Below are 72089 nucleotides of genomic sequence, written 5' to 3' on the forward strand. Positions count from 1 at the left end.
TCAAAATCACAGTTGATTTCATTCCGATAACATTACATACATACAAGTAAATGGCTTGTCAAGACAAGCAGCATAGGACAGACGAAAAGAGGACAGTATCTCAGACTGTGCATCGTCTAACCATCCATGCCCGTGACCGTATCTGCAAGAAAGCATTACTTGGCTTACATTCTGATATCTTTGTATTAGCAACGCAAAATGATTTCAAATATTCAATTTCTCTTCAAGGATCTACATAAAACGTTCAGTTGGCTTCAGTATGTGTGGTGTCTGTGCACATCTTTATGGCGAACCAAAATGGAATTGTTTTAAGGTGACGTCAAGAGTTTTTGCAGGCCACACTCACGGACACAAATTATGTAGGCTTGGCAAAATTAAGTTTATTGAGTTTTGACATTTAACAACTCGTAAGGACTTTAAAGAAAATCCAAAAAGTATTGTTCTTAAATGAAATCAATAAAACTGCCATTACTGTGCTTTACAATACAGAGGCGGGACCAAATATAGAATGCTTAATTTAGAAGGGGCTTTTAACGACGTAGAGATTGGGTCGATAACCGCCGCCCTAGACCCGCACGAGATTCCATCCGAATACTTCCCGGTGAGCGAAAAAGATGCTATACGGCAGGACTAGGAAGATATTGTGGCCAGTAGGCATGTGGCATGGGAGTACCATAGTTGGGAGTGTTCTTGCCGGTACTCTGCGGTCTCGTCATAAATGAGGTGCTATTGGATCTCAAAAAGGATGACTATAGATAAATCGCATATGCGGACGATGTCGTTTTATTGCTATTTCTGTAGACGATTAATACGAGGACTAACCCATGCAAAACGGAGCGGGTGCTCTTCTCTGGGAGATATAAATACCATTGTGGTGGTGTAGGATATAACGAGTAACAATGTGCTAAGTTCGTCCTGGCCGAATCTTTTATACCCTACACCATGGATCGCATTTGTCGAGTTCTATTCCTGGTATCTATTTTTTGCCAAACAAAGGATGAAAGAAAATAAATGCTATGCTAATTGAATATTGGAGACCATAGTAGAAGTCATTGTGTAAAATTTTAGCCAAATCGGATGATAATGGCACCCTCTAGTGGCTCAAAAAGTCAAGATTCAAGATCGGTTTACATGGCTGCTATATCAGGTAATGGACCGATATCGCCTATTTACAATCCCAACCGACCTACACTAATAAGAAGTTGTGCAAAATTTCAAGCGCCTAGTTTTACTCCTTTGAAAGTAAGTGTGCTTTCAACAAACAGACGGACGCACAGATAACGCTAGTTAAAATGAACTATCACTAAATTTCACACGAACATTCTCTCATACCAATGAGTGCAGTCGAATTTAAGTTAAGGCTCAATTATGCCGAATCCGAAAGGTGTGCCGCGGTACCACTTAGAACAGAAGTTTTAACGTTATATAGCATTTGTAGGCCGATAACCAACGCTGAAAATTTTCTGATGTTCACGCCGAGTTAAAATGAAATAAATTTTGGAAATATTGAACTTCCTATGCGGCTAAAGACGTTACGAGTCCAATAATTTCATAGCAGCTATGAAATTGTTTTTATAAAGTACATGTTAGTTCACTTTTAACTTCCCGCAGGTAAAATATGAACTATCGAGCACTGGGCATCGGCAGTGCATCCGGCAAGATTCCACCAGATCATCGGTCCCAAATAGAGGATCTGGTTAACGAGCGATGTATGGAACTCTGAGGAGGGTCCACCCATACAGATGATGAGCTGCAAGTATAGAGGGGACATATCGATGCTGCGATTTGCGTCACAAGAATGTACTGATACCAAGAATCTACTCAGAAGTATTCACACTCCCTTAGGCGCATAGCTCGACCTGGTGAGAAATATGGAAATAACCCAGCTCACAAGGTCAACGGTCTTCATCAAGGGGTGGGTCATCCCAACATGCGATTCGTCGCAAAAGCAAGCTAAACCCAAGTTTGGTCGCGGAAAAATGGGTTATCTTCGACAGGAAGGAGAAGAAAGAAGGAGCTTTACTTGTAGTGAGCTTTAATCAAACCTGCGTGACAAGTTTGGTTAAGACTAAAAGCATGGCGTACTATGGGGCCAAGGCTGTCTTTGTCAATATTGGGAGGACTAGGATAGGTAAATATTATCATATTGAGACATCAGGCTGTGCATTGGGAGGTTATTCAATAAGCAAGGATTATAATATTAAAGCATCAGGCAGTGGAGCAACGAGAGGCTAAATACAGTCTAACAAACAAGGACAAGACGATGGAACTATCACCGACTTTCTCAGGATTCAGTAGACTAGGTAATGCAAATATCCTAATATTGAAACATTAGACAGTGCAGTGCAGGGAAACTCAATGCTGCTTAAAGGCAGCAGACGATAAGAGCCCTACCCACTCCCAAGAAGCCCATTTACTCAAGATTTCCAAGACTAGGATAGACAATGATCTTAACATTGGAGTATTAGGCAGTGTATCGACGGAAAACTCAATACAGCCTAACGAAAAGGAACACGATTATGGAACCATCATATAAAAAGATCCTAACATTGAAACATAAGGCAGTGCAGTGACTGGAAACTCAATGCAACCTAAAGAATAGGGAGCATGAGACCATAACACACTTCCAAGAAGCCCATCTAATAGAAGGGCAATGATTGAGGTCATCCAGATTAACATCCACCGAAACTCACGCTCTGATGGTGCAAATCAGCAAGGGCAAGATTCGTATTGTCTTAATTCAGGAGCCATGGATGACCCGGAACAAAGTCTCTGGACTGAACCCATCAACTACCAATTATTCTAACACTGGTACTTGGCCCAGAACCTGCATTATTTGTCAACGTCGATGCAACAGTGATGAGACAGGGAGACGGTGGAGCATACCTAGCATCTCTTTATCTGCATGACGACTCTCCGACACCGCCACCCACGTCGGAGTTGCAACGGCTGGTGAGGAAAGCAAAACAGACAGGAAACGAGGTACTAATAGGGTGCAATGCGAACTCTCACCACATTTCGTGGAGTAGCACCAACACTAATAAGCGGGGCCAAGCCCTGGCAGAGTTCTTGAATACTAACGATTGGTAACACCGCTACCTTTGTTGATTAGATTAGGGAAGGGGTATTCGATGTGACGATATGTTCGGAAAATCTGATCGATGAAGTTCAGGATTGGAGGATCTCCATATTGGGAAAGAGGTCCGCAGACTTTTTAACAGAACACGCCGTAAACAAGCGGTTTATTGGGATGTGTATTACACACGGCTTAAGGAATAAAATAAGGTTACCATAGCGGCAAAACGTGCCTCCTGGATGCTTTTCTGCGAACAGGTCGATAGCGTTAATGACGCCGCCAAGATAAAGCAGTTTCTCTCAAAAAACCACATGTCCAAACTGAAACTTTAGTAGACGACATGGGGAGAGAGCAGAGACAACGGAGGACATGTTGAGGCTTTGGATGAAAACCCATTTTCCACAGGATACGACGGGACTCACGAAGACACCGGAATCTTGGAATAATGACGTTGATCGAAGGTTAATAATAATGGAATTTATGGTGAAGGAATCCAGGAGAAGCTGCAAGCCATTTAAGTCACCCGGGCCTGATGGAATTTTTCCAGCGTTACTACAGAAAGAGACAGACTATCTAGCGCCTCATCCGGCCAAAATTTTCACAGCGTGCCTAGGTCTTGCATATACATCGAAAGCCTGGCAGGATGCAAGGGTGGTGTTTATACCCAAGCCCGGCAAGGCAAATTATGCAACACCAAAGGCCTACAGACCCATAAGCCTTACGTCCTTTCTACTCAAACCATGGAACAAATTGTGGACACCATGATGAAGAGTATGACACCCAGCGAACTGCTCAAATACAAACAGCACGCCTATGTCAAGGGAAGGTTGGTGGAGACTGCCCTGCTCGAGGTTGTGTATAAAATAGAAGAATCCTTCGATGCCAAAACGTACACCCTGGCGGTATGCATTGACATCGAGGGGGTTTTATGCGGACCGACACACTGATCCAATCCAACCATATGCTAAGGAACAGGTGGATAAATTGTATGTCCCATGGCATAAATATAAGAGAGAAAGTGGCACAGGGCACGCCACAGGGGGGCATTTAATCGCTACTCCTATGGGTGACCACCATAAATGACCTATTACGGATGTTGACTAAGGAGGAACCCGTCTGCTACGCAGACGATGTTATAATACTTCTAAGGGGTAAAGATCCGAACGAGCTGTGCAGAAGGGCCGAACATGTTGTCTTGGCATAGGCGGAGGAATGAGGACCACGCCCACTAGGGCACTGGAGACTATTCTAGATATCCGACCCATTGACATACAGATTAAGTGTGAGGCAGAAACTTCAACTATGAGACTTAAGGCGATAAGAGAATGGATTGAGGATAGGAGCAGCTCATACCAACGTGGTATGATCGAGGCTACGATAGGAAACCTGGAAGGAAGGAAAGAGGTTTCCGATCGGATACTTGAGATGAACCTTGAAGTCGAGTGCAAGGCACTGCTGCCATCGGCACAGTCTTGGTTTGACGAAACTCTGGTATTGCCGTCTGGAAGATCATGCTACACAGATACATCAAAGTTAGAGGACAGATTGGGCCTGGGGTTCTATATTGGCAACCCATACGCTGAGATCCATTTTCCACAGCTTAACCATAACACGGCCTCATTTTTTCCGTTGCTCTCTTTCGAACCTCATTTCTTGAAATAAAAAAGCCAACTGTCTGCCAAATAACAAAACAAAAGCCACGAACCGCTGCCGCTGCCGAAATATACCAACACATACAATGCGAGACATAACATATCCATACTGATCAACACGCCACTATACACGCACGCTTCTCCTACAACAAAAACACACCAAGAAAAATCCTACCCTTTATGTTACGTTGATTGTGTGGACACATCAGTGGGCTCACTCTCATACAAGGACACACATTTAATTTTAAGAAAATACAATCAACCGCGACCGATTTTTTTTGGACTATTTTACCATATTTCATTCCCCATTAAGTAACAAATTGTATACTAAACTTGCTATTACAAAGTGGTAGACTTCATACTGGCATGTTCTCAAAATATATGGTAATAAGCTTCATTAAAAATTTGCTGAACAAATTTTTTCCGTAATTTTTTTTTTATATCTCAGGTAACAATTAAGAAAGTAATTTTCCCGAGCAATCGTATGCGCCAAATCATGGTCAATTTTACTACCATTTAGTTCAATGTTCCTTGTTTTGGGGTTAATTTTTTTGACTGTACCCATGTTTAGTAAACTGCTTGATTGTTCCGATTCGTTATTCGTTAAAGTTCCTAATTTCTAACAACACATGAGCTATAAACTATGCCATCTATACTCATGATTATTTAGTTTTATTTGTACCCAGTTTAGTTTTTAACCCTTTAAGAGTAAAGGTCATGAACTTACGTGTATTATGTAACTAACAGGTATTTACGATATGCATTTTTCTGAGTCTATGTCATATTACAGCGCGATATGTATCGTAATTGTCATGACTGTTAAAAGCCATAACAAAATGGCAAGCAATTTCAGATAAACGAATAATAATTGCTCACTCTAGGAACTCAAAGTGTATTACATCAGGGAACTATACCAGGATTAGAACCACAAATGTCAATAAAGTTGTTATTTGAACATAAGTCATTGTGCGAAATTTCATCCAAATAGGCCCTCTTGAGACAAGATCGGTTTAAGCGGCAGCTGCAAATTTACCCATGAACATTTTATAAAGGAATAGGGCAAAATCTCACATATCAATGAGTGCTCCGCGATCCAAAAAGCTCAATGTATCAAGGGAACTCTTTCTTAAAGCCGACTCAGTGTACTGCAGTGCGACATATGATATGTGGACATGCTATAACCTGTTATAGCTGCCGATTTGGGCCATACTTATCACAGATGTTGGAAGTAGAGTTCCGAAGCGAATACCTTTTCGGCTCCGGCAAATATTTTTTTTGCTCCGATCAGCTCCCGCTTCTTTACATTTAAATTGACTATTTATTTTTATACCCTCCACCGTAGAATGGGGGTATACTAATTTTGTCATTCTGTTTGTAACTACTCGAAATATTCGTCTGAGACCCCATAAAGTATATATATTCTTGATCGTCGCGACATTTTATGCCGATCTAGCCATGTCCGTCCGTCCGTCCGTCAGTCGAAAGCACGTTAACTTCCGAAGGAGTAAAGCTAGCCCCTTGAAATTTTGCACAAATACTTCTTATTAGTGTAGGTCGGTTGGTATTGTAAACGGGTAATATCGGTCCATGTGTTGATATAGCTGTCATATAAACCGATCTTGGGTCTTGACTTCATGAGTCTCTAGAGGGCGCATTTCTGGTCCGATTTGACTGAAATTTCGTACGTGGTGTTGTGTTATGATATCCAACAACTGTGCCATGGTTCAAATCGGTCCACAACCTGATATAGCTGTCATATAAACCGATCTTGGGTCTTGACTTTTTGAGCCAAGTATGGTTAAAATCGGTTCATAACCTGATATAGCTGCCATATAAACTTCTTGAGCCTCTAGAGGTCGCAATTATTATCCGATTTGCCTAAAATTTTGTGCGACGGATCCTCTCATGACCATCAACACACATGTTTATTATGGTCTGAATCGGTCTATAGCCAGATACAGCTCCCATATAAATCGATCTCTCTATTTTTCTTCTTGAGCCCCCAAAGGGCGCAATTCTTATTCGAATTGGCTGACATTTTACACAGGTCTCCAACATATAATTTAATTGTGGTCCAAACCGGATCATATCTTGATATCGCTCTAATGCCAAAGAAGAGATGCCTGGAAAAGAACTCGACAAATGCGATCCATGGTGGAAGGTACATAAGTTTCGGCCCGACCGAACTTAGCACGCTTTTTCTTGTTTTTCATTACGTTTGTTACATCTAGCAATATTCAACTTCGATTATATATATTCATGATCGCCCTCTGTATCGGACTGTATCTTTATAAAGCCCCCATACATACCGATGTCCCAATCAAGACCATGAAGCGTGCCTTTGTATACCATCCACCATAGGGTGAGAGTATGCTAGTGTATTTATTCCGTTTGTAACACTTCGAAATAGTGACGTGCGACCCTCTAAATTATAGTTCTTGTTAAATTCTTGATTGCCTTTAAATTCTGAGTCGTCCGTCTGTTGGACGGAATTGGAATTTTGCACACATTGTGTTTATTGGTGTAGGTCGTTGGGTATGAAAATGGGCCATATCGGTTCAGATTTGGATATAGGCTCCATATAAATTGATCAACCGATATGATTTCTTTAGAACCTAGATGGTACAATTTGTACTCCATTTTGCTTAAATTTAGCACAATGACATCTACTATGGCCTTCAACATTCGTGGCAAGTATATTTTAAATCCATAACTTGATATAGCTCTCAAAACCGATTTCCCAAATCTACTTCTTGAGCCTCCACAGTGTCCAATTCTAATCCGATTTAGCTGAAATTTTGCGCAACGACTTCTACTCTGACCTTCAACATTAGTGCCAAGATTCGGTTCATAACCTGACATATCTTCGATATAACTAATTTCTCGATCTGATCTCCTAATTTTGGCTGAAATTTAAAGGAAATCTTTTGTTTTGGCTTTTCCTATGAACCTAAACGTCAGTGACAAATATGGTCCGAATCGGTTTATAAAATGATGTAGCACCCATATAAACCAATCTCCCGATTTGTCTTCTTGAGCGCTTACAAGCCGCAATTTTTGTCCAATTTGGCAGACATTTTGCATGCGGTGTTTTGTTACGGTTTCCAACAACTGCTCCAAATACGATTCAAATCAGTCTATAACCTGATATTGTTCCCGTGTAAACCGTTCTCTTGATCATCGTTGTTAGGTTCCAATAATCTTTTATTGTTGCTAATTTGATAGAAGTTTGGTAAGTTGAATAAAAGTATGCCCTTAAATTACATTTATTTTGCATACATTTCTAGAAGAATCCATGGTGGTGGGTATCCAAGATTCGGTCCGGCCGAACTTAGCACGCTTTTAATTGTTTGGTCTAAAGCATCTTTATAATAGTAATAGTTATTTTGTCTGCTGTAGTTAAATTCGTTCTATTAGGTTTTGGGCCGATTAAAATCATACCTGGCACGGTTATTGAAATCTATTGCAGTATAGTGCCCTGTAGAGGCTCATGAAGTTGAATTGGGAAATCAGTTTATATGGTAGCCATGAAAGATGTCAGCCCAATCGGATAAAAATTGCGCCCACACTCAAAGAAATTTGTTATTAATAAGAAACAAGTAAAAGTGTGCTAAGTTCGGCCGGGCCGAATCTTATATACCTTCCACCATGGAGCGCATTTGTCGAGTTCTTTTCCCGTCATCTCTTCTTAGGCAAAATAAAGGATATAAGAAAAGATTTGCTCTTCTATTAGAGCGATATCAAGATATGGTCCGGTTTGGACCACAATTAAATTATATGTTGGAGACCTGTGTAAAATGTCAGCCAATTCGAATAAGAATTGCGCTCTTTGGGGGCTCAAGAAGTAAAATAGAGAGATCGATTTATATGGGAGCTGTATCGGACTATAGACCGATTCAGACCATAATAAACACGTATGTTGATGGTCATGAGAGTATCCGTCGTACAAAATTTCATAATATTTCATAATAATTGCGACCTCTAGAGGCTCAAGAAGTCAAGACCCGAGATCGGTTCATATGGCAGCTATATCAGGTTATGAACCATACTTGGCACAGTTGTTGGATATCATAACAAAATACTACGTGCAAAATTTCAGTCAAATTGGATAAGAATTGCGCTCTCTAGAGGCTCAAGAAGTCAAGACCCAAGATCGGTTTATATGGCAGCTATATCAAAACATGGATCGATTTAGCCCATTTACAATACCAGCCGACCTACACTAATAAAAAGTATTTGTGCAAAATTTCAAGCGGCTAGCTTTACTCCTTCGGAAGTTAGTGTGCTTTTGACAGACAGAGGGACGGAAGGACGGACAGACAGACAGACGAACGGACGGACGGACGGACGGACAGACGGACGGACAGACGGACGGACAGACGGACGGACAGACGGACGGACAGACGGACGGACGGACAGACGGACGGACAGACGGACGGACAGACGGACGGACATGGCTAGATCAACATAAAATGTCGCGACGATCAAGAATATATATACTTTATGGGGTCTCAGACAAATATTTCGAGTAGTTACAAACAGAATGACGAAATTATTGTAGTATACCCCCCATCTTATGGTGGAGGGTATAAAAAGGCATTAAGTTCGGTCGAGACGAAATTTGGATACCCACAACCTCAGGTATATGTGTAACCCACTTCCGTTGTAATCAGGTGAAATATGCATAATTTATGCACCCATAGCAGCTACATCGAAATAGGGTCCGATTTGGATTAAATGAGTGATGAAATAAATACAAGTTACTGCTAAATTTTGGTTCAATATAGGTCTCTTTGGCTGTTATATCCAAATATAGACCGATCTGAACCATATATCACACGGATATCGAATAACCTAACGTAACGAAACGTCACTCTGTAAAATTTCAGTGAAATCGGACACAAAAATTCTGCGAAACTGAAAAAGGAGCCCGAGTGGCCTGACACAACTCACTGTCCCAAATTTTAGCAAAATGGGGTAATAAATGTGGCTTATATGGGCCTAAGGCCTTAAATCGGCAGATCCGTATATGTAGGGGCTATACTAAGATGTTGTCCGATATAGCACATCTTCGAACTTAACCCGTCTATGGACAAATAAAGAACCTGTGCAAAGTTTCAGCTCAATATATCTATTTTTAATGACTGTAATGTGATTTCAGACAGACGGAACAACTTGGCTAGATCGTCTTAGATTTTTACGTTGATCAATAACATATATACGGATAATTGGATGTGTAGCAATCGCAATGACAAAATGAATATACTTCCATCTTTCGGTTGTGGTTATGAAATTAACAAAATAATTTACTAAAGCAACAATTTTTCTCTGCTGAAAATAGGAAAGCAGACATGACTTCTGTTACAGCAGACAAAGTGCCGCTGTTTTAGCAGACAGAGATGTCGTTCAACTAACAAAAATCTGCTGAAATATTGAACACGTACAGCTGCTGAATAGGCTAAGGTAGCACATAAAATCCACAGTATTGAGAGCGAGTATATATTCCATGGAATTTTGCTTATAGTATTTTACTCTCCCATTTTATAATACCCTCCACTATAGGCTGAGGGTATACTAATTTCGTCATTCTGTTTGTAACACCTCGAAATATTCGTCTAAGACTCCATAAAGTTTGTATATTCTTGAAAGTCATGACATTTTAAGTAAATTTAGCCATGTTCGTCCGTCCGTCTGTCCGTCCGACTGTCAGTCGTAAGTATGCCAACTTTCGAAGGAGTAAAGCTAGCAGCTTGAAATTTGGCACAATTACTTCTTAATAGTGTAGATCGGTTGGATTTGTAAATAGACCTTATAGGTCTATGTTTTGATTTTGCTGCCACTAGAGGGCGCAATTCTCATCCGATTTCACTGCAATTTTGCATGAGGTGTTTGTTATGGCTTCCAATAACTGTGTCAAATATGGTTCAAATCGGTCCATAACCTGATATAGCTGTCATATAAACCGAGCTGGGATCCTGAATTCTTGAGCTCCTAGAGTTCGCAATTATTATCCGATTTGGCTCTGATTTATATATAACTCCCATATAAACTGGAGTCCAACGTAGCGCAGATGGTCGCATATCCGCCTATGACGCTGAACTCTTGGGTTCGAATCCTGGCGAGACCATCAGAAAAAATTTCAGCAGTGGTTTTCCCCTCTTAATGCTGGCAACTTCTCTTCAAAGAGATGTCGCACTGCGGCACGCCATTAGGACTCGGCAATAAAAAGGAGGCCCCTTATCATTGAGCTTAAACTTGAAACGGACTCCACTCATTGATATGTGAGAAGTTTGCCCCTGTTATTTAGTGGAATGTTCATGGGCAAAATTTGTAATAAACCGATCTCCCGATTTGACTTCTTAAGCCTCTGCAAGCCGCAATTTTTGTTAGATTTGGGTGTAATTTTGTATGAGTGTTCTGTTACGACTTTCAACAACTGCGCCAAATACGGTTTAAATCAATCTACAGCCTGATATAGCTCTCATGTAAACCGGTCCCTCGATCATCCTTGTTCAGTTCGTAGAAGCTTTAATTTTGCTGGTTTGACTGAATAACTTTCAACTTAATTTATTTCGTATAAATTTTTAGGAGAATTCATGGTGGTGGGTTCTTAAGATTCGGCCCGGCCGAAATTGGTACGCTTTTACTTATTTATTTTATTGTTATTTATTTGTTTCACTTTATTTATTTTAGTTATTAAATTTTTTTTTTAATTCTTTAAAATTTATTGAGGGATTGTTAACCTCAATAAATTGAGCAGCAAATTTTTTCAGCAAATAACAGACTTTTCAGCAGGCAGCCTCCTGGTTCGAAATTGCAAACTTTGACAGTTGAACTACTCTGTAAAGACAGCAAAATAAACTACTGACAATCAGCAGACTGTGTCTGCTATTAAGAGAGACGGTTTTTAATGAGTGCACTGGAGGCTCAAAAAAAGGTCAAGTTCCGATTTGGACTATACACAGGTCTTGGATGTCATACAAAAACGCTATGTGCAAAATTTCAGCCAAATCGGATAAGATTTGGACTATCTAAAGGCACAAGAAATAAAATCGGGAGATCGGTTTATATGGCAGCTTTATTAAAAAATGGATTGATTCTCCAATTTACAATCTCAACCAATCCACACTTATAAGAAGTATTGGTAGAAAGTTTTATGTGCCTAAATTACTCCTCTGAAAGTAAGCCTACTTTCGACAGACAGTCAGTCTGACGGACGGACATTCGAGCAGACAAACGCACGGACAAGGCTATATCAACTTTAATTGCCCAGGCGACCAAGAAGTCTTAGATCAATATTTCGGTGAGAATGAATATCTTCTTCTTATATATAAAATTCAATTTGTGTTTGTTTGTATTTTTGTTCCGTATAGACTCAAAAACGGCTGAACCGATTACGTTGAAATTTTCACAGATTGTGTAGGTTGGTCTGGAAGGAAACATGGTATTGCAAATTTTGCCCATGAACATTCCACTAAGGAACAGGGGCAAAGGAAGGAAACATAGGCTATATAATATTTGATATCGGGAGGAGGGCGGACCCTCCCCCTTACCCCAAAGTACTACTCAAAAATAAAAGTGGACCGATAAGGACAATATGGGTATCAAATGAAAAGTATATGGGAGTAGATAAGGAATCTGGCATACAAATTCATGTCGGAGTATAGGGGGTCACCCCACCCCCACAAAAACGCCCAAAATGAGCACATTACGGATATATGGGATTCTGTTTATTTGTTCCGTATAGTCTGATAAACGGCAGAACCAATTTTCTCGAAATTTTCGCATATTGTGTAGGTTGGTTTGGAAGGAAACATAGGTTATATAATTTTTTAGTATCGGAAGGGGGACAGCCTCCTCCCAATGCCAAAAACACAACCCAAAATCAAAAGTGGACCGATCGGGACAATATAGGTTCAAATAAAAGGTATGGAGTGTAAAATACGAATATGGTATTAAAATTTGAGTCTAAGTACCCATCGGGCCGCCCCAACCCCAAACAGACATATTGGATGTGGGGCTCAAATGAAAGGTATTCGGGAGTAGATTTCAAATCTAGCATACAAAATCAGATCGAAGTATGGGGGTCATGCCGCCCCTCAAAAACGCCATTAGACCTATTATGACTATATGATACTTGGCTGAACTGATTTTCTTAAATTTTTCATAGATTATGTACGTTTGTCTGGAAGGAAACATAGGCTATATAATTTTTAGATATCGGACCCTCCCCTTTACTTCAAAAACGCCACCCATATCCGAAAGTGGTACGATGGGCATAATAAGGATATCAAATAAAAGGTATAGGAGACCAGAACACGAATATAGTATTAAAATGTGGGTCCAAGTATCCAGCGGGCCCCCAAAACCCCAAAACTCCTCTAATCAGATATATTCGAAGTTCATGTCAATATGGGACTCAAATGAAAAGTAGTAGGCCGTAGATTACAAATATGGCATTAAACATAAGGTTCAAGTAATGGCATATTAGCCCACCATGTTTATATGGGACTCAAATGGAAGATAGGGAGTAGATTACGAATATGACATTAAAATTTGCGTTCAAGTCTAGATCGCGCTTTTCCTTCTAAAGATATGTCAAATGGGTTATGGGACTCAAATAAAAGGTATTTGGGATTAGAAAACGAATTTGATATCCATTTTTAGAGACAAGATTTTTGGGGTACGCCCTAAAGCACCCGCTAAATTGAACTTCATTGCTGCAGTGAATAAAGAACGAAATTGATATATATTTTCAGTAAAAAGTGCCGGTGGCAGCCTCAGCCCCAAAACAACCTCCAAACGGTTCACATTTACCGGTCATGCCAATAAGGGGCTCAAATTAAAGGGATTTGGAAGTGCAGCACGAATTTTATATCCATATTTGAGTCGAAATATCTGAGGTGCGATCCCTCTCCTAATGAGAATATTACCCTAAGGAAGACCATTACCACCAGAAACCGAGAAGGGACAAATTCTCACACATTAATGAGTGCTTTCCGATTCAAGTTTAAACTCAATAATAAGGGACCTTTTTTAATAGCCGAATCCAAACGGCGGCCCTTCCCTAAGAGGTCATTCCCTCTTTAGGGAATGACATCTTTTAAATGACCATGCATGGCATTGTATCTCGCAAATGTCGCCAACATTAAGAGGGGATAAACACCGCTTTTTTCGATCTTCTCGCCAGGATTCCAACGTGTTCAGCGTCATAGGTTACAATGGCACGAATTCGATATCCGCATTCGGGGCGAAGTGTCCCCTCCCTAAAAAGATATTAGAGAGTTAAAGAAGGCGCAGCGGAGCGGGCCCGGTTCGGCTAGTACATCCATACTATGGGTGAGGGAATTAAAACAGTCTCTTTCTGGACAATTTAAATATCACCAAATGATAGCTGTTGTGCTACAAATTATAGCACAACATTTCTTTTTGTGTTGCGTTATTACTTTATACAGCATAAGTGTGATTTGAGGCATATTTTAGAAAACATTTCATACAACATTCCGTAATTACCAAAAATAAGCAATAAAACTTTGTTGCAACTTTCGCTTGTGGCTCTGGGCAAGTTGTTAAAAGCCTATGCCTCGCACATTCCATATCGCATGTCTTTAGTGTACTTTACGCCTATCTCTGGGTTGGTAAAGGTCACTGCACGTGGCTGCGCAACTTATCGTTTGCTTTAACCGTATTAACCGCTTTATCCCAAACCCAGTGCTCTTGGTTCCGTGTTAAACATCGCTTACGGCTATTTGCGTGATTTCACGCTCCTGTAAACATTTTTTTCTGTTTTTGCGCAACAAACACAGCTAATGAAAAAGGGTGTAAATAAAAAGAATAATTAATATAAATTTTAATTGCTAATAAAAAGAAAGCAAAATTAAAAATAAAGAAGTAAAATCCAAAGACTAAACCCTTCCGGATAAAAAATTTAAAACCCGGAATGTATCCAAATCATTATCATTTTGCTAGTAAAGACGCCGTTTTGATAATGCTAGCTCCTACATTGTGCGTCTGGCAGTCGTTTTTGATTTATGTGAGTTTCGTTACTTGTTTTCCGCTTCAAGTACAGTCACAGGCATAATATTAAACATAAATATTTGTTGAGTATTTTGCATGTAAACAAATGGTTGTAACTTTCCTGAACATTTTCCTTTTAAATAAAGTCAAAGTATTATTGTTTGTGGATTTGTTCCGTGTAGGTGTCCAAAAGGCAGCAGTTTTATTAAAATGTTTACAGATTGAGTACACAGAAAAAATAGCTCCGTGAAAAAAATCAATTACTAAACTCGTTGTGAAACAGCTGATTACCATCGAATTTAATCGTAAGACTAAAGTTTTACAAGAAAAAAAGAAAAAATATACTAAGCTCGGCTGCGCCGAATCGGGAGAACTGATGACCACGTATTCTGGATGAGTATATTTTTAATTTACGTTTCCAATTTCTGCCAAGTCAGGCAAAAATTGATACTACTGGACGCCATAGAAAACTAATCGGAAGAAATGAATTTCAAAAAAACTCAAAAAAAAAAAAAAATATATACAAAGAATTGTAAAGGGTTCGAAACCTGGCGAGGCCATCAGAAAAAATTTTCAGCGGAGACTTCCCCCCCTAGTGCTGGCAACATTTGTGAGGTACAATGCCATGTAAAACTTCTCTCCTAAGAGGTGTCGCACTGTGGCACGCCGTTCGGAATCGGCTATAAAAGGAGTCCCCTTGTCATTGGGCTTAAACTTGAATCGGACAGCATTCATTGATAGGTGAGAAGTTAGCCCCTGCCTTAGTAGAATGTTCATGGACAAAATTTGCATTTGCAAAGGGTGATTTTTTAAGAGCTGTATGAAAGTTTCCCGAAAAAAAGACACATCAAATTCAGAAAAATTCATGGAATCTTTTTTAGAATCGATAGTACGGTCCATGTAGTTTAATGTTTGAACATTATTTCATGCAAATGTTGACCGTGACTGCGCCTCAAATGGTCCATCCGCTTAGTCCAGTTTTGACATACTCCTTCCAACATTTCGGCCGGTGTCTCACAAACAAATGCTTCAATGTTTTCTATCAATGCGTCAAATGAAGCGTGACTTGTATTTAGTGACATTAGCTTTAACATTGCCCACAAAAAATAGTCTAAAGGCGTTAATTCGTACGATCTAGACGACCAATTAACCATGCCAGAACGTGAAAAAAAAGGTTCACCGAACTCGCCTCCCAATAAGTCCATTGTTAAGCGTGCTGTGCGGCATGTGGCACCGTTTTGTTGAAGCCACATGTCAAATTCTTGAATTTTGAGCAAAAAAAATCGATATCATCTCACGACAGCGCTGACCATTCACAGTAATATTACGATTCGCATTGTCTTTGAAGAAGCACGTTCCAATGATGCCACCAGCATCAGCATCATAGATCCATAATGGCGTATTTATTTACACATTTCACTGAAATTTGGTACAACTAATTAGGTTGACCAAAAAGTATATGCGGATTTTTTAAAAGAAAGTAAATGCATTTTTAATAAAACTTAGAATCGACTTTAATCAAATATACTTATATACAAGCTAAAAGTAACAGCTGATAACTGACAGAAGAAAGAATGCAATTACAGAGTCAGAAGCTGTGAAAAAATTTGTCAACGCCGACTATATGAAAAATCAGCAATTACTTTTTGGGCAACCCAATACATAAAGTGGGGGAAAAATGATGGGGACAATAGTCACTAAGAATAATATTTATCAAAACAAGTTAGAGCATGAAAACTTCGGCAGGCCCGAATCTTATATACCCTCAACTATGTTTTTGCCCGTTTTTTGAAGACTTTAAGGTGATTACAATAGGCTGACACACAAACGAACTGAAAGACACGCGGCCATCGTAAAATCGTATACGACTTTGACGACGATCAAAATATAGAATATACGTTTTGATGGATCGGAAATGTAGACTTCGAGGTGCTGCAAACGGAATGATTTAATACCTGTATACACCATATCCTATGGTGGTGGGTAAAACAATACAGTTTCTATAAAAATCAAAATCGGCCGTCCATCCGACCAAACTCTTATAATTGAAAGTAAATGCTACCAAACTGCTGTTGTTGTAATATGCCTTTGCATAATCACAAACAAATGAGTCCTAAGTGAAAGGCAACAACAATGATCTGTTAAGTAATTTACTAATTTAATATGCTTTATGTCAACTTGAAAAAAAAAATCCTTATCTCGCTCATTCGTACTAAGAGTGACCTTTATGCAAAATTTCGAGTTTGTAGTTTCAGCCAGATCTTTGTTGAAGTAGGCTTGCAGAGTCTTGATAGGCAATATAGTTGGCATTTTGTCGATTTTCAGCAAATTCTTTTGTTGAGTTTTTTGTTTATATACGTGTACTACCATGTAGCGCACCAGAATTCCATGCTATTCATGATTTGCAAACCCAGGTTCGAATCCATCGGCCGGTCAAACATTTGTTTATACCCTCCACCATAGGATGGTGGAATACTAATTTCGTCATTCAATTTTGTAAAGTATAATGATAAAATTTTATAGTTATAATATTCTAACAAGTAAGAGCGTGCTAAGTTCGGCCGGGCCGAATCTTATATACCCTCCACCATTGATCGCATTTGTCGAGTTTTATGCGCAGTATCTATTTTTAGACAAACATAGAATATTGAATAAGAACTGTTATGCTATTGGAGCTGTATCAAGTTGTAGTCCGATTCGGACCATATATAAATGCTGAACATTGTAGAAGTCACTGTGTAATATTTCAGTTCATTCGGGCAAGAATTGCTCCTTGTAGGGGCTCAAGAAGCAAAATCGAGAGATCAGTTTATATGGGAACTGTATCATATTAGACACGTATGTTGATAGTCATGAGAGAAGCAGTTGTACAAAATTTCTGCCAAACCGGGTGAGAATTCCGCCCTCTAGAGGCTCAAGAAGTCAAAATCACAGATCGGTTTATATGCCAGCTATATCAGGTTCTATACCGATTAATGCCATATTTTTCACAGTTATTGGAAGTCATAACAAAACACCTCATGCAAAATTTCAGCAAATCGGATGAGAATTGCGCGCTCTATTGACTCACGAAGTCAAGATCCATGATCGGTTTATATGACAGCTATACCAGATTATGAACCGACTTGAATCATGCTTAACACAGTTGTTGGAATTGATACCAAAATACTACGTGCAAAATTTCAGTTAAATCGGACTAGAATTGCGCCCTCTAGAGGCTCAAGAAGTCAAGACCAAAGATCGGTTTATATGGCAGCTATATCAATACATGGACCGATTTAAACCATACTTAGCGTAGTTGTTGGAAGTGCTACTAGAACAATACGTGCAAAATTTTAGCTATCGGAAGAGAATTGCGCCCTCTAGAGGCCCATGTTTTGCATTTACAATACCAACCGACCTACACTAATAAAAAGTATTTGTGCAAAATTTCAAGCGGCTAGCTTTACTCCTTCGAAAGTTAGCGTGCTTTCGACAGACAGACGGACGGACATGGCTAGATCGACTTAAAATGACATGATCAAGAATATATATACTTTATGGGGTCGAGGTGTTACAAACAGAATGACGAAATTAGTATACCCCTATCTTATGGTGGAGGGTATAAAAAGGCAACATTTTGCTGAGGCGCCATAGTGTCGCCATAAAATAATATTTTGTTAAGGACGAAATTGAAACAAAATTCTTAGTAAAAACAAAATGCTAATGAAGTTTTTCTAAACAAATTTTAATGAAATTTTTCTAGAGAAAAAATGTCAGCGTAATATTCTCTAACGACAAACCTTCAGCACGGACGGGACCCACCTCGAAATTATTTTTTAAAAACAAAATTTTTCTAAAGGCAACATTTTAATTTATTAAATTTCAATAACATTTTTTCTAAAGACTAAATTATCATGAATTTTTTAAGGACTAAACTGCAGCGAATAACACGCTAAAGACAACCTATTCTCAAGATTATTTTTCAAATCTAAAATTTCAATAAAATTTTTTGTGCCAGCTCAATGCATTTTGCGGCACCACATTTAAAGTCTCTTCATTACGCTTATTGGTCTTAAACATTTTTCTAAAATTTCTCTTTAGACAAATTTCAATAAATGATTTTAAAGACAAAATTTTAACCCATTCCGCCTGACCCTCGATTCCGTTGTCCGATTTTATATATTTTCGTGATTTTTCGAACATCTTCCAGCTCGAGATCATATTCAACGCTTTCTATTCAAATAATAGCATATCAAAGAACTTAAAAAAGTTTGAGCAAGTGTGTGTTATTATTCAAAACACTATGACTGGCTAGTGGATCGCGATTTCTGTTATTACATGTAACTTCATCAGCACCTTTGTCAAATTGATTAAGTTGCTCTATGTACCCAACGACTATTGAGTAGGGTGTAGAGCACGCTTTTGTTTTGAAACAATGCTTAACAAGTCCTCTAACTCTCCTTATCGCAGCAAGACAGAAGAGAGCCTTACATTCCACTATTCCGATACAAACTAATTCTCAATGCTAAGAATAATAAACATATCAACAATGCCATTCTACACCGTACTTCTTCAAGTGCTACGTACGAAAAACTTTAATGAAATTCGACAAGTCAAATTGCATGTTTACCCAAGTTCCAAGCTCCCTATACGTGGTTAATACGTTCGCCTTTCACAGTGAAGTACCCATGTTTTGAGTACTTCATGTTTCCCATGGGGTGTTCTGTTACGACTTTCAACAACTGCATCAAGTACGGTCTATAAAAGGATATAGCTCCCATATAAACCGGTCTGTCGATTATCCTTGTACAGTTCCTAGAAGATTAATTTTGCTGGTTTCACAGAACTTTAGTATTTAGAATAAAATTATGCCAATCAACTAAATTTAGTTTGGGGTGGGAACCCATGGGGGTGGGTTCCCAAGATTGGGCCCGGACGAACTTAGCACGATTTTACTTATTTTTGCCTAATATTTGTTATACCCACTATCGTGGGATAGGGGGTATATTCATTTGGTCATTCCATTTGCAACACATCGAAATATCCATTTCGGACCCTACACAGTATATATAATTCAGATCGTATATATATCCGTGTGTCTGGCCGTCTGTCCGTCCTTCTGTTGTAATCACTCTACAGCGTTCCAAAATTGAGACATTGAGCTGAAATTTGGCAAAGATACGTCTCTTTATGCACGCCGGTTAAGTTCTAAAACGGGCCAAATCGGACCATATTTGGATATAGCTGATATATTGATCGATCTGCCGATAAAGGGTCTAATGCCCATAAATACTTTTTATCTGACTTTGCTGAAATTTGAAACAGTGAGTAGTTTAAGGCTTTCCGACATCTGATCCAAATCCGGCCTATATTTAGATATATCTGCCATATAGACCAATCTGCGGATTAGGAGTCTGATGCCCATAAAAGCTTTATGTATTACCCGATTACGGTGAAATTTTAAACGGTGAGTTATTTTAGGCCTTCCGACATCTGACGTAACTATGGTTCAGATCGGACTGTATTTAGATATAGCTGTCCTATAGACTGATCTCCCGATAAAGGGTCTGAAGCCCGTAGAAGTTTTATATTTTATCCAATTTCGCTGAAATTTGAAACAATGAGTAGTTTTAGGCCTCTCAACATTCGACCCAACTATGGTTCAGATCTGATTATATTTAGATATAGCTGTCATATAGACCGATCTGCCGATAATAGGTCTGGACCCCTTAAAAGCTTTATTTATTACCCGATTTCGCTGTAATTTGAAACAGTGGATTTTTTTAAACTTCCAACATACGACTTAAATATGTTACAGATCGAACTATATTTAGATATAGCTGCCATATAGACCAATCTCCCGATAAAGGGTCCGAAGCCCTCAAAATCTTTATTTATTACCCGATTTCGCTGAAATTTGAAGCAGTGAGTTGTTTTAAGCCTTCTGATATCCGACTTTAATATGGTTTAGATCGGATAATATTAAGATATAGCCAGATTTGTCGATAAAGGGTCTGAAGCCCATTAACGCTTTATTTTTTTATTCGATTTCGCTGAAATTTGAAATAGTGAGTTGTTTTTAGCATCCCAACATGGGCCACAAATAAGGGTTAGATCAGACTATATAGATATAGCTGTCATATAGACCGATCTCCCAATTTAGGTTCTTAATCCCATAAAAAGCAGATTTATTGTCTGAAAATGTTACTTGTATATGAGTTCTCGGAACCTGAAAAAAATACGATCGAGACCAGCCATTATTATAATATAACTACGCATAGAGTAGTGGAGTTCTAATTAAATAGGATGATTATTATATTCCTGTTTAAATTGGTCCACATCGGTCCAGATTTGGTTAAGGGTGCCATATAGAACGATCCCTTGCCCCTATAAAAGCGCATTTGTTATCCGATTCCCTTGAAATTCGACGCAGTGATTTATGCTAGGCCTTTTGACATCCGTGTCCTTTATGGTTCGGATCGGCTTATATTTGAATATAGCTGACTTATATTTATTAGACCACTCAATGTCCGTGCCGAATTTGGGTGCATAAGTTATCCAATACTCACCGGATTATGACGAAAGTGTGGTTTATATATACCCGAGGTGGTGGGTATCCAATGTTCGGACTGTCTGAACTTAATGCCTTTTTACTTGTTATACCCACCACCGAAGAATGGGGGTATATTCATTTTGTCATTCCGTGTTGCAAACACATCGAAATATCCATTTCTGATCCTATAAAGTATATATATTCTTGATCAGCATAAAAATCTAAGACGATCTAGACATGTCCGTCCGTCTGTCTGTTTAAATCACGCTACAGTCTTTAAAAATAAAGATATTGAGCTGAAACATTGCACAGATTCTTTTTATTTTTTGTCTATAAGCAGGTTAAGTTCAAAGATGGACTATATTGGACTATATCTTGATATAGCCCCCATATAAACCGATCCGTCGATTTAGTGTCTTAGGCCAATAAATACCACATTTGTTATCCGATTTCGTTGAAATTTAAAACAGTGAGTTGCGATAGGCCCTTCGACATCCTTCGTCAAGTTGGCACAGATCGGTCCAGGTTTGGATGTAGCTGCCATATAGACCGATCCGCCGATTTAGGGTCTTAAGCCCATAAAAGCCACATTTATTATCCGATTTCACTGAAATTTGAGACAGAGAGTTGTGTTAAGGCCTTCGACATCCCTCGCCAATTTGCCTCAGATTGTTTCAGATTTGGATATAGCTGCCATATAGACAGATCCTTCGATTTAGGGTCTTAGTCCCATAAAATGCACATTTATTATTCGACTTTGCTGAAATTTGGGACAGTGAGTTGCGTTAGGCCCTTCGACATCCTTCGTCAATTTGGCCCAGATCGTTTCTGATTTGGATATAACTGCCATATAAACCGATCCTCCGATTTAGGGTTTTAGGTCCATAAAAGCCACATTTATTATCCGATTTTGCTGAAATTCTGTGTGTTGTCTTAATCCCTTCGACATCTATCTTCAATTTGGCCATAATTAGATCAGATTTGGATATAGCTGCCATATAGACCGATCCTTCGATTTAAGGTTTTGAGCCCATAAAAGCCGCATTTATTGTCCGGTGTTGCTGAAATTTGGGACAGTGAGTTAAGTTAGGCCCCTTGACATATTTCTGCAATATGGCACAGATCGGTCCAGCTGCCGTATAGACCGATTCATCGGTTTTATGTTTTGGGGCCATAAAAGCCGCATTTATTGTCCGATGTCGCCGAAATTCGGGACAGTGAGTTTTGTTAAGCCCTTCGGCATTCCTCTTCAATTTGACTCAGATCGGTCCAGATTTGGATATAGCTGGCATATGGACCGATCTCTCGATTTAATGTTTTGGGCCCATAAAAGGCGCATTTATTGTCCGATGTTGCCGCAATTTGGGACAGAGAGTTAACTTAAAGCCCTCCACATATTTCTGCAATTTGGTCTAGATCGATCAAGATTTGCATATAGCTGTCATATAGACCGATATCTCGATATAAAGTCTGACCTCAAAAAAGGCGCATTTATAATCGGATTTAATTGAAATTTGACACCGTAACTCATGTTAGGCTTTTCGACATCCATGTTGTATATGGTTCAGATCGGTTTATTTTTAGATATAGCGATAAAGGCCAATATTTTGTTATACACAATTGAACAATGACTTGTACTTATAAGTATTTGGTCCAAATCGGAACATATTTCGATATAACTGCTATGGGACATAAGGTATGCAATTTTCATCGGATTTTGATGAAAGGTTGTTTACATTTATACCCGAGGTGGTGGGTGTCCAAAGTTTGGCCCGACCGAACTTAACGTCTTTTTACTTGATTCTACCTGTTAGAGTGAAGCTAATTTTTATTTCTCTTTCTAATTTATTTCTTTTTCAAATCAAGATTTACAGTCAAAGTTTTTTTTTGCAATGATTTTCCTTGACTGGGATTTAAACGGCCAACCTTACGATTGTTAGGCGTACGTTATACATCTGTGCTACGCGCCTTTCTTCGTTACAGTAGGTTTAACAAACATTCAATCTCTTTTGTGGGGTTTTTGGGATAGCGGCTAAAACAACAGCAAATATTTATTTTTAAATTTGTACCAATAACAGTTGTTTATTAGAAAGTAATTAGCAAAACATGAATGATAGAATTCCGTTAGTTACATATTTTGTTGTTATAAATCATGAAATCTCTACAAACTATCATACAAAAGGACCTAAAAAGTGACAATTCTGGGAGGGAGTGACAAAGTCACTCCCAAATGTTTGGAAGGACAAAGCAAATAAAACAAACCCACCACCACAACACCAAAACACATGTGGTGTTGTATTTAATGGTTTTGTTTTGGTGCTTATGAAAAATATTGTTGTTGTTATATTGTGTTGCCCAAAAAGTAATTGCGGATTTTTCATATAGTCGGTGTTGACAAATTTTTTCACAGCTTGTGACTCTGTAATTGCATTCTTTCTTCTGTCAGTTATCAGCTGTTACTTTTAGCTTGCTTAAGAAAAAAAGTGTAAAAAAATTATATTTGATTAAAGTTCATTCTAAGTTTCATTAAAAATGCATTTACTTTCTTTTAAAAAAATCCGCAATTATTTTTTGGGCAACCCAATATGTTGGTTTTCACAGAGTGCCTTTCAACAACAGATTTTTACTTTGCACCGTTGCGATTCAAAATAAATTGTTGCAGGAAAATCAACAAATGTTTGCTTTTTCGACTTAAATTGTCATTTATCAAAATTATTTTTATCTGTGTGTAAACCGATCTCCCGATTTGCTTTCTTGAGGTTCTAGAGAGCGCAATTCTTACCCGATTTGACTGAAATTTCGCACGGTGTGTTGTTATGATTTCCAACATTTGTGTCAAGTACGGTTTAAATTGATCTATAACCTGATATAGCCGCCATATAAACCTATCTCACAATTTGACTCCCTGATGGTCTGGACGACGCAATTATTACTCAATTTGACTGAAATCTTGGAGGTGGTGTTTTTTCATGACTTTTAACAGCTATGACAAATACGATCCTTATCGGTCTATAACTTGATATAGCTCTTATATATTTGAAAAAGTTATTCAAAAAACTTGTCAAATGCGATACATGGTTGAGGGCAAATAAGATTCGGCCTTGAATTTAGCATGCTTTTACTTGTTTTACTTACAATATATAAACTACAAACGATGGTAAAATCTAATGGATATTGAACAAATTTTGATACAAAAAAAAAACTATTTAAATTCATGTTGTCTTTAGATATTGTCTTAGAAAGCACTAAACAAGGATGAACTAGGCGTTGTGAATTTTTGTCCTTTGGATTGTTTATAAAAGAAACCTCTCAATGGTTCTGATATCAAAAAACAAAATCTTTTCTGTTGTCTTTTCATATGACTACACTCATTTTTAAAGGCTAAAGAAATTATTAATGAGACCATCCTTGCCTAGACTATTCATTGTATTTCAGAATGAATCCGCATCAGAGCGTAGATAGCTCCCCGACAGAAAAGGAAAGGATTAATGAAAACACAAATAAGGAATGCTTAGCTCTCTCAGGATAAAGAATGTTTGTTGTGTTGTGATGAAGAATGCGAAAGAAGTGAAAGGGCTGCATGCTGTATAGAACCATGTTTTCCATTGTGCACCGAAGGAGCTACTTAACTAATTGCAGGCAGTCTCGTATCGTCAGGCGGCATACATCTTATCGCCTCTATTGTGTAATCTTTTTATCCTGCTTATAATTCGTATACACTTTACCTGCAATTTGCACAATCTCTTCATGATAAATTGCGGCAATTTGGACTTTTATTCATCGGTCTGTGCTTTTTCGTTATTCCTTTCGTCCGCTCTTCGATTCATTTGCCAGGCACACAATTCACAAAAACAGCAGGCCAGACCAAGAAGTGAACTGTGAATAAAAGGGTTGGAAAATTTCACCAGACTGTGTTTCATTTGAGTTTTGCCTTGTTTGTGATGGAAACATAAATCAAATGAGTTATGAATTAAAAGAGCTTTATTGCTCCTTCGCTTTCTGTGCGACTTTCATCCAGCACCACCTTCCACTTCCAGTCTATTCCAAATGCAATCACCATCAGCGAAATAGGCATTGTGATTCATACCTACAGTGCGGAAGTTCCTTCGGATACTGGGCATTCTTAGAACATCATTACTGGTTACGGTAATGGGTAATTTTATCTAAGATTTACGTCTTGCGAGTAGGCCCTGCCTAATGGTGCTAACAAATTGTAACAACTTTATGATTATTACGTGCCGACCACAGCTAATTCATCGAAATACACTAGCAGGCGAAATTTGCGAATTAGGTAAGTAAACAATTCATTATTATGGAAACCTGCAGAAAATATTAAACGGTTCTGTGAAATATTGAATGATTACATGTCAAAGGAACGAAAATATCGTTCAAATAATTATATGTATCTGTATGAGTTCAATGCAAACATTTGGATAGTTTTTGTGCTGCCCCCTTTTAAAAAACATTTTTTTGACAAGCCGTTTGGAAAACAGAAACAAGTTGGAAACAGGAACAGGGCCAAACTTCTCACATATCACCGAGTGCTGTCCCATTCAAGTTTAATCTAAACGATAATGAGCATTATTTTTATAGATGACTAGCTGACCCGGGCACGCTCCGCTGCGACTTCTTTTACTTTATATGGAACAAAAGTTTCCTTGGAAATTTTTTTTCGACAAATAAAGATCTTTTAGTGAAATACCATGCTAACTTGACAACAGTTTAACAATATAACTGACTTTATCTGAATCCCATATGATCTTTATTGGTCTACGAATTTAAATTTGGATGTAAGGTGTACTCCATTCTTAAAATACTTAATTTCTGCCCGATATTCTCATGATATGTGATCTAGTAGTGTTTTCGGGGAAGAGGTGGTCCCCCAGATACTTAGCCCTGAAAAAATATCAGCATCGTGCTCTTCTCTCAAATTCCATTTATTTAAACCTCATATTGCCATTGGCTTAAGAGGAGTTTACAGGATGAGGCGTACCCCAAACACATGGCCCCAAAATAGGTTATCAAATTCATTTTCTAATCTCAAATAACTTTCATTAGAGTCATATAATGGCATGGTCGAAAAATTTTTACCCTTTGGAGAAGGGGTGATGCCCTAAATACATGGTCCTACATTTGGCTTTCAAATTCGTATTCTACACCCAAATACCTTTATTTGAGCCCCATATTGCGATGGTCAGTAAAAAATTGCTGTTTGTAGGGTATTTTGGGAAAGGAGTATCTTGAGGTGGGTATCAATTCTTGCTCTACCCCCAATACCTTTCATTTAAGCTCCTAGTTAACATAGTCGGCAAATATGCCAAATTTAGGGGTGTTTAGAGGATTGGGGTAGTCCCCCAAAGCCCGGAAAATATATCAGCAACGTGCTCTATTCTCATTGCCCTCAAAATTGGGTATCAAATTCGTTTTCTAATCTCATTTAAACTCCTTATTGCAAAAGACAGCAAATATGTCCGGTTTGGGGTACTGGCCCTAAAAATTATGAATATTTAGTTCAACTCTCTTTAAGATCCAAATTGTCGAGCAAATACGTCATATTTGGGGGTTGTTATGGTGGTGGGACGTCCCCTAGACAGTTCGTCCCTAATGTTGATATTAGATACGTGGTCTACTCCCACATACCTTTAATTTGAGCCCCATATTTCCATAGACGGCAAATATGACCGGCTTGGGAGGTGTTTTGGGGGATGGGCGGCCACACAGTGAGTTGGCCCTGAAAATATTAATCGGATTCGTGTTCCACTTTAAAAACCCTCTAATTCGAGCATCATATGCAATAGTCAGAAAATACTTACTATTTGGGTGGTGTTGTGGGGGTGGAGTGGCCCCAAAGACACTTTTCTAGAATATTGATATCAAATTCGTACTTTACTCCCAAACACATTCAGATACGTTTTTTTATCCTAAATACCTTTCATTTGAGTCCCATATTGTCGTGATTGGTCTTAATACATGTTTGGTAGGTTTTAGGGTGTGGCGGCCCCCCTAGGTACCCCATCCGAAATTTGGATACCAAATTTTTATACCCTCCACCATAAGATGGGGGGTATACTAATTTCGTCATTCTGTTTGTAACTACTCGAAATATTCGTCTGAGACCCCATAAAGTATATATATTCTTGATCGTCGTGACATTTTATGTCGATCTAGCCATGTCCGTCCGTCTGTCCGTCCGTCCGTCCGTCCGTCCGTCTGTCTGTCGAAAGCACGCTAACTTCCGAAGGAGTAAAGCTAGCCGCTTGAAATTTTGCACAAATACTTCTTATTAGTGTAGGTCGGTTGGTATTGTAAATGGGCCATATCGGTCCATGTTTTGATATAGCTGCCATATAAACCGATCTTAGGTCTTGACTTCTTGAGCCTCTAGAGTGCGCAATTCTTATCCGATTGGAATGAAATTTTGCACGACGTGTTTTGTTATGATATCCAACAACTGTGCCTGGTATGGTTCAAATCGGTTCATAACCTGATATAGCTGCCATGTAAACCGATCTTGGGTCTTGACTTCTTGAGATTCTAAAGTGCGCAATTCTTATCCGATTGAAATGAAATTTTGCACGACGTGTTTCGTTATTATATCCAACAACTGTGCCAAGTATGGTTGAAATCGGTCCATAACCTGATATAGCTGCCATATAAACCGATCTTGGGTCTTGACTTCTTGAGCCTCTAGAGGGCGCAACGCGTTTTGTTATGATACCCAACAACTGTGCCAAGTACGGTTTAAATCGGTCCATAACCTGATATAGCTGCCATATAAACCGATCTTGCGTCTTGACTTCTTGAGCCTCTAGACGGCACAATTCTTATCCGATTTGAATGAATTTTTGCAAGAAGTATTTCGTTATGATATCCAACAACTGTGCCAAGTATGATTGAAATCGGTCCATAACCTGATATAGTTGTCATATAAACAGATCTGGGGATTTGACTTCTTGAGCTTCTAGAGGGCGCAATTCCTATCCGATTTGGCTGAAATTTTGCATGACGTATTTTATTTTTACTTTCAACAACTGTGTCAAATAAAGTTCAAATCGGTTCATAACCTGATATAGCTGCCATATAAACCGATCTGGGATCTTGACTTCTTGACCCCTAGAGGTCGCAATTATTATCCGATATGCCTGAAATTTTGTACGACGGATCCTCTCATGACCATCAACAAACGTGTTTATTATGGTCTGAATCGGTCTATAGCCCGATACAGATCCCATATAAATCGTTCTCTCTATTTTACTTCGTGAGCCCCAATGGGCGCACTTTTTATACGAATTGGCTAAAATTTTACACAGGTCTCCAACATATAATTTAATTGTGGTCCGAACCGGACCATATCTTGATATCGTTTTAATAGCAGAGCAACTCTTTTCTTATATCCTTTTTTGCCTAAGAAGAGATGCCGGGAAAAGAACTCGACAAATGCGATCCATGGTGGAGGGTATATAAGATTCGGCCCGGCCGAACTTAGCACGCTTTTACTTGTTATTTTTAGGGTACTATGTGAGAGCACACAAAATTTCGCTTAAATCGCACAACCCATCTCCGAGATCGGGCGTTTCCGAAAATTTGGGTAAGGGGAAGGGCCCGTCCCCCTTCAAATATCAAAAAATGTAGTACCCTATTTTCACCACGGGGTCATTATGCACTATCTGTGAAAATTTCAAGAAAATCGGTTCAGCCGTTTCTGAGTCTATAAGGAACACACAAACATACAAACAAACACAAACAAACACAAATTGATTTTTATACCCACCACCGACGGATGGGGGTATATTCATTTTGTCATTCCGTTTGCAACACATCGAAATATCCATTACCGACCCTATAAAATATATATATTCTTGATCAGCGTAAAAATCTAAGACCATCTAGACATGTCCGTCCGTCTGTCCGTCTGTCTGTTGAAATCACGCTACAGTCTTCAAAAATAGAGATATTAAGCTGAAACTTTGCACAGATTCTTTTTTTGTCCACAAGCAGGTTAAGTTCGAAGATTGCCCCCATATAGGCCGATCCGCCGATTTAGGGTCTTAGGCGAATAAAAGCCACGTTTATTATCAGATTTTGCTGAAATTTGGGACAGTGAGTTGTGTTAGGCCCTCCGACATCCTCCGTCAATTTGGCCCAGATCGGTCCAGATTTGGATATAGCTGCCATATAGACCGATCCTCCGATTTAGGGTCTTAGGCCCATAAAAGTCACATTTATTATCCGATTTTTCTGAAATTCGGGACAGTGAGTTGTGTTAGGCCCTTCGACATCTTTCGTCAATTTGGCTCAGACCGGTTCAGATTTGGATATAGCTGCCATATAGACCGATCCTCCGATTTAGGGTCTTAGGCCCATAAAAGCCACATTTATTATCCGATATTGCTGAAATTCGGGACAGTGAGTTGTCCTAGGCCCTTCGACATCTTCCGTCAATATGGCTCAGATCGTTTCAGATTTGGATATAGCTGCCATATAGACCGATCCTCCGATTTAGGGTCTTAGGCCCATAAAAGCCACATTTATTATCCGATTTTGTTGAAATTCGGGACAGTGAGTTGTCTTAGGCCCTTCGACATATTTCGTTAATTTGGCCCAGATCGGTTCAGATTTGCATATTGCTGCCATATAGACCGATCCTCCGATTTAGGGTCTTAGGCCCATAAAAGCCACATTTATTATCCGATTTTGTTGAAATTCGGGACAGTGAGTTGTCTTAGGCCTTTCGACATCCTCCGTCAATATGGCTCAGATCGGTCTATATTTGGATATAGCTGCCATATAGACCGATCCTCCGATTTAGGGTCTTAGGCCCATAAAAGCCACATTTATTATCCGATTTCGCTGAAATTTGGGACAGTGAGTTGTGTTAGGCCCTTCGAAATTCTCCGTCAATATAGGTCAGATCGGTTCAGATTTGGATATAGCTGCCATGTAGACCGATTCTCCAATTCAGGGTCTTAGGCCTATAAAAGCCACATTTATTATCCGATTTTGCGAAAATTTGGGACAGTGAGTAGTAGCACCTTCAACATCCTCCGCCAATTTGCCTCAGATCGGCCCAGATTTGGATATAGCTGCCATATAGACCGATCTCTCGGTTATAGGTTTTGGGCCATAAAAAGCGCATTTATTGTCCGATGTTGCCGAAATTTGGGACAAAGAGTTAAGTTAAGCCCCTCCACATATTTCTGCAATTTGGTCTAGATCGATCAAGATTTGCATATAGCTGCCATAAAAACCGATCTCTCGATTTGAAGTCTTGGCCCCATAAAAGGCGCATTTTTAATCCGATTGCACTTAAATTTGACACACTGACTTATGTTATGCTTTTCGACATCCGTGTCGTATACAGTTCCGATCGGTTTATTTTTAGATATAACTACAAAAAAGACCAATATTTTGTTATATACAATTGAACAATAACTTTTACTTATTAGTATCTGGTCCAAATCGGAACATATATTGATATAGCTGCTATGGGGCATAAGGTATGAATTTTGCACCGGATTTTGAGGAAAGGTGGTTCACATATATATATTCGAGGTGGTGGGTATCCAAAGTTCGGCCCGGCCGAACTTAACGCTTTTTTACTTGTTATATATAAGATAAGACAACATTAGCAAGTATTTGTACAAAATTGTATTTGGCGTGGTTTAGACAGACAGACGGACGGACATGGCTAGATTGGTATGAAATGTCACGACGATCATGAATATGTACTTTATGGTGTCTCAGACGAATATTTCGAGTAGTTACAAACAGAATGACGAAATTAGAGTACCCCCATCCTATGGTGGAGGGTATAAAAAGAAAATCTACGTTAGGAATTTCGTGCTACTTACCGAAAGGCTTCGGGTTAACCAAGTTTATTGACGGCAGTCCTCTGGCCTTTACCGACAAATCGTCTGCCCTTTCATTCGCCCTTGCTCTATTATGGCCCGGCACCCAAATGATGCGGATTTTGTATATGGTTCAGATCGGTTTTAATTTTAGACATAGACAGACCAATATTTTGTTATACACAATTGAACAATGACTTGCGATAATTAGTATTTGGTCCAAATCGGAACATATTTCGATATAATTGCTATGGGGCATAAGGTATGCATTTTTCACCTGATTTTGACGAAAGGTGGTTTACATATATACCCGAGGTGGTGGGTATCCAAAGTTCGGCCCGGCCGAACTTAACGCCTTTTTACTTGTTTTTGTATGTCATAAGCTAAAAAAGTGAGCAAATCTGATTTTTTATGCGTAAAATTTTTTTAAGAAAGTTGGTTGAATCACAAATTTGTGGAAACAATTTAATTTTGGGTTGCTTTCATTCGACTGACAACAAACACAGCTGATTTTTTTATGTTTCTGTCAGAGGGAATAGGCCATGCTTTAATCGAAAATAAGTTCGGCCGGACCGAATCTTAGAAAACCACCACCATGGTTTCTTCTAAAAATTCATACAAAATGAATTTGGATCGAGAAACCGGTTTATATAGGAGCTATATCAGGTTATAGACTGATGTTGGCCGTATTTGACACAGTTCTTGGATGTCGTAATCGGAAAAAAATTGCGGCTTGTAAGGACTCAAGAAGTCAAATCGGGAGATCGGATTTAATAGGAGCTATGTCAGGTTAAAGACCGATTTGCACAGTACTTGTCACAGTTATTGGAAGTCATAATAAAATACTATATGCAAAATTTTAGCCAAATCGGACAAAAAATTGCGGCTTCCAGGGTCTCAAGTATTCCAATCGGGAGATCGTTTTATATGGGAACTATATCTAAATATAAACCGATATCGCTCATTTGCAATCCCTTATGACCTACATCGACATTAAGTACTTGTGCTAAATTTCAAGCGGCTAGCCTTACGCGTGCGACCTCTATCGTGATTTTAACTGACGGACGGACGGACATGGCTAGATCGAATCAGAATGTCGAGATGATCCAGAATATACATACTTTATGGTGTCGCAGATCAATATTTCGAGGTGTTACAAATGGAATTATCAGGTTAGTATACCCCCATCCTATGGTGGTGGACATAAATAATTCCATGTGTTATTTTATATAGCGATTATCACATGTTACTTTCATTTATTTCTTACGATATGTACAACACTACATGTGCTTAATTTAACATGTCATAAGAGAATTACATGCAGTTTAATTGAGCCTTACCGGCATATCGTTGTAGTTCTTTATGTTGTAAATTTATTAAAGTGCAGCCAACATTGTAATTTTTATACCCTCCACCATAGGATGGGGGTATATTAATTTCGTTACTCTGTTTGTAACTCCTCGAAATATGCGTCCAAAACCCCATAAAGTATATATATTCTTAATCGTCTATCTGTCGAAAGCACGCTAACTTCCAAGCTAGCCACTTACAATTTTGCACATATGTTTCGTATTAGTGTTGGTCGGTTGGGATTGCAAAAAGGGCCCTATCGATCCATGTTTTGATATAATCTCCATATAAACCGATCTTTGATATTGACTGCTTGGGCTACTATAGGGCGCAATTCTTATCCTATTTGGCTGAAATTTTGCATGAGGTGTTTTGTTATGATTTCCAACGACTATGCTAAGTATGGTTTAAATCAGTCAATAACATGATAAAACTGTCATATAAAACGATCTGTAGTTTTGACTTCTTGAGTCTCTAGAGTGCGCAATTTCTATCCGATTTGGTTGAAATTTTGCATGACGTGTTTCGCTATGAATTACAATACTAACAGTAACAGACTTCCTACAATTGTGCCAAATAACCTTGGTTTAACATTGTCCATAACCTGATATAGCTGTCATATAAACCGATCTGATATCTTGACTACTTGAGCCTCTAGAGGGCGCAATTATAATCCGATTTGGCTGAAATTTTGTACAACGGCTTCTCTTATGACCTTCAACATACGTGCCATATATGGTTTGAATCGGTTTATAACCTAAAAGGCGCAATTCCCATTCGAACTGGCTGAAATATAATACAATGACTTATATTATGGTCTTCAAAAATTTAATTATGGTCTGAATCGGACCATAGTTTGATATAGCTTCAATAGCGTAGATATTCTTTTTTGGGCAATATCGGTTCAGATTTAGATATAGCTCCAATCTAAACCGATCTCCCGATTTGACTTCTTGAGCCCCTCGAAGCAGCAATTTTATCCGATTTGGCTGAAATTTTGCACGTAGTGTTATGTTATCACTTCCAAGAACTGTGCTAAATACGCTCCAAATCGTTCCATAATCTGACATAGCTCTTTATAAACCGATCTTCCGGTTTGACTTCTTAGGTTCTTACAAGCCGCAGTATTTGTCCGACTTGGCTGAAATTGGACATGTAGTGGTTTGTTATGACTTCCAACAACTGTGTTAAGTACAATCCAAATCGGGCTATAACCTGATATAGCTCCCATATAAGCCGATCTCCCGATTTGATTTCTTAGGTCCTTACAACCCGCTATATTTGTCCGATTTGACTGAAATTTTGCATGTGGTGTTCTATTACGACTTCCAAAATCTGTGCTTAATACGCTCCATATTCATCTATAATCTGATATAGCTCCCATATAAACCGGTCTCCAGATCATCCTTATTCGCTTCCTAGAAACTTCAGTTTTGCTGGTTTGACAGCTTTATTTTTTAACCGTTTTCGCTGAAATTTGAAACACTGATGATAAGGGGTCTGAAGCCTATAAAAGCTTCATTTATTACCCTATTTCGCTGAAAATTGAATAAGTTAATTATTTTAAGTCTCCCGACATTTGACCTAAAGATTGTTTAGATCGGACTATATTTTGATATATCTGCCATATTGACCGATCTCCCGATATAGGGTCTGAAGCCTGTGAAAGCTTTATTTTTAACCGATTTCACGGAAATTTGAGTAGTTTTAGGCCTCCCAACATCAGACACAAATATGGTTCAGGTCGGACAATTTTTAGACATGGCTGTTATATACACCGATCTCCCCATAAATGGTCAGCCCATAAAAGTTTTATTTTTTAATAAAAAACAGATTTATTGTCTGCAAATGTAACTTGTATATGAGTTCTCGGGACCTAAATAAAATATGATCGAGACCAGCCCCTATTAAGATATAACTACGGATATAGCATTGGAGTTATAATAAAATAGGATAGTTACTATATATTTGTTAAATTTGGTCCAGATCGGTCCAGATTTGTTGCCATATGGAACGATCTCTCGATTTAATGTGTTGGCCCTATAAAAAGTGCATTTATTATCCGATTTCGTTGTTATTTGACGCAGTAACTTATGTTAGGCTTTTCGACATCCGTGTGCTATGGATATAGCTGCCAAAAAGACCAATATTTTGTTCTACAAAATTGAACAGTGTCATATATTTATTAGACCATTCAATATCCGTGTCGAATTTGGGTGCATAAGTTATCCAATTTTCACCGGATTGTGACTGTTCAGGACAAATAGCTGAATGGTAGGATAGCTTCGGAGTAAGCTGGAGCACCAAAGATCTATGCGAAAAAAATCTCTCTTGAGAGTATGTAAACCAACAGAATTATCTATTCGATTGGTTTATAGCTCAAATGGTAAAGACCCCAATGAAATTGAAATGAAAGACAAGAAAATAAAACACAAGGAATTAGAATTGAGTTTGGAATCAATTCTCGGAATTTTTATTTTTCTTTGAACTAAGTCTTACCAATATGATGTGGATTGTTGAAAGGACAGAACGGAATAGAAAGTTTCTACGGAAACTGCAATTCCAATATGGCTCACTTCGTGCAGCAAAAGGTATAAAGAGAGGCAAGAAAGTAATCAGATACTTTCTTGTCGCTCGAGGGCGGAATTACATTACTATTTAAATAGGAAAAATTGGGATTTTTAGATCCCCGAATGGGATAATATTTACGTCTTTTGACGTAAACATTCTGCCCGCCTTCCAGTATTACTGCAACAATAGGAAATGAGATATTTTGGAAATGCTTTAATAATATAATTATTCTTAAAAAGTGTATTTAAATCAAAAATGGAATTCATAAACTTAAATATTGGCAATTCAGTTTAGATAGAATAGAAATTTAAAATAGTTCAGGATTGTACTTCAAACTAACTAATATTATATATATATATATATATATATATATATATGTATTTTTGAACTTAAGGTGAAAATGTACCATACAAAATCATTCCAAATGCAGTATTCTGGGCTGTCGGAAGACCAGTTTTTATGTAGATGCCATCAAGAACAATACGAGAATAAATGTCAACCCCCACTACAATGTCTATAGCAGAGGATTTGTAGAAATTGCTGTCTGCAAGGATTAAGTTTTGGAAATTGGATTTGATGGATTCCGGTAGGGATTTTTTGGGGGTGGTTGTACTGATCCGATTATTGACCCTCAGCGTGGCTTTAAGCTTATAGTTGGAATCAACACATGACCATAAAGTGACGGGACAGATAATTTCATTGTCCAGCTCTAGGGTTGTTAAATTTAGCTTGTCTGCAAACTTTTTGGAAATCCAACTCATGCGGGAGGCCGTGTCCAGCAAACATCGGGCTAGACGTTTTCCTTCTTTTGTCTGAATTTTTACAATAGCTGTAGGAAGCAAAGTTGCTGCATTTTGTTGAAGAATTGAACTGAGAGACATGGAAATTGAAGGCAAACTGTCCTTTTCACAGGACTCTTTCGTATCGGTTTTTTCCCTCCGCGTGGCCGTTGTTGGTTGAATTCCAATAGATGAGTGTCTAGACATTTTCCGTTGATCCGTTTTAGTAGAAGAAGAAGACAAACTTTTACGAAGTCGTGAATTCACATGAAGGAGTGAATGATGTTTTTCATGGCAATGTGTACAGCCCGTCCTTGTGAAACAGGACCCCTGAGAGTGGGAATGGGCGAGGCAATTTGTACAATACCCATATTTCTTCACAGCTGCCAATCTTTCCGATACGTTCAAGTTTTGAAATCTCTTACAGACCCTAAGTCCATGAGGCCTTCGACATAATCTGCAAACAAATGTTGTTTTGCCCCTCTGTAGCTTTGATTTTTCAATGGAGTTCATACTGCTGTAACGGAAAGGATATTAGAATTCGGGATTCAAGAAAAATTAAAGATTAAACATAAAGATAACAAACTAGGATAAAAAGGTATATTTTTGGTAAGGATGAGGACTAATTTGGAAAGCTATTTAGGAAATTTCATCTGAAATCACGACTAATTTCGTGATTGGTCTTGTTATAGTACCCTTTTGGGTAAGGATATCAGCAACTCTAACGCGTTTATCGTCACCACGGTGGACCTTGGTGATTCTACCAAGTCGCCAACTATTAGGAGGTAATTTCTCCTCCTTAATAACAACCAGCATTTGTTCTTTTAGATCTTCTGTGGGTTTCTTCCATTTATGGCGTTTTTGCAACTCCTTCAGATACTCGTTTTTCCATCGCACACAGAAAATTTGATGAAAAGTCTTCAGTCTTTGCCAACGGTTTTGGATAGAAATGCGTGTTTGGCTTATTTCTGGTTCCAAGGGAGCTAAGATCGGGGATCCAATTAAGAAATGTCCTGGTGTCAAAGCTGCTAGATCTGTTGGATTTTGTGAACTTGGAGAAATTGGCCTGGAATTAAGGCATGCTTCAATTTTGGATAGCAGTGTTTGGAATTCTTCGAATGTGAATTTTTGAAGACCTATAGTTTTCTTAAAATGCTGCTTAAAACTTTTGACCCCAGCCTCCCATAATCCTCCCATATGGGGGGCTCCGGGCGGAATGAAGTGCCATGTCAAATTTTGATGGGCATAGTTGGAAGTTATTGCCTTATGTGACGTTTGAATGAATTCTTTTGCCATTATTCGGGATGCTCCCACAAACGTAGTTCCATTATCTGAATGTAAGTGTAGAGGGCAGCCCCGTCTGGAGATAAAACGACTAAATGCTGCAAGGAAAGAGGAAGTGGACAAGTCTGATGTCGTTTCTAAATGTATCGCCTTAGTGGAAAAACAAACGAACACACACACGTATGCTTTGGAAATACGACAGCATCTGCCTGCATAGCTTTTCATCTCGAACGGACCTGAAAAATCCAGTCCTGTATGAGTAAAAGGTCGGGAAATCTCACAACGTTCAGGAGGCAACGCTGCCATCATTTGTTGTTGAAATTTCTTCTTGTAAATTATACAAGTTTTGCAACGATGAATTGTAGTTTTTATTAGGTTTTGTACTTTAGGAATCCAGTATTGAGTTCGCACCAAACGAAGTACAAGTTGGTTTCCGCCATGTAGACTGATTTGGTGAATAAATTGGATTAGAAGGCGGGAATATTGACAGTTGTAGGGAAGAAGAATTGGATGTCTCTCGTTGTAGGATAACATTGGAGATAATTCTAATCTTCCGCATACACGCATAATTCCTTCAGCATCAACAAATGGATTTAGGGATAAAAGTGGACTCGTTGATGGAATGGTCTTTTTGGAACTAAGCACCATGTACTCATTTGGATAAAACGCCTTTTGGTAAATGGATATAAGTTGTTTTCGGACAAAAAGGATTTCGGAATTTGTGATTTTGTTATCGGATCGATGGTAGTTAGATCGAAATTTGGGGTGCGTGTTGAAATAAAAACGATAGACGTACGCAATAACTCTTAGTGCTCTGGAAAACGAGGAAAATCGCTCAAGCACATCATCGAAGTTTTGGAAATAAGTGAAATGGACCTTTATTGGTTTTTTCTCCAGATCAGTTTCCTCGATTTCTTTAGTAGTGTTTTTCGGCCAATGTTTTGAATCTTTAGATAACCAAGTTGGTCCGTTCCACCATAGTTTACTATTTATTAACTCGCTTGGATAGGTACCTCGACTCGCTAAATCCGCAGGATTGTGTTCAGACTCCACATGAGACCATTTTGAGGGATCTACTACTTGAGTTATTCTGGAAACCCTATTTGCCACAAATGTATTCCAACAACAGGGTGGTTTCGCAAGCCACGACAAGACTATAGTTGAATCAGTCCAACAAAATAAGGAGTAGTCTTGAATGTCAAATTGAGGAAGTAAATTGTCCACCATTTCCGCTAACAGTGTGGCTCCACAAAGCTCTAATCTAGGAATCGACAAAGTCTTTAGTGGAGCCACTTTGGTTTTGGAACTAATCAAATGGGTTATAACAGAATTCGGATAAAGCACACGGATATAAATGGCTGCAGCATAGGCCTTTTCTGAGGCATCAGAAAACCCATGAAATTCGATGATGCCTTCAGGAGCATAACCAAACCATCTTGGAATTCTCATATTATCAATATTGGAATAATTGGCCTGAAAAGACTTCCACATAGAGAGAGGTTCAGGTGAAATGACTTCATCCCATTCGATATGATCCATCCATATTCTTTGCATTATGATCTTTGCGACTATAATGATAGGCGATAGCCAGCCGGCTGGATCGAATAATTTGGCTATCTGGGAAAGGACTTCTCTTTTCGAGTAGGAACAATCAGATGGAAATTGTGTTGTGGAAAAGAAAAACTCATCTGAATGCGCGTTCCAGTGTATTCCTAAAGTCTTGGCAGAACTACGATCCTCGAATTCCAAAAAGTCTGTTCTTAAAAGATAATCCGAGGGCAATCCATCAAGGATGGTTTTAGAATTAGAAATCCATTTTCTCATTTCGAATCCTGCCGAATGAAGAGCTTGGATAAGTTCATCCCTGGCGTCAATTGCCGTTTCAATAGAATGTGCCCCTAATAAAGCATCATCAACATACATACACTCCCTTAAGATTCGACTTGCCAAAGGGTACCTTTCCTGAACATCATTCGCCAATTGAATCATGGTACGAATGGCTAAATAGGGGGCACAATTTAGTCCAAATGTAACGGTCTTCAACTCGAATTCTTGGATGGGATCGTTTTGGCTTGTACGGAACAGAATCCGTTGGAAAGGGATATGAGAAGGATTGACCAGGATTTGTCTATACATCTTCTGTATATCTCCGTTTAGCACAAAACGATAAAATCGCCATTTAAGAATTAAGACAGTCAAATCATTCTGTAAAACAGGACCGGTGTAGAGGACATCATTCAAACTTACGCCGTTGGAAGAAGGAGAGGATGCATTGAACACTACTCGAACCTTGGTAGTTGTCCTTTCAGGCTTTACCACAGCGTGATGAGGTAAATAGTAGGATGATTGAGAAATAGAACCGGGAACTACCTGGGTCATATGATCTAAAGAGAGATATTCTATCAAGGAGTTATCATATTCCTTTTTCAACTCAGGATTTCGAAGGAGGCGTCCTTCATTGCGAAAGAATTGAGCCATTGCGTTAGACTTGGATTGTCCAAGACACAACTTATCGGGATAGTCTTGTTTAAATGGCAATGAAACCACGTATCTCCCTTCGAGATTCCTCTTCGTTGTCCTCTGATATAATTCTTCACAAAATCTATCGTCCTGGGATAAAACACGCTTCTGTGGAATATTTTCCACCTCCCAAAAGCGTGAAATCTCTTTATCTAAAGAAATTTCACAAAAAAACGATACGTGAGTTGAAAAGGACGAAAGTGTTCTCGACGAAATGGGGCCGGTCAGGATCCATCCAAATACAGTCTCCTGAGCCATTAAGGAACCACAAATATTATTTCGGTTTCTGGATAAAATTATAGAAGGAAAGACATCTGCTCCCAAAAGTAAGTCAATCTTTGCGCTCTCATAAAACCGAGGATCGGCCAGTTGAAGCGGTGGTAAATCCGACAGAGATTGCACATCTATAGTATTGGAAGGGAGATTGTTGGAAAGATGGGGGACCACCAATGCCGATACGATGAGCTCAAAGTCATCATCTATCTCCGAACCTATAGCAAAGCAACATTTCTTTTGGACCGCCGCTGAAATAGAATGATTCAAACCAGAAATTGTAGCCGAGACACGCTTGGTTGGAAGTCGAAGCATATTGGAAAGCCTCTCCGAAATGAATGACCCCTCGGAACCCGAATCAAGGAGGGCCCGAGCTCTATATATCTCGCCCGAGTGAAGAATTCTTACTAAAGTCGTCCCCAATAACACACCTTTAGAATTTGTAGCAAAACAACTTTGAACCACATTACCTGTCGAACCTGTGGACTGTAGATTGGATATAGTAGAAGGGTGTGGTACAAACGGTGGAGGAAGTAGATCATTCCTTGGTGTCTGATTGGTATTGAAAGACGGTGCAGTAGGGCCCTTTTGTTGATCAGCTTCTCTATGTAGCAGAGTATTATGGCGCTTGCCGCATTTGTAGCAGGAGTGCTTACTCTTGCAGTCCTTGACTATATGCGCACTAGAAAAACAATTTAAGCACAAGTTATGTCTTTTAATCTCGGTCAATCTTTGATTATAATTCATGTCGAGAAACTTTGGACATTTTCTGATAACGTGGACCTCTTTGGGACAAAGCTTGCAAGTGGTCGGATTGACCTGCGCTTGAAACGTCCGCACTTTACCTGAATTGGATTTATTGTTGCCGTTAGTCTTGGATTTGGGACCGGTATTCGTAGAGGAATGCTCCTTGGAACCTCTGATTTCGGAAACTGATTCCAAAGTTCTATGCCGATTGGTCAGGAAATCATCAAAATCGGACCACTTGGGAATGGTGGTCTTATCATTCAAGGTCTGTTCCCAAAGCGTCAGGGTGGAGTCGGGAAGGCAATTTGAGCAAAGAAAGATGAAAATCGGATTCCAACTGTCGGTATCGATCTGATGATTTCTCAAAGTGGATATACATGAATTGATATCCCTCTGTAACTTCTTGAGAGAAGCTGCCGTTTCCGAATGGATGGCAGAAAGACCGAACAATGTCTTCAGCTGTTCATTAATGAGAACTCGCTTGTTGTCATACCGGGCGCATAAATTTGTCCAAGCTGTTCTGAAACCCTCATTAGTAAGTGGGCTTTTGGACACAATTTCATGTGCCTCGCCTTTCGTCTTCTGCGACAAATGAAACAACTTCTCCACTGGACTCAATTTGGAGTTTTGTATGCAAATCGCCGTGTATAAGTCCCGGAAGGTCGGCCATGATTTGAAATCACCGTGGAAAATATTCAATTCTATCGGAGGCAAATCGAAACTCGGATTGGTATTAGGAATTGTAGGCGAAACTGGGGAGGAGAATGTCTGAATAGTCTCGGTCAGTTTGGAGATGCAACGGCAGTATGTACAGTACGAAGTCTTATATTTCTCCTTAACGGACTCGATCTCCAGAGCTACCCCACCATCATCTTTCTTCTCAGTAGATATATCGACAAGACATTTCTCGTAAGACATCTTCAGGCGAGACCAAATAGACTTTGCTTCATCCCTATGGGTCTCAAGAAGACAAAGCGATGAAACAGGCAGTTCATTCGCATTCAAAGCGGCCTCAAACTCGACCAAGTTGTCGGCCAATCGTATAAATTCCTCCAACGACATTATGTCTCGAAAACTCCCGTCAATGATAGCAGAAGACTCCAAAAGGACAGAAATAAGGAAATTTTACGAATATTTCGTCTGCCTCAAAAAACCTATAGTGAAAAACTCGTACAAGCGCTATGCTAGTTTTGGGAAAAATAAGTTTCTAAGCCAAGATACGGAAAATATAAACTTGGCAAAAAACCAACACAAAAATCAAACCTTGTCTCAAAAGCTTGCCTTAAACCCGCATGGAAAAACGGACAAGCTCAAAAAACGTGTTATCTTCAAATTTATGGAAATTTTTTGAGACCTTATTAAAATAACCAAATATACAATAGCTTGCAGGTCTTATGGAGATTTCATGGAAAAAAAAAAGAAAACAAAACTTCAGTCTGAACCAACGTACACAAATCATCCAATTGACTTGGCAACCCTATATACCTTTCTTCAAAGTATCTGGTGATGAACCAAAAAGATACAATTGTATGAAAAAGCGAACAATATATGTATGTCACAGATACACAAATTTCATTGGAAGCCTCATGCCCATATGATCATCACCTCAAAGGCAAAGAGGTCAACGAACTCTGAATTGGAGAAAGCAATTGGAAGTATTGGAAGTTTGTTTATGTTCCTGCTTCTTCTTGCAATTGCTCTCGTAGAAAATCAAAAAAAATCTAATCGTATAGAAAAAAAATAAAACAACAAGAGATGAGTGGTCTGTCTCTCTAACCAACCTCCGCTTGCACTTGGATATTAGGGCTCCACACAAACCAGTTTGCACAATAAGATCCTAAGCCGGACTTAGCTTAAGAGAAAAAAAGAGAGTGGAGATGAATAACTCGAGTGCAATAAAAGCTCGGACATGCGCACAAACTAATCATAATAAATCAACAGAACTCTTGAGTGATATGATTTATTAACAGGGGACTTGTGCAGTAAATCCGGAGAGTAAATTGAGTGATATTCAATATCGCTCACTAGCAAATCAATGGGAGAGGGCATGCGCATTAGCAATTCTCACTGCTGGAAATGGGATTTTTTTTTTCCCATATGTACATACGTGTGTATGTTGAAAAAAAAAACCTGTAAGCGCGGATAAATCTTAAACCACGTTTTCTTTGGGATTGGATTCACACTGAAGTTTAAAACAACTCAACTATTCCACAAAATGTTTAAAAAAAATATAATTTTTGCAAGAACGGTTTTGTCTAAATATTTTGCTAATATTGGTTTAGTATAAAAAATAAACGTTTATGAAATGCATACAATGCCGACACTCGAATTCGTACAAAATTATACTTCGATTCGGAAATTTTATTTAACTTAGGAAAGCATATTTTGTTCAGAAATTGTACTCGTATTTTTCATTTTAATTATTATTTTTTTTTTTTTGAAAGTTACTTTAGCGCATTATTTTAACCAAATTCTGAATCTTCATTACCTTAGCAAACCCAACTCACAGTAAAGAGTCCATGAAAGTACCTGGGTTCCCAAATTAATGCCTCGTTGTCGGTATATTCGGCTTTTTTGGCTACGGCTTAAAATCCACACTTTATCCGCTTAAACGTAGGAAAATGTAAATTTGATGAACAGGGATTATGCGCTTCCTTTTCACTTTGTTGGTGCAGATAATATTGTGTTTCCAATCAGATCCTTTTAGTTATGAATTATGTCTTCGTGTAATGGTAGCTCAATAATGTATTTAATCGATTTTGACAATAACGATGCGACAAATTTGCCGGCACCACCACAAAACATTCACTAAACAAAAATGAGTGATACCAACGCGCTGTACGTACCTTTTGATAATCAAGACTGCGTGGGAGATGAAAAGCTCTGAGAGAGTGCTGCGTAATCTGGTTCGAATTGGACCAAATTTTCAGAACAAAATAGCTGAATGGTAGGATAGCTTCGGAGTAAGCTGGAGCACCAAAGATCTATGCGAAAAAAATCTCTCTTGAGAGTATGTAAACCAACAGAATTATCTATTCGATTGGTTTATAGCTCAAATGGTAAAGACCCCAATGAAATTGAAATGAAAGACAAGAAAATAAAACACAAGGAATTAGAATTGAGTTTGGAATCAATTCTCGGAATTTTTATTTTCTTTGAACTAAGTCTTACCAATATGATGTGGATTGTTGAAAGGACAGAACGGAATAGAAAGTTTCTACGGAAACTGCAATTCCAATATGGCTCACTTCGTGCAGCAAAAGGTATAAAGAGAGGCAAGAAAGTAATCAGATACTTTCTTGTCGCTCGAGGGCGGAATTACATTACTATTTAAATAGGAAAAATTGGGATTTTTAGATCCCCGAATGGGATAATATTTACGTCTTTTGACGTAAACAGTGACGAAAGGGAGGTTTACATATATACCCGAGGTGGTGGGTATCCAAAGTTCGACCCGGCCAAACATAATCCCTTTCTTACTAATTATGGATATGTTTATTTTATTTGCTCTTGGCGTCTTGGAATATGAATTTGGATTCCGATTGATGAAACAAATTAAATATTATAGCATAAGTTAATGTAATGAATTTAAGTGTCACAGAAACACCAAGAACGAGTAATCGATCAAACAAAGGAGTTCCGCATAAATGGTTTGAACAACAGGTAAACATGGAGAATTCCCCAAGTGTCTCAACATCAAGTTAACAACCACAACCACTTAAACAACAGCCTCAAACCCAGCCGCCAAAACAGTCGTCCCAACCACAGTCCCAGTAACAACCAACTAAACGTGTTACAGGTTTTAGCAAATATGCAAAGGGAAATGTCGCAGCAAATGAATGGCGTTCAAAAATTGATTGCCAGCCAGAAGGAGCAAACAACGTCAAGCCTAGTTAATCTGCATAGAGAAATTGCCGCAGCTGCAGAACAGTTTAGAGAAGTTAAAATGGCCAGGACTGAAATAACAGATGGTGAAGGCAAACATATCTATATCTCGAGCTTCAGCATCCAATTTAGTAGCAACAAAAAGAAACGAGTATCTTGCTAATAATTTTTCCAGTAGCCAGGGTTCAGCGTCACACAAAGCCAAAACTTATTATCTGCCGAAATTTTGAGGAATGCCGGAAGAATGGCGATGGAGCCAGGGTTCAGCGTCACACAAAGCCAAAACTTATTATCTGCCGAAATTTTGAGGAATACCGGAAGAATGGCGATGGAAAATTGGAAGACTTCTACCTGGCGAAAGATGGATTTGAAGAAGCAAAAGAAAAGGTAGAGTCACTGTTATCTGTTTCGAAGAACGATAAATAATACATTCTGATGCCCAGAGCACTTCACTATGTGGCAAGTAAGTAACATGTTACGTTTTCTACATACAGCGAATCTTAAACACCATTTGACCAACCCTATTTTGTTAAGGCAACTTGTATCAAGGCAACCGCAGTCGAAACAAATGCTGTGGGCTGAAAAATGTATCTCATTGTAGTGGCCGGTAGACTAAGTTGATTTTTGTGAATGTTTGGATAGAGCAGGTCCCGAATATGGTTTCTGACAGAATTCCACTGTATTGATAATAAGTCGCACTGTAATTGATGATTTTTTCCCGTCGTTAAAGTAAACACCAAATAACTGTCCGTCGTTTAGTTGACGATTATATATTCGTTAGCGAAAACAGCTGATTTTAATGATGTCGATTATCGTTACAAGTGGCTACTGAATACCAAATTCGTTAACTTTTCTGTTATCGATTTTTAACGAAAACATTTTACAGAATTCCACTACTGATCGCTGAAAGAAAATAAAAGAAATGCGCCCAAGTTGATGATAGCACAACCGGTGTTGCCACATTGTCGGCTGAAGAAAATCTCAGAAGGAACATGCATGCCAGCACAGAAAATGGTGAGATTTTGTTTTAAGTGGTTTCTGTTAAATTTTATGGCTCTGATGATGGTGTTGATGCTATGGAATGGAACGCTGGCAAATAAATTGTTTTGGAAGGTAATAGAGAAAAATTGAAGCTACAATGGTGAATGGTCACTTCACCAATCATGAGACGGAAACTGTAAACTTGTTGATTAGTGTCGAGCATGATGACAGAATGCAGTGTAATATATCAAAGCTATATTTGGATAACAATTTAGAGTTGCCAACTCAATCTTTTTCGATTTTTTTTTGAAGATGGATATTAATCACTTAACAGATTTACCAATTGATAAGTACAGAAAGGTGAAACCACAAATACATATTTAACAGTGCCATTGGAAACACCCAGATTCCCAATCAATAGTGGGTCCATAGCAGTAAATACAAGATTGGGTTGGGTTGTGTGTGGTCCAACAGGCGGAATGATGAGCCAGCAGTCAGAAAAATTCTGCACTCAAAAAGATCAAAAGTGGAATATGAGATGTTGGAAGAACTAATTAAGAATTATTATGCCCTATACCACAACTGTGGTACAAGGTACTATAGATTTGTGCATTTGTTTGCAACGCTAAGAAGAAGAAGAACTAGACCCATTGATAAGTATTAGAATAACTTTCTGGTTTCATTTAGCCATGTCCGTCTGTCCGCCTGTGAGTCCATGTATTCTTGTAATCAAAGTGCAGGACGTATTTGTTGTCCGATTGTCTCGAAATTTTGCACATGTCCAACGACAAACTCTATTGGCCCAACGACAAACTCTATTGATTTTGAAAAAAATCGGTTCAGATTTAGATATACTTCTAATATACATCTTTCATCCGGTATGGCTTTTAAAGGCGTTCAATCTTTACAAAATTTGGCATTGGGTATTATATTCGAGGTCTACATATGTGTGCAAAAATATAAAAATCGGTCCAGTTTTAGATATAGTTCCCAAATATATCTTTCATCCGTTATGACTTTTAAAGGGTGTAGAAGCCACAAAAATCAAAGGTACAGGGCGTCTCTTTTTTGGCAGGCCCGCATTTAAACCAACCTTTTATGGTAGTAATGTTAAAGCTGAGAAAAGAGCCTATAGCAGTATGTGCAGATATTAAGAAATGTTTTACAAGTTTCTATTTTTAAGGAAAATCAAGAAGCTCAAATATTTTTATATACACACTGTGAAGATCAGCCGATTGAAAAATAACAAATTTTAACTCTAAAAAATGTACTCCCAAAAATGTGAGAGCTATTGAGGTAAATAAAAGTAGTCATTATGTTTACGATTACGTCGACTGATTCTCCACCGTTGATGAGGCAATACTCGTATGTGTAGTCGAAGAAGTGGTGAAAATCCATAAACATGCTGGATTCACTTATCATAAAATCAAATCCAATTCAGCCCAAAATGAAAGTAACTTTGGTAGCCGAGTACCCAAAAACAAAAAATGTATCATCTAGCAACATCGAAAAAAACTCTTGGTATAGAATGGTCACCATCAACAGATAGGTTTGTTTTTAATTGTCCCGAAAGATTTATTATCTCGAAGGATTTATTATCAAACCGGCATACTCCGACGAAAACAGAAGTACTTAGTATAATATCGTCCGTGTTGACCCTTTCGGCTTATTAAGTGACTTCACAATATCCGGAAAAATATTCGTGCAAAGTCTACACTCAACGAAATTTATTATTTAAAACAGCAAAAATGTTTGCTAAAACAGCAATTTTTGTTTGCTGAAATGGGGAAAGCGTTACAGCTGTTTTTGCAAACATAGTTCTGCTGTTTTAGCAAATAATTCATACTGCTATTTTAACTTACAAAAACTGCGGAAATATTGAAGAATATAAGGTGAGTTGAAACAAGTAAATAGGCATTAAGTTCGGCCGGGCCGAACTTTGGATACCCACCACCTCGGGTATATATGTAAACCCCCTTTCGTCACAATCCGATGAAAATTGGATAACTTATGCACCCTAATTCGGCACGGACATTGAGTCTTATAAATATAAGTCACTGTTGAATTTTGTATTTCAAATTTCAACAAAGTCGGGGAATAAATAAAGCTTTTATTAGCTTCAGACCCTTAACCGCCATACCAGTCTATATGACAGCTATATCTAAATACAGTCCTATTTTTACCATATTTGGGTCGGATGGCGGGTGACCTAAAACTGCTCACTGCTTCAAATTTTAGTGAAATTGGATTAAAAAATAATGCTCTTATGGGCTTTAGACCCTTTATCGGGAGATCGGTCTATAATGCAGCTATATCTATATATAGTCCGATCCAAACCATATTTGGGTCCTATGTTAGAAGGCTTAAAATAACCCACTGTTTCTGGCAGATCGGTCTATATGGCAACTATATCTAAACTATATCTAAATATAGTCCGATCTGAACTTTATTTTGGTTAGATGTTGGTTGGCCTAACTGCTTTGAATTTCAGTGAAATGGGATAAAAAATAAAGCTTTTATGGGCTTCAGACCCTTTATCGGCAGATCAGTCTATATGGCACCTATATTTAAATATAGTCCGATCTTAACTATATTTCTGGCGAATATCGGGAGGCCTAAAACTACTCAATATCGGATGAAAAATTATGTTTTTATGGGCATTAGACACTTCATCGAAAAATCGGTCTATAGAGCAGCTATATCCAAAAATGGTCCGATTTATCCCGTTCAAGAACTTGACCTGCATCAAAAAGACGTATCTGTCAACTCAATATCTCAATTTTTGAAGCCTGTAGTGTGATTACCAAAGACGCACGGACATCGTTCAATCGTCTTAGAATTTTACGTCGATGCGAAATACATATACTTTGTAGGGTCGGAAATTGATATTTCGATGTGTATGAATATACCCCCTATCCTAAGGTGGTGGGTATAAAAATTATGCCATTATTTATGTTGGAAAGAAGATTTTAATTGTTAGAATATTACTGAAAGGAAATTATCAACGGATGCTTGTACATATAAACATTGTGGCGGTAGGTTTCTTGTCAATTTTATTGTTCTGCTAATGCCCAGTAGTAGCTTCCCACACTGTGGCTACTGACTTTGTAGCTTATTTCTACTGAAATCGATATTTATGAGAAATTCTTAAGGATTATTAACAGCCACTGAGACATACAGATCCAATTGCCTACTGATCAATATTTCAATCAAAAACTTCCCTTAATCTGGCTAAGTCAACATTTTTATACCCACCAATATAGGATTGGGTATACTAATCTAATCATTCCGTTTGTAACACCTCGAGATATTGATCTTCGACCCCATAAAATATAAATGTCCTCGATCATCTCGACATTCTGATTCGATCTTACCATGTCCGTCCGTCTATCGAAATCACGATAGATGTCGAACGCGTAGAGCTAGCCGCTTGAAATTTTGCTTTATTTTGATGTATGTCGTTGGGGATCGCAACTGGACCGATTCATCCGATTTGGATTTCGAACATAGCGTTCTGTTACGACTTCCAACAATTGTGTGAAGTACGGTCTAAATCGGATTATAACCTGATATAGCTCCCATATAAAATGACCTCTCGATTTCACTTCCTGATCCCCTGGAAACCGCAATTTTTGTCCGATTTGGCTTAAATTTTGGACATTGTGTACTGTTATGATTTCCAACAACTGTGCCGAGTACGGTTCAAATCGGTTCATAACCTGATAAAGCTCCCAAACCGATTTCACGATTTGATTTCTTGAACCCTTGGAAGCCTCAAGTTTCATCCGATTCGGCAGAAATTTTGTACATAGTGTTCTTTTATAACTTTCAACAACTGTGCCGAGAACGGTTCAAATTGTGCCCAGAATTGCTTAACGGCTCATGAACCTGATATTGCTCCCATATAAACCGATCTCTCGATTTGACTTCTTGAGCCCCTGGAAGCCGCAGTTTTTGTCCAATTTGGCTGACATTTTGCACATAGTGTTCTGTTGTGACACTAAATAACTGCGCAAAGTACGATCCAATTCGGTCTATAACCAGGTATATCTCTTATATATTGTGTCAGAATCCATGGTGGTGTATTACCAAGATTCGGTCCGACCGAACATAGCTCGCTTTTACTTATTTTGAATACCTACGTATTGTCCTTTTTCACTCTCCGTTTCTGCCAGGATACCCATTTGTTTGGTATTTCTGACATATTGACTTTTAACACAACAACAACAATCCATCTCTCGTGTTCAGTAAAGTAGAACAACAACAGTGCAAAGTTATTTTAAACAGGGAAATGCAGCATAAGTGCTTCATACCGCATGTGCGCTGTGTATTGTTTACAATAACGATGACCCTTTTTATTATATCGTAAAACGCAGCGCGCAGGCGCATGTGCTCAAAACTCTTTTACAAACAGTGAGTGGACTAACCAATAAAAACAAAATATTAACATCAGTGTGTGTAGTGTGGGTGGGTGATCGGAACCTTGTTTCTCATTATCTTTCTGAAAATCTTCTCTTTCATTTTTTTTCGTCTGATAAAGCCATCATAAATTAAGCAGCAATCATTTTCAGCAAACAACAGATTTTCAGCAGTAATCCTGATGTTCTGAAATTGAAGAACTACTGCTGTAATAGCGGCAAAATTAACTACTAACAGTCAGTCGCTATTTTCAGCAGATTTTCTTCCAAGTGTGTATGGAAAATTGGCATCGGCTGGGACAAAGAAATACCAAAGGCAATATGTGATAGGTGGACCTCTTGGCTGCGTTGATTGATTAAGGTAAGAGACTTCAAAATAAATATATGCCAATCTCTCACCCACAACGCTTTTAAAAAATCTTTTCATATATTTTGTGACGCTAGTGAAATGGTTATGTCGGTAGTGGCATATTGGCGTATCGAGCCACCAAGCCAAGTAGATGTTGCCTTTGTAGCTAGTAAGGCAAAGTACACCCCAAGCAAAGGCATGATGAATCCCCGGCTGGAGCTTTACACCATTGCCTTTGCCGCTCTATACAATTGTGGAGTTCCATGATAAAAATCTGTTCACATTGTATTTTGGTCTGATTCAACAGGGGTTTTGTGTTGGATACGTTCGTGCCACAGATGCTGCAAAAAATTCATGGCAATTGGAATAAATGAAATTCTGGAAGAAGATCAATGGCGTTGGGTGGCTGGTGGGTTAAACTCTGCGGATGAAGCTAATCGGCCTCAAGCTGACTGTAATTCGATTAGTCCATGAACGGACCTTAATTTCTATTCCACCTCAAAGTATATTGGCCCACTTATTGATTTGAATTTAGTAACGATCTTCGCAAAGATCATTTTGCCCTTTTTGTATCAAAGTCAGCCAGCAAACTTATTGATGTGGATTGTTTCTCAAGTTATTTTAAGCTGAAAAGATGTGTTGCTTGGCTATATAGATTGGGTAACCACATCAGGTCGTAGATGTGCAACAGTTATAATTTTCAGAAGAGATTCGAAAAACCAACTGCATATTGTCATTGAATCCAAATATTGACGAAGATGGTGTTCTAAGGTGTGGATACAGAATAGACATTGCCCCTTTTATTTCGTTTGATACCAAACGACCTCTTATTTTGCCGGGTTAACGCAGTTAATAGTCCTGTGGTATCACATTCGTTAACATCATATGAATGGCATCACTGGAATATGTGATTCTTGGATTCCAGCCATACGCATATGTGGAAACTAAAGAAATGTATTCCTATTCAGCCAACCATGGATACTCTTCATGAAGATATCATTCGAGCCTATGTTTTCCGTTTTCAAATACAGGCTTGAACTATTTTGGTCCAGTAATGATGGCAGTACGTAGGAGCCATGAAAAACGTTGGGTGGCATTGTTCACGTGTTTGACTACACGTACCGTTCATTTGAATGTGGCTCACAATTTGTCGAGTGTGCGTGTCTTTTATGCATCAGGAATAAGGAGTGACAACGCCACCAATTTTATAGGCATTGATCGGTCAATGATGATCTGAAACCTTTGGGAATAAAGTGGAAATTTAATACACCCTGTGATCCTAGTGCTGTTGATGCATAGGAGCGTTTACTCCAGTCATTAAATAGGTCTTTGATTGAAGGTTTGAAAGAACACACGCCACGCCCCGAAGCGTTTTATAGGCTTCTCATTGAATGTGAAAGCATTGTTAGTTCTAAGCCCCTCCCACACCATCCAGTTACGCCTGAAGAATTTGAGCCGCTTACTCCGAATTATTTTTTATTGGGCTGTACTAGCTCGACTCAGACAGCAGCGCCCTTTGACCCTTAGCAATACTTATTATGGAAACAATGGAAAATGTTGCAAAATTTAAAAAATGCATTGTCGAAGCGGTGGATTTCGGAATATCTACAGCAATTAACAAAAAGGACAAAATGGAGTTAACCCACTCATCCTATCATCCAGATCCTTAGTACAGGTTAATGATACCGAGCTTTTACGATTTAAGTGGCGAAGAGAAAAGACAATAAACCTGTTTGTCGGCCGTAATGAGGACTAGGTCTGTCGAAGTTCATACTGATGCTGGGACGATTCGAAATTGGCTGTGCTGGATGTTGGTGAAGAAGACTAGGTGAGGTCCCCTCACGTGGCTGGGGGTGTTGATGATCCGGTTTCATCAGAATCGTCGAAGTGACATCACTATGCCTATGTTACGATAGCATTACGATAAAGTACAAAATCTATCTCACTAACGAGGTATCATTGTTGTTGTTTATGTTGTAAATTTATTTAAATGCAATAAATAAACATCTTCAGTATATAAAGAACATGTTCAGTATATATGTTTCGCACTGGCAGTCAGAAGGAATTCAACTTTAGGTTCTCATTTCTTTAAGAGCCTGTCTGATGCTTCAACGGTAGGAACTAGAAGGCATCTTTCTTCTCCTGTTCCTGCGGCATCACAATGGAAAACTCCTAAGTGTGTGTGATGGCAGACTGCCAATGAAATCTAACTTCATATAGAAGTACATACCACATGTAAAGCTTACACTTATATGTATGCCGCATAAAAACAGCAGATAATGTTTGCTGTTTTGGCATTTCACTTATTTTGCTATCAATTTTTATACCCACCACCAAAGGATGGGGTATATTCATTTTATCATTCCGTTTGCAACACATCGAAATATCCATTTTCGACCCTATAAAGTATATATATTCTTGATCAGCGTAAAAATCTAAGACGATCTAGTCATGTCCTTCTGTCTGTTGAAATCACGCTAAAGTTTTTAAAAATAGAGATATTGAGTTGAAACTTTGCACAGATTCTTTTTTTTTTTGTCCATAAGCAGGTTAAGTTCGAAGATGGGCTTAATCGGACTATATCTTGATATAGCCCCCATATAGACCGATCCGCCGATTTAGGGTCTTGGGCCCATAAAAGCCACATTTATTATCCGATTTTGCTTGAATTTGGAATTTCTTAACCGATTTAAATGAAATTTTGCACGACGTGTTTTGTTATGATATCCAACAACTGTGCCAAGTATGGTTCAAATTTGTTCATAACCTGATATAGCTGTCATATAAACAGATCTTGGGACTTAACTTCTTGAGCTTCTAGAGGGCGCAATTCTTATCCGATTTGGCTGAAATTTTGCATGACGTAATTTATTCTAACTTTCAAAAATCGTGTCAAATAAGGTTCAAATCGGTTCATTACCTGATATAGCTGCCATACAAATCGATCAGGGATCTTGACTTCTTGAGCCTCTAGAGGTCGCAATTATTATCTGATTTGCCTGAAATTTTGTACGACGGATCCTCTAATGACCCCCTCAACATACGTGTTTATTATGGTCTGAATCGTTCTATAGTTTGATACAGCTCCCATGTAAATCGATCTCTCTATTTTACTTATTGAGCCCCCAAAGGGCGCAAATCTTTTTCGAATTGGCTGACATTTTACACAGGTCTCCAACAGATTATTAATTATTGGTTCGAACGGGACCATATCGCGATATCGCTCTAATAGCAGAGCAAATCTTTCCAAATATCCTTTTTTGCCTTAGAAGAGATGTCGGGAAAAGAACTGGTCAAATGAGATCCATGGTGGAGGGTATAAGAGATTCGGCCCGGCCGAACTTAGCACGCGTTTACTTGTTGTTTAATATGATTGTCATAAATATATATAATATATATAAATACCATATATTTATATAAATATAAAAATATGGTACAGGACCACCACTGTGGTACAGGGTATTTTAACTTAGTGCATTCGCTTGTAATACCCAGAAGGAAGAGAGATAGACCCATTGATAAGTATACCAATCGGCTCAGAATCACTTTCTGATTCGATTTAGCTATATCCGTCTGTATATTTGTCTGTCCATGTTAACATGTGTACAAAGTACAGATCGCACTTTTTGTCCGATTGACTTCAAAATTGGTACTGGTATTTTTTTTAAACAAAGAGACGAAGCCTATTGAAATTCGAAAAAATCAGTTCAGATTTGTATAAAGCTACCATATATTTTCGTCCGATTTGGACTTATATAGCAATAATGTGGCCATTTGTTAACCAATTCTATCAAAGGCAGGAAGGATTTTCCCTTGACTCTCGACATTACAGTTCAATATATTAGCAATCGGTTCATAGTCATATATAGCTCTCATTTTCACATTTCGAACCGAACACTGATTTTGGTAATAAAATTCAATGATTTGCAAGCGTTGCTCGTTAGTAAGTCTATTCATGATGAAATGTCAAAGCATACTGAGCATCTTTCTCTTTGACACCATGTCCGAAATCCCACGTGATCTGTCAAATACTAATGCATGAAAATCCTAACCTCAAAAAAATCACCCTTTAGATTTGACTGCCGTATATGCGCATTTATTTAACAATCTTGCCTAATTTATGCACAAAGATTTCCTCGACGACTACCACAATATCTAAGAAGTTTTGTAGTAATCGGTTAAGATTTAGATATATCTGTTCGTCAGATCTTGAGTAATTTGCAATAATGTTGACATATTACACTTTTAAACATTTTTAATAATGTTGACATATTACACTTTTAAACAGTTTTGAAAAACGCCTTATGTATGAAACCTTTGCAAAGGAACTGCAATTGCTTCCACTTGTTTATCCATGATTTTAATCTATGTCAGTCATATTTATGTAAATATTTTTTTTTGTGTCTAGTATGTCATATATATGCATAATTAAGATGGTAATATACATCAAATGGAATTGCCCAGATTAGGCTATTAAAACAATTGCAAAGCACTAATAAACTACTTGTAATATGGTATCCATTCTCAAGCCTTGGGCTATGTGAAACTTAAAATTTTATGGTAAATTAGCCTAAATACTATATACAAACACCAAAATTGTGTGTTTAAATTTGCGTAATATGACAAATATTGCCTAAATGCAAACAGCAATTTAACTTCAACATTGTCTCAGTCCCATCTTTCTATAAAACTAAAATAGCATTTAATTTTCATGTGAAAAATATTTATAACTTTTAAACTAGAAATCTGGTCATTAAGGAATCTTTTAAATGATTATAGAAGAGGACGAGAGCTTTCAGAAAATTATTCTCGGGACATCCTAATTAAATTAACGTGTGACCTCCACAAAATTTTAATGCACTTAACTTCCGATCTACCCTACCGACTTGTTTGAACTTAGCACATTTTTACTTGTTTAGTTTTATAGCATTTTTACTTGCAATTTCGTCAAAAACAATTATTTAAAAAATTCGATCATTTCTCTCAAAAGCCCACAAGGTTCAAACATTATCCATATATTTTTGAAAGCTCTTTTAAGTATCATTAATTTGCGGCATAAATTTGCTGTAAAAAATGCATAAAATCATTATTTGAATCTATAGCACGATCGATATCATTTAGTGTTTGAAGATTATTTCATCCACATGTTGACCGTGACTGCGCCTCAAATGGTCCATCCGCTTAGTCCAATTTTGGCATACTCTTTCCAACATTTCGGCCGGTATCTCACTAATAAATGCTTCAATGTCATCTTCCAATGTGTCAATTGAAGCGGGCTTGTCTGTATAGACGTGAGCATTAACATAGCCCCACAAAAAATAGTCTAATGTGACGATCGCATAGTCTAGGCAGCCAATTGACCGTTCCCGAACGTAAAATAAAATGTTCACCGAACTCGCCTCTTAATAAGTCCATTGTTACGCTTGCTGTGTGGCATGTGACACCGTCTTGTTGAAACTACATGTCATGCAAGTCAAGCTTTTGCATTTTGGCGAGAAAAGTTGTATATCATCTCACAATGGCGCTCACCATTCACAGTTACATTACAATTCGCATCATCTTTGAAGAAGTACGGTCCAATGATGGCATAAGCACATAAAGCACACCAAACTGTGACTTTTTCTGGATGCATTAGTAGCCCTTCAATGCTTCTGACTGGTCTTCACTCTGAAATCGACAATTCTGCTTATATAAGTACCAATTGAGCCAGACCAATTGAGCTTCGTCGCTCAATAGAAGATGCGAGCGATGATCTTTCTTAATAGAAAACGCATAATAAAAGCAATAATTTGCAAGCATTCTTTATTTAAATTATAGACCAAACTGAACATGTTTGACATTGAAACAAAACACGAAATGTGAGTGAGCTGTTTAAACCAGTGTTGCCGAAAAGATATTAGCTAAGAAATCGCCATTTACAACTAGTTTTAAAGTATGTAATTTATTCAAGAACCCGTAAGGAAAGGCTTAATTCGCCGGAACCGACTGTATAATAACCTACACCACCGAGTCTACATACCACTTTTAACCAAGTAAAAAGGCGTTAAGTTCGGCCGGGCCGACTTTTGGATACCCACCACCTCGGATATATATGTAAACCACCTTTCGTCAAAATTCCGTGAAAAATGCATACCTTATGCCCCATAGCAGCTATATCGAAATATGTTCCCATTTGGACCAAATTCTAATAAATACAAGTCATTGTTCAATTGCGTATAACAAAATATTGGTCTTTTTTAGGTAACTATATCTAAAAATAAACCGATCTGAACCATGTACGACACGGATGTCGAAAAGACTTACATAAGTCACTGTGTTAAATTTCAGCGAAAATGGATTATAAATGCGCCTTTTTATGGGGCCAAGACTTTAAATCGAGATATCGGTCTATATGCCAGCTATATCCAAATCTGCACCGATTTGGGCTAAGTAGCAGAAAAATTGCGAAGGGCCTAATACAACTCGCTGTTCCAAATTTCGGCGACATCGGACAATAAATGCGCCTTTTATGGGCTCAAAACCTTAAATCGAGAGATCGGTCTAAATAGCAGCTATATACAAATCTGGATCGATCTGGGCCAAATTGCAGAAAGATGTCAAGGGGCCTAACGCAACTCACTGTCTCAAAGTTTAGCAAAATCTGATAATAAATGCGCCTTTTATGGACCCAAAATCTAAAATCGAGAGATAGGTCTATATGGCATCTATATCCAAATCTGGACCGATCTGGGCCAAATTGAAGAAGGATGTCGAAGGGCCTAACACAACTCACTGTCTCAAATTTCAGCAAATTCGGATAATTAATGTGGCTTTTATGGGCCTTAGACCCTAAATTGGCGGATCGGTCTATATGGGGGCTATGTCAACATATAGTCCGATATAGCCCGTTTATGGACAAAAAAAAGTATCTGTGCAAAGTTTCAGCTCTATATCTCTATTTTTAAAGACTGTAGCGTGATTTCAACAAACAGACAGACAGAAGGACGGACATGGCTAGATCGTCATTGATTTTTACTCTGATCAATAATGTATATACTTTAAAGGTTTGGGAAGGGATTTTTCAATGTGTTGTTGTCGGTAGTGGGTATAATAAAAAGCCTTTTTATACCCACCACCGTAGGATAGGGGGTACATTCACTCAGTCATTTCGTTTGCAACACATCGAAATATCGATTTCCAAATTTTAAACAGTGGGTTATTTTAAAGCTCCCGACATCTGACCTAAGTATGGTTCAGATCGGACTATATTTAGATATAGCTGCCGTAAAGACCGATCTTACGTTAAAGGGTGTGAAGCCCATAAAAGCTTTATTTTTTAACCGATCTCACTGAAATTTGAAGCAGTGAATAGTTTTAGGCCTCCTAACATAGGATCCAAATGTGGTTCAGATCGGACTATATTTAGATATAGCTGCCATGTGGACCGATCTCCCGTTAAAGGGTCTGAAGCCCAAAAAAGCTCTATTTTTTATCCGATTTCGCCGAAATTTAAAACAGTGAGTAGTTTTAGGCCTATCAACATCTGACCCAAATATGGCTCAGATCGGACTTTATATAGATATAGCTCCCATATAAACCGATCTTCCGGTAACGTGTCTGAAGCCCGTAAAAGCATTATTTTTTATCCAATTTCACTGAAATGTGAAACAGTGAGTAGTTTTAGGCCACCCGCCATCCGGCCTAAATATGGTAAAAATATAACTTTGATCTAATGTTTAATGCTATTTGATTTGTTTTTGGACATACAAAATGTGTTAAATAAATATGTATATAGAATGTGAATATAACATCAAGAATGTAGGAATTTGACACATTTTGGGCGAAAATACAAAACAAGATGGATCAAATATTTGAATTATCCGAACGTACCTTTAGGAAGGCAGAACCAACTACTGCACCGCCGAACGGAGTAAATTTCTTGCAGCGCTTTGATATCTTGCTCTTTCATATATGCATGTGGTTGGTTTTGGAAATGTATTCAGAGGTTCAAAAAGCAAATGGTCTTATGTGCAAAAAATGTTTTCAGGCCGACAGATGCCAGGAGCTTCCAAAAGAATATAGTAAATTGCTACCAAGTTGGAAGTGGTGAAATAGTGGCAGCAATGCTATGGCTTCTAGAAAGCAGTTAAAGACTAGCATCGGTTGAAAACGACTATGGCAAGGTTTCTTCTTCCAAGCTATACTGTCATCGAGACCACGTGGTAAGGAATACAACTTCCGCTCGCCTTAGTCTGTGCAAAATTTCTTGAAATTTTTGGTGCTTTTTCAATAAGTTGGCCAGAATTGATTGTTGTTATTTAATTCATGTCAAATTTGGAAAAATCGTTCTTTATAATAAAAAGACAAAAAAGGAGAACACAACTAAAAATTTACTTTTTTGCATGTGTGCAAATAAATGCTTAAACAATCGAATATTATTTCGAACAAACAAAACTCGCTATCTACGCTCGGGATTCGAAAAATGTCGAAATCGAATGCAGTGATTAGGCCCCAGATTCCAACATCGATGGTTTCACACGGCCATATGGCTGTCACAGGATTAAAACACGAGAAACATCGACACGGATCATTACCTTGTTGCGGTAAAAATTCGCACTCGTCTAAGCGTTGCGAGAAACGAACGATCTGACACTGCCTGGGAGCTGGACATTGGCATACGTGGAGTATGCTGACCCAATTGTTTGAAGAAACCACTCGCTTTTCCGATTTTAATGGCCACTCCATGGAATGAACCGCAACATCCATAATTGGGACAAAAGGCCTCTCCCATTTTACGGCCAGGATTGCCAAAGAATTATTGAAGTCATGAATGCGGCACACGGGGCAACCATACAGTCAGTAGCAACGCGCCAGAGTCTCTTCCACAAGAAGAAGAAGGATATAGAATGACATGGGTGTGAGATAAATCGTGATGTTCAGGAGTCCGAATGAAGTCCCAAAATTTTGCCAAAAAAAAACATGAAACCAATGGCAGAGACAAAGAAGGAAATCTAATAGAAACTGATACTGATAGAAACTGAAGGGGAAAAAACACTTTTCCCAGCTGCTGGTATCCGATGTTGGTTACCATGAGTATAACGCAGAACCAAACCTGATGATGGTATAGAATGTGTACCGCATACAATCACAGAAAAAAGTTTGATGAAAATAGCAAACACTGTCTGCTGAATATTAGTAGTTAATTTTGCTGGTATTGTAGCAGTAGGTCTGCTATCACATCAGTAGTACTGCAGTTTCAGAGTCAGCAGATATAGTCTGTTATGACTGAATAAATTTTGCTAACATTTTTGCTGTTTTGAACAACAAATTTTGTTTAGTGTACTCTTTGCAAGAATACGGACTTTGTGTCTTCCATTCACAGTTTGAGTATTTTAAATCCAGGAATTCTTAGTCGACGAACTTTACCTCCGCACACCCGTGGTCACTGGATAAGAGCCATGTGCCATCAGAAGAATTTTTAGTGCCACCGAAACGGCCTTACAATGGTGGACGTATATCTGCAGAAACTGCACCATGTCAGGAGTTGATCCTCACAAGATTCGTACTATCTTGTCATGATAAGTTTCTTTACGCATTTGAGAAAGCATTGAAACAACTCTTCCTCAGGACACTGGACTGTTGCGGCGTAGACAAGTCCTCCTTAAATGCTTCACTAGCAGTTGTTAAAAGTAGTTTTGGAGTTCAACGAAAATCTAGCAAAATATTCAACCAGATACGCTACTAAAATCTTCCATCATACCAACGCTCAGCTACATATTACAAGACCTGCAAAAAAGTATTTGACAAACAGTGGATGGGATGTTTGGCTCATTCAGCCTCTTCTGGATACCACTTATTGCAGTATTTGCTTAACGCACATATTGGGGTACCAATACGAGTATGTGCATTCCCAAAAATGCCAAAAATTCGCTTGGCTCATTCTTTACATCAAAACCAGAAAGATGGGAAACAATGTGAAGGCTAACAATGTGAAGGTTAACAATGGACAATGTAATTTATAAACCATTTTGTTATACCCAATATTAATACACTCAATGCATTTTTCGTTGAGCCTAAAACTTGATTCGGAGCTTAAAACTTGAATCGGACAGCCCTCATTACTATGTGCGAAATTTAACTGTTCCTTAACGGAATATTAAGTGAATTTTTAAAGCAAAAGAATTAAATAGTTATTTTGTAAACCCTATATATTTGGATCTTAAACAAGTAGAAGCGTGCTAAGTTCGGCCGGGCCGACTCTTGGGAACCCACCACCATGGATTCTGCTAAAATATGGGAGCTATATCTAGTTATAGACCGAATTGAACCATACTTGACGCAGTTGTTAAGAGCCATAACAGAACACCATATACAAAATTTCAGCCAAATCTGATGAATATTACGGCTTCCAGGGGCTCATGAAGTCAAATCGGGATATCAGTTTATATGGGATCTATATCAGGTTATACACAGATTTAAACCGTACTTGGCACAGTTGTTGGAAGTCAAAATAGAACACTATGTGCAAAATTTCAGCCAAATCGGACAAAAATGGCGGCTTCCAGGGGTTCAGACAGTCAAATCGGGAGATCGGTTAATATGGGAGCTATATCAGGTTATGGACCGACTTGAACCGTACTTGGCTTTGTTGTTGGGAGTCATAACAGAAAACTATGTGCAAAATTTCAGGCCAATCGGATGATAATTGAGGCTTCCAGGGGCTTAAGAAGTCAAATCTGGATATCAGTTAAAATGGGAGCTATATCAGGTTCTTGGCCGATATGCACCGTATTTGGCACAGTTGTTGAAAATCATGGCAAAACACTATATGCTAAATTTCAGCCAAATCGAACAAAAATTGTGGCTTCCCTTGGCTCAAGATTTTAAATCGGGAGATCGGTTTATATGGGAGGTATATCCAAATCTGAACCGATATGGCCCATTTGCAATCCCCATAGACCCACGTCCATACTTAGTATCTACGCAAAATTTCAAGCGGCTAGCTTTACGCGTTCGACCGCTATCGTGATTTCGACAGACGGACGGACGGACATAGCTAGATCGATTCAGAACGTCGAGCCGAGCCCAAGAAAGCCATACGATTTGGATGAAATTTTTCATGTATTGTCCTGTAATGATTTCTAACAACAGTTTTAAGTACGATCCAAATAGGTTTATAACCTGATATTGCCCCCATATAAACCGATCTCCCGATTTGACTTTTTGGACCCTTACAATACGCAATTTTTGTCCGATTAGTCTGAAATTTTACACTTCCAATAACTATGGCAAGTACGGTCTTAATCGGTTTATGACCTGATAAAGCTCCCGATTTGATTTCTTGACCCTTACAAGCCGCAATTTTTTCCGATTTGGCTGAAATTTAGTGTTCAGTTACGACTTCCAATAACTGTGCCAAGTACGGTCCTAGTCGGTCTATGACCTAATATAGCTCCCATATAAACCGATCTCCCAATTTGACTTATTGAGATTTAGCCTCAGTGTTTTTTTTTTTTTGTCCGATTTGGCTGAAATTTTGCATGTGGTGTTCCGTTATGACTTGCAACAACTGTGCCAAATAGAGTTAAAATCAGTCTATAAACTGATATAGCTCCCATGTAAACCGGTCTCTCGATTATATTTGTTGGGTTCCTAGAAGCTTTAATTTTTGCTGGTTTGACATAAGTTTTGTATGTAGAATAAAATTATGTTCTTCAACTAAAATTATTTTGCATACATTTTTAGCAGAATCCATTGTGGTGGTTTCCAAGATTCGTCCCTGACGAATGTTTTTTATACCCTCCACCATAGAATGGGGCGTATACTAATTTCGTCATTCTGTTTGTAACTACTCGAAATATTCGTCGGAGACCCCATAAAGTATATATATTCTTGATCGTCGCGACATTTTATGTCGATCTAGCCATGTCCGTCCGTCTGTCTATCGAAAGCACGCTAACTTCCGAAGGAGTAAACCTAGCCTCTTGAAATTTTGCACCAATACTTCTTATTAGTGTAGGTCAGTTGGTATTGTAAATGGGCCATGTTTTGATATAGCTGCCATATAAATGGGGCCTTGACTTCTTGAGCCTCTAGAGTGCGCAATTCTTATCCGATTGGGATGAAATTTTGCACGACGTGTTTTGTTATGATATCCAAGAACTGCGCCAAGTATGGTTCATAACCTGATATAGCTGCCATATAAACCGATCTGGGATCTTGACTTCTTGAGCCTCTAGAGGTCGTAATTATTATCCGATTTGCCTGAAATTTTGTACGACGGATCCTCTCATGACCATCAACATACGAGTTTATTATGGTCTGAATCGGTATATAGCCCGATACAGCTCCCACATAAATCGATCGCCCTATTTTACTTATTGAGCCCCCAAAGGGCGCAATTCTTATTCGAATTGGTTGACATTTTACACAGGTCTCCAATATATACTTTAATTGTGGTCCAAACCGGACCATATCTTGATATCGCTCTAATAGCAGAGCAAATCTTTTTTATATACATTTTTGCCTAAGAAGAGATGCCGGGAAAAGAATTCGACAAATGCGATCCATGGTGGAGGGTATATAAGATTCGGCCCGAACGAATTTAGCACGCTTTTACTTGTTTTTATTTTGATTGTTTAGTTTGAAGTCTCCTTTATGGCCGGAAATCTATTAAAACAAACATTTTGAAGTAATCATTAAAGCAATAGTGGTAGAGTTCGGAGGTAAAAGTTCACAGCTGAACACATTGTGTGAACGATTATTTTAGAAGTAAATTTTTGTTTTATACTCAAAGAAATGAACTGCAACATCCAATAAATCTGACCCCATTCTTCTCCCGTAGTACACTAAGTCGGATTTATCAGCATTATGTGCAGCATAATCTACTGCAAGTAAGAATGCAGATTTATTATCAACATTGCTAGCACAAAATTTATACAACATTATTTTTTTCGGCAAGCGTTGCGCAAAATCCCTCCGAAATGAATATCTAAATTGATTGGCGAAAAAACGACAATATTGAATATACAACACCATTTTAAGCTTTATTTGCATTTTTGAAATAAATTGCATGCCGTGAGCAATCTCATTTCTATGTTTTGACGGGCAGTTGGCCCCAAAATGGGTGCGCGGCTACAGCACGTTGCTTTTCCTTTGCCCCTTCGCATTAAATAACTCCGTCTATGCTAAAAGTTTACAAGAGTACTTAGGCATTATCCGACAGAAACACAAGTAAATGTTTCAAAGTGAAATCGTTTTCGATTGACCTACAACCAACAAACTTAAAGGTCGTTAACATTGCTGCCTCTCACTCGCTGTTAATTTTTTGCTGAACAGTATAAGAGAAACTGAAACTCTCTGTTTGTCACTTTTGAAACGCTGTTACCGGTCAAAGAGAAAATTTCCCACTTCCGATGAACACCGAAGTAGAAAATTGTGAAAGGTTTATGACAAAGAGGAGGAGTGTGTGCGTGAGCTTGTTTGTGTGTTTATGTTTGCTGAAATTCCTATGGGTATTTCAAAACGTGCAAATGTTGGTGTGTGTGCCTCTTGACTTTCGAGATTCAAATGAAAGTTAATGCCACAACACACCACACTTTCTTTAAATAGTGTTTAAATAATAATCAGTAAACACGTCCCTGAGCCATCCTGAAAGAAAACACACCTCGCACATTGACACATCTTTTTACACTGATGATACAGTGAATCCTATAAATTTGTCTAGCTATACCGATTCGAAAGATGGTAATTAATTTTGTGTTTCTACTTGCAAGGCATTGAAATAGTCATCTTCGAACTTAAAAAGTATTTATATATACTCTTGATCGACGTAAGATTCAAAACCTAGTTAACGATATCCGTATATCTGTCTATATGCATGTCTTCGAAATAACGTCTTTGAGTGGCATTTGTTGAGAGACACCTCGGAACTTGGTGTCAGAGATTATAGATGGAGCGCAGAAAATCAAGACGCTTGGAACGCTATTCAAGGTTTGGCTGATGGGAGAAATGTTCTGCCATAGCCAATTAAAGTAAAGATTGGTATTTGACCATCAACAATTTGAATTACAGTACCAGTTGGACAGATTTTCGTACTTCGAGCTCCCTTCAAACATTTTTCATAGATTCGTGATCGCACTAAATAAAATAATCTTCTCAAAGATTTTACGCAATATTTCTTCTGTATGAGAAATTGCGTGTGCGGAGGATTTAATAACCCAGCAGTTCGAACGTCTATCATGACATTGTCTTTAAGGACTTCTTTAAGACAATCTGAATTTTGTCACCGATAGGGCATATCTGCTAACATGTCCTAAATAAAATTTGATTGTGGACGGATTCACTAACCGTGTCCTCGAGCAAGTCATCACTACTTTTTTTTGTGAGAAATTAATTTTATTAAATTTTTTCTTCGAAAAAGGGCGCTCTCTAAAGGACATCGTAACAGACCTGTCCCTTGTATTGTCATGAGACATGATGACATCTTCGTTTACTATGTGGCTTTAAATATCATGCATGATTTTCGCAACAACTGTATGAAAATGTCACCAACGATTTGTACGGGCTGTCGGCTTTATGACTTCAATGATTTAACAAGGTCATGCACTCTTCTTTAAATACGTCTTGACGACGCGGCCTGCTGGGAACTCTTCGTGATGATTCTCTTACAACTTATTACGCACAGTAGGCCAAATGGCGAAAAATTTGAAAATAAGTCCACAACTTTTAATCTGTTGATCTCAGCGGGAAACAATTTTCTAAATACTTCTAAAGGAGCCCGTAGGCTTTCAGGGAAATTGAGTTGTTGGTATATATCTTTAACACATGGCGTCAAAGTTGACCACCTTCTCCATTCACCAACTTCAAACTTTGATCTACAGGATCGATTTTCATGACTTAGAATTCTGCAGAAAGAACTTGACAAACATTGCACCATTCTATCGTATACCGTTAAGGAATAGTTTTATTTTAAAGTATTTTTTTTTTCTTTATAACTCGTCTATTTTTGCGCTAAATAGCGTACTAAGTTCGGCCGGCCCGAATCTAATATATCCTCCACCATGGATCGCATTTGTCGAGCTCTTTCCAAAGTACCTCTTTTTAGGCAAACAAAGGATAAAAGAAAATAATTGGTATCTTATTGGAACAATATCAAGTTATGGTTCATTTCGGGCCATAATTGAACTGAATATTGGAAACAATAGTTGAAGTCATTGTGTAAAATGTCAGCCATATCTAATAAGAATTGCGCACTTTAGGGGCTGAAGAAGTAAAATAGGGAGATCGGTTTATAGGTGAGCTGTATTAGGCTATAAACCGATTCATACCATATTCGCCACGTATGTTAAAGGTCATGAGAGAAGCAGTTGTACAAAATTTCAGCCAAATCGGATAATACTTGCGCCCTTTAGAGGCTCAAGAAGTCAAGATCCCATATCGGTTTATATGGCAGCTATATCAGGTTATGGACCGATTTGAACTATTCTTAGCACAGATGTTGAAAGTAATAACAAAACACCTCATGCTAAATTTCAGCCAAATCGGATAAGCATTGTGCCTTCTAGCGTCTCATGAAGTCAAGATCGCAGATCGGTTTATATGGCAGCTATTTCAAAACGTTGACCGATATAGCCTATTTACAATCCCAACCGACCTACATAAATAAGAAGTATTTGTGCAAAATTTCAAGCGGTTACCTTTACTCCTTCGAAAGTTAGCGTGCTTTCGACAGACAGATGGACGGACGGAAGAAAAAGAATATATATACTTTGTGGCGTTTTAGAGGTGTTACAAACAGAATGACGAAATTAGTATACCCCCATCCTATGGTGGAGGGCAAAAAAAGAATAACAAAAAAAAAAAAAAAACAAGTAAAAGCATGCTCGGATGGGCCAAATCTTATATACCCTCCACTATGGATCGCATTTGTCGAGTTCTTTTCCCGGTGTCTCTTTCTGGGCAAACAAAGTAATGGAAAGGACAAAATATAATAATTGCTCTGCTATTGGAGCTATATCAAGTTATGGTCAGATTCGGACCATAATGGAATGAATGTTGGAGACCATAGTAGAAGTCAAATAGGGGAGATCGTTTTATAGGGTGCTCTATTAGGCTATAGACCGATTTAGACCATATTTGACAAGTATGTTGAAGGTCTTGTTGTACAAATTTCACCCAAATCAGATAAGGATTGCGTCCTCTAGTGACTCAAGAAAACATGATTCAAGATCGGTATATATGGCAGCTATATCAGGTTATGTACCGATTTGAACCATGCACGGCACAGTTGTTGGAAGTTGCGACGAGATGCGTCAGCAAAATTTCAGCAAAATCGGATAAGAATTGCGCCCTCTAGAGGCTCAAGATGTCAAGACCCAAGATCGGTTTATATGGCAGCTATATCAAAACATGGACCGATATGGCCCATCTACAATCCCAACCGACCTACACCTATAAGAAATATTTGCGCAAAATTTCAAGCGGCTAGCTTTATTCCTTTGAAAGTTAACGTGCTTTCGACAGACAGACGGACATGGTAAGATCGACATAAAATGTCATCTAGAATATATTTAGTTTATGGGGTCTGAGACGAAATTAGTATACCCCCATCCTATGGTGGAGGGTATAAAAATTGTTATACCCTCCACCAAAAGATGTGGGTATACCAATTTCGTCATTCCGTTTGCAACACCTCGTAATATTCGTCTAAGACCCCATAAAGTTCATTTATTTTAGATCGTCATGACATTTTAAGTCGTTCTGCCCATGTTCGTCCGTCCGTCCATCCGCCCGTCTGTCGAAAGCATGCTAACGTTCAAAGAAGTAAAGCTGGGCGCTTAAAATTTTGCACATACACTTATTATTGACGTAGGTCGTGGGTAACAAGTAACAAGTAAACAGATCTCCCTATTTAATTTCTTGATCCCTTAAAAGCTGAACGTTTTGTCCGATTCGGCTAAAATTTTGCATGTAGTGTTCTGATATGACTTCCAGCAACTGTCTCAATTACGGCCCAAATCAGTCTATAATCTGATAAAGTTCCCATATAAACCGATGTGCCGATTTGACTTCTTGAGACCCCGGAAGCCGCAATTTCGTCCGATTCAGCAACAATGTTGCACATAATGGTTTGTTATGACTTTCAACAACTGCGCCAAGTACGGTTCAAATCGGTCTATAACCTGATATAGCTCCAATATAAACCGATCTCCCGATATGACTTCAGAGCCACTGGAAGCCACAATTTTCGTCCGATTTTGCTGAAATCTTGCACATATTGTTCTCTAATGACTTTTAATAACTGTGTCAAGTACGGTTCGAATCGGTATATAACCTGATATAGCTCCCATATAAACCGATCTCCCGATTTGACTTCTTGAGTCGTTACAAGGCTGAAATTTTGCATGCGGTGTTCTGTTACGAATTCCAACAACTGTGGCAAATGCGGTCCAAATCATTTCTTAACCTGATTTAGCTCCCATGTTAACCGGTCTCTCAATCATCCTTGTTCGGTTCCTAGAAGCTTTAATTTTTGCTGGTTTCAAAGTTTTATTCATATTGGATTTGAAATTGTTGCTAAAAACTATTTTTTTGTTTTAATTATATCAACCGTAGCCTCTAAATATCTAAAATAAAACAAATAGTTTTTATTAACACTATAATACCCTGTACCACCACTGTGGTACAGGGTATTATAGATTTGTGCATTTGTATGCAACGCTAAGAAGGAGAAGAGCTAGACCCATCGATATGTATACGGATCGACTTAGTATCACTTCCTGATTTGATTTAGCCCGTCTGTCCGACTGTCTGTGTGTCCATGTATTCTTGTAATCAAGGTACAGGTCCTATTTCTTGTCCGATTTTCATAAAATTTTGCACAAGTGTCTTTTTTGGTCCAAGGACGAACGCTATTGATTTTGAAAAATCGGTCCAGATTTATATATAGCTCCCATATATATCTTTCATCCGATATGTCTTTTAAAGCTGTAGGAGCCGCAATTTTGGTGCGATCTCTACCAAATTTGGCATGAGATGTTTCGATCTTGGGTCTTGACTTCTTGAGCCTCTAGACGGCGCAATTCTTATCCGATTGAAATGGAATTTTGCACGACGTGTTTTGTTATAATATCCAACAACTACGTCAAGTATGAATCGCATCAGTCCATAACCTGATATATTTGCCATATAAACCGATCTTGGGTCTTGACTTCTTGAGATTCTAGAGGGCGCAATTCTTATCCAATTTGGCAATGAAATTTTGCATGACGTATTTTATTATGACTTTCAACAAATATGCCAAATAAGGTTCAAATCGGTTAATAACCTGATATAGCTGTCATATAAACAGATCTGGGGACTTGACTTCTTGAGCCTCTAGAGGTCGCAATTATTATCCGATTTGCCTGAAATTTTGTACAACGGATCCTCTCATGACCGTCAATATTCGTGTTTATTATGGTCTGGATCGGTCTATAGCCTGATAGAGCTCACTTATAAATCGATCTCTCTGTTTTACTTCTTGAGCCCCCAAATGGCGCGATTCTTTTTAGAATTGGCTGACATTTTACACTGGTCTCCAACATATACAATAATTTAATTGTGGTCCGAAAATCTAAATCTTTTCTTTTATCCTTTTTTTGCCTAAGAACAGATGCCGGGAAAAGAATTCGACAAACGCGATCCATGGTGGAGAGTATACAGGGTGGCTGATGAAAGCCGCTACCAAAAAAAAATGTAATAACTTTTTTTCTATTTAATAATAATAATTTAATAATTAATTTAATTAATTAATTAATTAATTTAATTAATAATAATTTAATAATTAATTTAATAATTTAATTTAACATGAATAAAAGAAAAATGTATTCCATACACCGAAAAAAAAATGTAGCAATATTCATCATTGTAGCAATATTCATCAGCCACCCTGTATAAGTCGGCCCGGCCGAACTTAGCACGCTTTTACTTGTTTTTACTAAATTATACTTGATACCATATACCACTAAATCCAAATTTACCCCAAACACATGCAAATATGAGATCAAATACAAATAGTTAGATCATCATTTTGTAATCATTAACAAAATGATGATCAAATGATGAATAACGCAATAACACCTACATTTTCTCAACAACTTTTTTGTTTGTTTCTCTTTATTTTTCAATAAACTTAAATTAGACAAAAAGTGTTGAGACCTCTATAACGAAAGACTAACAAAAAATGCAAATTGTAATTAGAAAGAAAAATTAAATAAGTTTAATGAAGTAGGAAACCAAGTTCAACGTTTGTCGGGTGGAGACTCGAACCTGGTATTGCAGATCATAAAGTGGCTTGTAAGTCAGATATTCCACATCATATTAAGCATTAGGGATTTTTGAAAGCTCATAAAATTATTTTCTTTATGAAGTATCTACAGACTTTATTATTTTATATAGTGTTAGTTAACATTTTATGCATTAAAATATATTTGTAACATTATATTCTTCGCAAACTAAAGGGTGATTTTTTGAGGTTAGGATTTTCATGCATTAGTATTTGACAGATCACGTGGGATTTCAGACATGGTGTCAAAGAGAAAGATGCTCAGTATGCTTTGACATTTCATCATGAATAGACTTACTAACGAGCAACGCTTGCATATCATTGAATTTTATTACCAGAATCAGTGTTCGGTTCGAAATGTGTTCAAATTTTGACAAATTTTGTTCAGCGATGAGGCTCATTTCTGGTTGAATGGCTACGTAAATAAGCAAAATTGCCGCATTTGGAGTGAAGAGCAACCAGAAGCCGTTCAAGAACTGCCCATGCATCCCGAAAAATGCACTGTTTGGTGTGGTTTGTACGCTGGTGGAATCATTGGACCGTATTTTTTCAAAGATGCTGTTGGACGCAACGTTACGGTGAATGAACACATTTCGAACCGAACACTGATTTTGGTAATAAAATTCAATGATTTGCAAGCGTTGCTCGTTAGTAAGTCTATTCATGATGAAATGTCAAAGCATACTGAGCATCTTTCTCTTTGACACCATGTCTAAAATCCCACGTGATCTGTCAAATACTAATGCATGAAAATCCTAACCTCAAAAAAATCACCCTTTATTTAACGATAGCCATATGCAAGGCATTGCATGTGGGTTAAGTACATTGCTACGCAAACTCCAGGATTTATACCCATTGACCTCCTTCAGCTGTTGACCTTGCGAAGGCCCACAAGGAACACCACAACTGAAGAGCCCCAAAAGAAAAGCTCGCTCATGTATAAATCATTCGTCTATATTATACCAAAGATGCCTACAAAATATAAAAAAAAATTTTAAAAAAATGTAGCGATTAGTAGGTGCATGTAGTCGACTACGTTTGGTGAAAGCATGGGACGTATACTTTACATTGATTGACTTAATTCTACAGTAGTTCTCCCAGAGATGCTAACATTATATATTATGCGGATTATGGGAATATTAGTTATTCAGTAAAGACTTTATTTTACTTAGTAGGTTAGGTTAGGTTGAAAAGAGGGTGCAGATATTAATCCGCCCCATGCCACTGCGGACATAAACATAAGCCAGTAATCGGCTAAAAGCGTGCTAAGTTAGGCAGGGCCGAATCTTGGGAACCCACCACCATGGATTCTGGTAAAAATGTATATAAAATATATTTATAAACTTCTGTCAAACCAGCTAAAATTAAATCTTCTAGGAAACGAACAAGAATGATCAAGAGACCAGTTTACATGAGACCGTTTAAACCGTTCTTGGTACAGTTTTTGCAAGTCATAACAGAACACTACATGCAAAATTTCAGCCAAATCGGACAAAAATTTAGGCTTTAAGGGGCTCAAGAAGTCTAATCGAGAAATCGATTTATATGGGAGCTATATTCAAATTTAAACCGATATGGGCCATTTGCGATTCCCAACGATCTAATCGATAAAATATATAGGTGCAAAGTTTCAAGCGGCTAGCTTTACGCGTTCGACTGCTATCGACAGACGGACGGATGAACCGACATGGCTAGATCGACTCAGAACGTCGAAATGATCAAGAATATATATAATTTTTGGGGTCTTAGACGGAATGACTAGATTAGTATACCCCTATCGTATGATGGTGGGTTTAAACATACGACTAGATCTCTGGTAAAACATCAAAATATTTCCAAATAACGCACAGTGATTCTGTTTTTTTATAGGCCAAAAATCTGTAACTTTTGAACCCCAAAAAAAATTTGTAATAACTTTTTGTACCTACCACCATAGAATAGCGGCTTAATGTATATAGCCCCTATTCTATGGTGGTAGGTATAAAAAGTTATTCCGTTTGCAACACATCTAAATTTGCATTTCCGACCCTAAAAACGATATATATTCCGAATCGTCGTAAAATTCGAAAGCGACTTAATGATGTCCGTGTATCTGTCCGGACGTATAAGTATTTTTCCTCCAGTTAGTTGAGCTCTTGAACGGGCCGAATCGGACCATATTTGGTTATAGCTGCCATATAGACCGTTATGCCGATAAAGGGTCCGATTCCGATGAAAGATTTATTTATTACCCGATTTCTCTGAAATCTGAAACATTAAGCTCCCGGCATCCGACCCAAATATGGTTCAGATCGGACTATATTTAGTTATATCTGCCACATAGACCGTTCTGCCGATTAAAGGTCTGAGGCCCATAAAAGTGAATAGTTTTACGCCCCCCGACATCCGAACCAAATATGCTTCATATAGAGCGATCTTCCAACTTAGGGGCTTAATCCTATAAAAAGCTTGTTTTTCTTGTATATGAATTCTCAGGACCTGAACAAAATATAATCGAT

The 72089-nt window shown here is 38.3% G+C and overlaps 2 protein-coding genes across 2 annotated transcripts; both read right to left on the reverse strand.

The window, feature by feature from the left end:
• Nucleotides 1–35438: 35438 nt before the first annotated feature.
• LOC131994792 (uncharacterized) lies at nt 35439–43302 on the reverse strand. The gene is made up of 2 exons (XM_059361678.1): nt 43141–43302; nt 35439–36345 (listed from the first exon to the last, which is right to left on the reverse strand). The coding sequence occupies exon 2, from the start codon at nt 36339–36341 to the stop codon at nt 35439–35441; it is 903 nt and encodes a 300-aa protein (XP_059217661.1). The 5' UTR covers nt 36342–36345; nt 43141–43302.
• On the reverse strand, nt 36468–41714 carry LOC131994793 (uncharacterized). The gene has a single exon (XM_059361679.1). It carries the CDS (start codon nt 41712–41714, stop codon nt 36468–36470), a length of 5247 nt encoding a protein of 1748 aa, XP_059217662.1.
• Nucleotides 43303–72089: the final 28787 nt, after the last annotated feature.

Source organism: Stomoxys calcitrans, chromosome 2 (assembly GCF_963082655.1).
Source record: "Stomoxys calcitrans chromosome 2, idStoCalc2.1, whole genome shotgun sequence".
NCBI classification, from domain to species: domain Eukaryota; kingdom Metazoa; phylum Arthropoda; class Insecta; order Diptera; family Muscidae; genus Stomoxys; species Stomoxys calcitrans.

Coding starts and splice junctions, on each gene's coding strand:
- LOC131994792 (XM_059361678.1), bottom strand. CDS start 36,341: ATGAACTCCATTGAAAAATCAAAGCTACAGAGGGGCAAAACAACATTT.
- LOC131994793 (XM_059361679.1), bottom strand. CDS start 41,714: ATGTCGTTGGAGGAATTTATACGATTGGCCGACAACTTGGTCGAGTTT.